The sequence below is a fragment of the Elgaria multicarinata genome, chromosome 8 (assembly GCF_023053635.1).
Source record: "Elgaria multicarinata webbii isolate HBS135686 ecotype San Diego chromosome 8, rElgMul1.1.pri, whole genome shotgun sequence".
Classification (NCBI taxonomy): domain Eukaryota; kingdom Metazoa; phylum Chordata; class Lepidosauria; order Squamata; family Anguidae; genus Elgaria; species Elgaria multicarinata.
In genome coordinates, this window is record NC_086178.1 from 106,882,577 (window position 1) to 106,954,665 (window position 72,089).

The window sequence follows — 72,089 nt, forward strand, 5'->3', positions numbered from 1 at the left end:
TAAAGGGTGTAATCTGGGCTGAGAGATAAAAGGCCCGGCAGGAGCTCACTGGAGCAAGTTCTCTGGAGCTATCCAAGGTCCTGCAATCAGCCTGCCTGAAACATCCTCAGGCAGCATCCTCAGTCCTGCGGACTGCTGTAGTCAAGGCAGGACAAATATGGACAATCTTGCTTCTAAGAAGGTTTCAACTTATTTCAGAACAAACTCCCAAAATTATAGACTGTCAGCAACCCTAGCTCTAATATTAAAGCCATAAAAGAGAAAGAAGAGATATTAATGTTTTTTTTCCACAGGGATTCAACACCAATTGCATGTTTCCCCCTCATTAACAATGAGCAATTCCTATATCATTACACAGGACTATAGTTCTTCAGAGATTGGCCAGACAAAAGGCCTAGCAATTTGAGACGAAAAACCACTATTTTTGCTATATTTATAGAAATGTTAATCTGTGTGCGTGTGTATGTGTGCCAGTGTCACTAATTGCACAATAATCTATTCCTGATTGTTATAAATGGCGACAGTGCTAGGCATACCACAGGGGCATTGTTAAGTTAATGGGCCTAGTTATATCACTCCAAATGCTTCTCCCGAGAACTGAAGTTTAACTACAATGAGGTGTCATTTATAACAGCAGACCATTTACAAGTTTGGGCAAGCACTATCAATTGTACAACGACAACACATAAATGGCTTTAATAGAGCTTTATTACCCAAATAAAGGTTTAGATCCAACACTACACATTGTAGAGAATGCAGTGGTAGACTGAGGTAGAAATAACACTGCTGATGTCAACACATTCAATTACTTTGAGATGAAAAAAAGGTTACTCAAGTATACCTGATTTTCTCAAGTATATGCAAGTTCCTGCTTTAGATGTTACACTGGAAGTACAAAAAGAAGCTCTCTGACTAATCTGGTATATGCCTGCCTTGCAAAAATTGTAATGTGGTGTCAGCTGCCTTACAGTTCTTTGAACTATTTCCCCCCATATACCAGGGGCAGAAAGAGAAGGTACTTGGATACCACTGCAGCAGCCACATGTCTGCACATGCAGGGCTGATCAAAATAATGTTTCTATTTGAGTGTGGTATAGACTAACAGCGATTCATAACACTTGTATGTATCAGATTATTACATGAATCAGTGTGTTACACCATGCACAATTGGCTGGTACATGCACGTACATGCATTTCTACATGCCTCCCTATCTGACCATTATCATTATGTATTAGTACACAAATGGTGTACATTTGGTGCTTTTATGAAAAAGTGTATCATTGTTATACACGTCACTATGGGCTTCTTTAGATTAAAGGGAAATCGTGTTCACTTACCAGCACTTTGCTTCCTGCTTCTCTTCCACAATTATTATTATTATTATTATTATTATTATTTATTTATTTATATAGCACCATCAATGTACATGGTGCTGTACAGATAACACAGTAAATAGCAAGACCCTGCCGCATAGGCTTACAATCTAATAAGTTGTAGTAAACAATAAAGAGGGAAGGAGAATGCAAACAGGCACAGGGAAGTGTAAACAGGCACCGGGTAGGGTGAAGCTAACAGTATAGAGTCAGAACAAACTCAATATTTGAAGGCTATAGGGAAAAGAAAAGTTTTTAGCTGAGTTTTAAAAGCAGTGATTGAGTTTGTAGTTCTCAATTGTTCTGGAAGAGCGTTCCAGGCGTACGGGGCAGCAGAAGAAAAAGGACGAAGCCGAGTAAGGGAAGTGGAGGTCCTTGGGCAGGCGAGAAGCATGGCATCAGAGGAGCGGAGAGCCCGAGCGGGGCGATAGTGTGAGATGAGAGAGGAGAGATAGGCAGGAGCTAGACCGTGAAGAGCTTTGAAGGTCAGCAGGAGAAGTTTATATTGGATTCTGGAGTGAATTGGAAGCCAATGAAGAGATTTCAGAAGTGGAGTGACATGGTCAGAACGGCGGGCCAGGAAGATGATCTTAGCGGCAGAGTGGTGGACAGAGACAACTGAATTGAACGAGAGGAGAGGAGAGGGGCAACCACATGGTCTGTCTTTGAAAACTTCAGTTGTCATAGTATGGAATGGGACTGTGCCCTCATGGGTGTTTTGTAGCACAACTTTGGCTGCACATGGTAGGAAATCCCAAGATATTTCAAAAGAATCGGGATATCCAAGAGTTTTTACAAAACAGAATAACTGAGGCAATCGCACATGACAATAGCACGTAATCCGCTGCGCTGCTCTCATGCTCTGGAGTTTGGGTGCAAAGAAAACGCATCCTATAAAATGATGGCTTAAAAGAAATAAACAGAAACCACGAGCCACGGTTTGAGATGTAATCGACTCTGACAGGCAGTAGGCGGACTTGGTTGGCCTGTTCACCCAGCCCACGGGCAAAGTGTGCCTCTTTGCCACAGCTAATTTTTCCGGTACTTTCCTGTCACAGTTGAAGAAGTCCATTTCAAAACAGCCGAAAAGGTCAGGGAACATCCCCTCCACCTTGAATAGACTTCGTTCACATCCTGGCATGAAAATTAGCAGTAATTTGATATAGGGACCTTGCAGGCTTCGCTTCCCCCTCCCTTCCTGGCTTATTACTGCTTTTCTCCTTGTTATATTATGCATATGATACTGATTATGATGTGAGTTTTGCTTGATTTAGAACTGCAGCTTGTGCTATTCATGCAAAACCAAGCTCAAGTCCTACCCACAGTCTCATATGGATTCACTTTAAAAACACTACCAAGAGAGAATCTTTGGAAAGGTTGGCAACTTGCGCAATAGAGCATAGGTTTTGCATGCATAAGCTCCTGGTTTCGAGCCCCAACAGCTCCAGGAAAGGAAGCTGATCTAGCTGATCAGGCTAGAAAGGCCCTGGCGTGGTACTTTGGACAGCTGCCGCCAGTTGGAGGAGACAAAGAGTGAACTCAGTAGACCAGTGCTCTGGCAGATTCATATGCTCAATCTTAATAGACAGAGCTTTTCTATACGAGGCTGTTAATTGGGTGTTAATCTACTGTATCTACTTTCGCTTTCAATGCTGAATTGATAACTGAGCACTGCATAGGGAGCATTTCCTTTCCTGCTTTTCCACTACATAACCTCTAGTTGGCAGTGTGATATAGAGGAATAATGCAAATACACAAGAGGAAATCACATTTTCTTTTGCTTCTGTGAATATTGTTCTTTCTTCTTCCCCACAGGGCCAAGATGACAGTTTGCCCTGTGGGGGTGGGGGAAGAGTCCAATAGGAGCAGGCCATGATGTTTCTTCTGCCTGCTCCTGTCCCCTTGCTCTTTCTTCTTCCCTACAGGGCCAAGATGACAGTTTGCCCTGTAGGGGTGGGGGAAGAGTCCAACAGGAGCAGGCCATGATGTTTCTTCTGCCTGCTCCTGTCCCCTTGCTCTTTCTTCTTGCAGAAGAAACATCTTGGCCTGCTCCTGTTGGACTCTTCCCCCACCCCCACAGGGCAAACTGTCATCTTGGCCCTGTGGGGAAGAAGAAAGTGCAAGGGGACAGGAGTAGGCAGAAGAAACATCATGGCCTGCTCCTGTTGGACTCTCTCTTTCTGTGTCTCTCTCTCCTCCCTCGCTCCCTCCCTCCTGAACTCCTGTTCCTTGTGTGTCATGTCTTTATTAGACTGTAAGCCTGAGGGCAGGGACTGTCTTTTTTGCTAAGTGTAAGCCACTCTGAGAGCCTTTTTTGGCTGAGGAGTGGGGTATAAATATGATAAATAAATAAATAAATATAGCAGGCGGAAGGTTTAACATAATGTGTTTATTTATGAACCAACTAGTGAAAAAGCCCGTCATATGACAGGTGTATTTATTTTGTTAGGACTTCTTTGAATACAATATTTTTGGTATACACTTTTCTAAGATTTTGAACCAACTTCCCCTGTTCTTTCCCATCAATAATTTTTAACTTTATGTCCTCAGACCGTCAGACTCTGGGCATTGCCACAACGTTAAAGTAAAAGCCTTGCTAACAATGTTATAACTGGTGAGGAGGTTAGCCTTCTATCAAATTTACCCTCATGAGACAAATTACTTACTGAGAGTGGGTTTTGACCTGTCTGCTAGGCCGGAAGCTCCTGGCAGTTCTCTTTCTCGGAACTTGGAACTTCCCTAGAAGGCCGCAGTTCCAAGAAACGTCGCTAGATGGTGCCAGAGGGCAAAAACTATAACTGGCTTCGAGGAGCAGTCTGGTGAGGCGGTTAGTGGGTTTTGGCCCCTCTACTAGGCCGGAAGCTCCTGGCAGTTCTCTTTCTCGGAACTTGAAACTTCCCTAGAAAGCCGCATTTCTGAGGAATGTCGCTAGATGGCGCCAGAGGGCAAAAACTATAACTGGCTTGGAGGAGCAGTCTGGGCTTTTATAGAGAGAGATAGAGCAGAAGACAGCCAACCTGACACATGGTTTTGCAGTAGCAAAATAAAGAAAATGTTTATTGTTGTTTACAGTTCTTAGTTCCTTCAAATTCTATTCCAATCCTGCCTACAAACGAGAAAGATCTTGGAATTGTTGTAGATCACAAGCTGAATATGAGCCAACAGTGCAATATGGCTGCAAGAAAGGCAAATGCTATTTTGGGCTGCATTAATAGAAGTATAGCTTCCAAATCACGTGAGGTACTGGTTCCTCTCTATTCGGCCCTGGTTAGGCCTCATCTAGAGTATTGCGTCCAGTTCTGGGCTCCACAATTCAAGAAGGACGCAGACAAGCTGGAGCGTGTTCAGAAGAGGGCAACCAGGATGATCAGAGGTCTAGAAACAAAGCCCTATGAAGAGAGACTGAAAGAACTGGGCATGTTTAGCCTGGAGAAGAGAAGATGGAGGGGAGACATGATAGCAGTCTTCAAATACTTAAAAGGTTGTCACACAGAGGAGGGCCAGGATCTCTTCTCGATCCTCCCAGAGTGCAGGACACGGAATAACGGGCTCAAGTTACAGGAAGTCAGATTCCGGCTGGACATCAGGAAAAACTTCCTGACTGTTAGAGCAGTACGACAATGGAATCAGCTACTTAGGGAGGTTGTGGGCTCTCCCACACTAGAGGCCTTCAAGAGGCAGCTGGACAACCACCTGTCAGGGATGCTTTAGGGTGGATTCCTGCATTGAGCAGGGGGTTGGACTCGATGGCCTTGTAGGCCCCTTCCAACTCTGCTATTCTATGATTCTATGATTCTATTCATAAGAATTCTAGTAAAAACAATTCAAATAATAACAATCCTTAGTCCCTAGGATCTTATTTCCACTCTCCTCACACAACTCCTGACAAGAACACACACAGCTAAACACATCTACCCTCCAAAACCCAACCACCAACCGAACCTCCCCAGAGGCCCCCCAGACCCTCTCCCATATATATACTCCTCCTCCTTTCCACAGCATCACCAGCCACACCCACTCAGTCCAGCATTCCGTACTCTCTAGACATACTTATTCAGACATACCTACGGGAATGGAAATGTGGGTAACGCCACACCCAGCCACCCAGTATTTGCTGTGGGGGAAGGGAGGCGGGAAGTAGTGGGCAGTTCACTGCCCCACCATTACAGGGCTACAACTGCTGTAAAGCCACAGTAAGGAGGCTAAGAAAGAAATTGCTCCTGGAGCACCCAGTGACACTGTTTTGAGTCCCACAAGGGCGAACTGCACCAACACAAGCCAAATTCTGAAATCAAGGCCCAAAGAGCCATAGCACAAAAAAATAAAATGGAGTTGTCAGTTGGCACAAACCACTTAATAAAGACAGGATCAGTTAATCCATCTGCAGTACGGAAGAGCTATAAAAACATTCCATTGCACTATTATTATTCATTATTTATACAGCACTAGCGATGTGGATGTTACTTCACAGCATGTTTTTTTAAAAAAGGACAGGTCACAAGCCCAAAGAATTTACAGTGTAAAGTTTGCCAGTAGGAAGAAACAAGGCATGAAAGTGAGCAAATAGCCTACAGATTTCTTTTGAACAGTTTCTTCTACAGATTAACGTTCATTTCCTTTTCAACAGCATGTCTCTTGGGTTTTTGCAATAAATTCTGAAATTATTCCGAAGAGAGGATGTTTCAAAACCACAGCGCAGCACTTCAGAGGTACCTTTGATTCTTGTCCCAAAGGGCAAGAAACAGAGTACCAGTTACACAAAGAAAGCCAACCAACCAGAGGCCAGCGTTCCTTTCTGCAGAACCATATATAATAGCTCTTGAAAAAAGAGGATTCACTTACTGTCGCTACTCCGCACTTCCTCATTCTTCCCAGAGGGGAACGAGCAAGTAAACAAAGACCACAGGGTCCATTCAGGGGCCTTTTTAATCGTGCCGCTTTTCCTGCACACAGCAGGGGATTGCAGCACATTCCCTTTAAAAAAAAAAGGCGGATTAGAAGGGGTCTATTTTGCTATGGAAAAATGAGCAGAAGAAGCGGGAGGTGTGCGGGAAGGGGAGGTCATCGGCTAAAGGACATGCGCACATCCATAAGTAGGCAGTAGCGGGCGGGTGCTAAAACGCTCATCTGATGAACCTCTATCTCTGATCCATTGCTAACAATTTATAAGCCTTCACCTCCTAGAAAATTAGCAGGTACAACAAGGGAAATAAGCATTTCACACTATGCAAACTTCAGTGATCCCATTTTAATGACAGGAGAACTCTTATCAGTTTGGAAACTGCTCAACACTGAAATAACTTGATATGGTACATCCCACTACACTCACTTGTCATTCAACTTCTCTGAGGGTCACCCTAACAAACAACATTCAGGAAAAGTAGTATATGTTGTTGTTGTTTATACCACCCATAGCCAAAGCTCTCTGGGCAGTTTACAAAGATCAAAATCATTAAAAGAAATACACTATACAAAATGTAAAACCATTTCCATAAAAACATATGCCAGGGATGCTTTAGGGTGGATTCCTGCAATGAGCAGGGGGTTGGACTCGATGGTCTTGTAGGCCCCTTCCAACTCTACTATTCTATGATTCTATATAAACAGCACACACAGAGACAGCATATATTTAAAAACAATTTTAAACAATCTACCATAAGACAAATCCAGGACCTGATTAAAAATACTTACTAGAAATACTTTGGAAGTCAACATTAAGTGGGCAAGGGCAGTGAAAGACATTCTGTGTTGCCTCATATAGCTCTAGCATGCAATCCAAGAGGTACATCCCAGAATCCCTTGCAATGTCATAATGGGTGCTAGGATATAACCTAGGACCATACACACCTGCCTGGATATGACAGTTGCATCCGATCAGCCTCTATGACATCACAAGAGTTTCTGAGGCATGTGACTTCACTGGCTCCTTACAACCACTTGGACTGCATGCCCTTGACTAATGGGGAGTAGCACAGGCAACCAAACCTCCCCATTTTATGTGCTGGGAGTGGGCTGAAAGCACTGAATGGTGGATATTACAGCTGCCTGATTGGGAACTTACTGGCTCTTGGCTCTCTATTGACTACTGGGCAAAATTCAAGTCACTAGTGATGATCTGTAAAAGCCTACATGGGTTCAGACCAGCATACCTAAAACATCAGCTTCACATGTTCTCTCCCCTCATGTCCTAGATAGCAGATGAATTATCTGTCAGTACTGCAATGGTGTGAAGAGAGACATCTTGGGTAGACATCCCTCAACTCTGGAATCCCCTGGAGACTCAACCAAAGACCATGTCTATGCTTCTCAGAAGCAAGGTAAAGCTATTTTTATTCCCAATGATTTTTAGTAGCTAGGGGAGTCTTTCCCAACCTGATGTCCTCCACCAGTCTGTTGGACAACCATAAATCCCAGCCACCAGGGCCAGAAGTTGGTTGGGATGGAAGCAAAAATTATGGGACAAAATATGGCCAGGAATTACCCCCACTGTAAAAACAGCTGTTTCCACACTTGTGGCTAAGAATGATGGGAGTCACAGTCCAACACATCTGGAGGGCACCAGGTTGGAGACATCTGGACTAGGGACTGGTCAAGATAAGGATTAAGCAATGCAATTTGGTAAGCCTCTTGTTGTCCAGTCCCAGATGGGGCAAAATATAAATCAAACAAACACATGCACTTCTAGGGGTGAGTACATCTAGGGGTGAGCATATTACCCCAACATTAAAATCACTCCACTGGCTGCCAATTAGTTTCCGGGCAAAGTACAAAGTGTTGGTCATTACCTTTAAAGCCCTAAATGGTTTGGGTCCAGGTTACCTGTGGGATCGCCTTCTCCCATATAGTCCGCCCCACACACTCAGGTCCTCTGGGGTGAACTTACTTCAGTCAGCTAAAACAAGGCTGACATCAGTTTCCCAGAGGACCATTTCTTCTGTTGCCCCCAGATTGTGGAATGGCCTGCCGGAGGAGATTCGTAAAATTAATTCTCTGTGTGATTTTAAGACAGCTTTAAAGACTAGCCTTTTCCAGCAGGCCTATCCAGATCAATGTAAAATCATGAATTTTTAAGATGTATTAATTCCTGTTCTAATGTTGTTCCCCGCCTCGATCCAAAGGCGATCGAATTATTATTATTATTATTATTATTATTATTATTATTATTATTATTATTATTATTATTCTGCTCTGAACATCCCCATGTGATAAGTCTTTCAGATGCTCCTATATCTCTTTCTTGTTTCTGAGCTAGCGCTGGAGAAGAGGCCGGCAAGGAGTTAACAGGCACCAACCATCGCTCATTCTGCCGGTGAGTGCCTCTCTGCTTGTTTCTGTAAATGAAATTTATTAAGCCATTACATGCACGATAATGCCGCAAATATCCAGACCAAAGCTACTGTATCTAAAATGTGCCTTTATTTAATCAGGAGACAGCTAGCTGACAGGAGGGGAGGCAGAACTTTGCTTGGTTTAAGTTCCCTGACAGTGGTTACATTCTTTAATATAGACTGCATATTTCAATGTATCTATTGCCTTAGATTTGCTTAAAACACACACACACTATTTAATACACTCAAGTGTTTGCCTCTTACATGCCTGGCAGGAATCATATTTTTCCTGTCTCGAACTATCCCTGCTCAAGCCATTTAAAAACAATGTGTAGTTCTACCTTCACATCCATCTTGTCTATCTATGCCGTACAATGGAAATTCTGCCGCTGAATGACGGAAAACTTATCCTCCACAAGGGGACTGCATTAATCCCGAGATTTATTCCCTAGGCAGGAATTCTCGGTCTTTCTTTCACAAAGATCACAGGCATCGGGCTAGATAACGGGCAGAGATCTGTCAAGCATGCTTTCATCAGCAGCTTTCAAAAAGAAGAAGGAAACAATGCAGAAGTCTCAGGGAAGACTAAACACTCCAAAAGGTTGGATGAAAACATTTAAGCAAGGTTTGCTCTCAACAGATGGTGCAACACATATCATAATTACCAAGACACCTGGCAAATCTTTCATCCAAGGAAGATTAAAATTCACATAAGGAAAGCACTGGGGTATCCGATTCAGTGATCCAGCAGAGGGAGAAAAATTAAGTGTTATTCTGCAAAGACTTCAGCCTCGGTGGAATGCTGAGGATCACAGATATTTTTTTCAACAATCTGTAAGTAATTTGTATTTAGATTTTAGATTGGTCCTATATAGGGCAACCCAACGTATCCTAGGTCTTCTCTATGAATGGGGAAGACGACACACAAGAGGGTTATCACAAACAGTTGTGTCTGCAGAAAATTCAATGGCTCATAAAAGAAAATGAAGATGCCTCCTGAATATATGGAGGTCTATGGACACACCAGAACTTCTGCCTGCATGTCAGGTTGGATTGGACTTCATATTTTTGCCTATTTCCTCGTATGAAACAGCATGTTGTTGCAACCCTGCCTTCCCCAACCTGGTACTCCTCCAGATATTTTGTACTGTAGGTTCCAGTTGACCATGGGCCATGCTGGTTGAAGTCCAAATGATCTGGAGGGGCACGATTTGGGGGAAGGCTATTGCATTGCAACCTTGGCTGATTCTCCTATTCAAATCAAAGAAAAGGAGAGAACTGTTTCACAGAGAAATGGCATGGTGAAAAACAGGTCAGAATTTTAGAGGTGAAACAGATCTCAAACAATTTTGGCTCAAGACCCCCTGCACCGAGTCTGGGTTCACCACTCTCTGACCAAAGTGAGCATGATGCTCTCAACATTTCCCCTCCTCCAGGCATTTGAGGCCCTATTCAGACCTTACCCAAGTGGTGAGGCAGTGAATTGCCAATGGCTTCATATCAATATCTCCCTCCTTGCCCTTGTCAAAGGCAACTGGTCTTAATAGGACTAATACGCAAATTCCGCATGCCCTTAAGAGAATTGCTGGGTTGTGCCCAAAGCGCTTGGAAACTTGCCGAATGGAGCCTGTGAGCCATCAGGCCTGCTGCAAGCTAGTTAATAAATGAGAAAGGGAGAAAAGAGTCTCGCACCATTCTGTAAATAGCACCAGCGGAAGAATATGTTGTTGATGATATTTGTGTGGTGCCCTCACCATGCACAGAACTTTAGTGAGTAACCATCAAGAGACAGGTCTCTGCCCCCAAGCCACTTACAGTGGGCATTTGGGTAGGTGGGTGGAAAGGAAAGGGAGAGGCAAGAGTAAGCAAGGAATGCGTTTGAAGAAATGGAGTTCCATCAGACTAGCATTTTATTGCATGCACGTTGCTGCGCCCCGTGTGGCGCAGAGTGGTAAAGCAGCAGTTTCTGCAGCTGAAACTCTCCCACGGCCTGAGTTCGAGCAGCGGAAGCGGGCTTCAGGCAGCTGGCTCGGGTTGACTCAGCCTTCCATCCTCCTGAGGTCAGTAAAATGAGTACCCAGTTAGCTGGGGGAAAGGTGATCACGGTCGGGGAAGGCAACGGCAAACCACCCCGCTATAAGGCCTGCCAAGAAAACATCAGCGAAAGCTGGCGTCCCTCCAAGAGTCAGTAATGACTCAGTGCTTGCACGAGAGGTTCTTTTCCTTTTCTTTCCTTGCTAGGCACTCACGGATTTTCACAGGTCCCTCTCATGACGTCATTTGCCTCTCGTGCCCTCACGCACCTTCTGACCTTCCTCATGTGATGAAACTACCACCACCCCAGAAAGTCCAAAATATTTTTAAAACGGAAGTTGCTGCTTTCTCCTGATGTGTGCAGGGGAAGAAGCATGATCAAAACAGCCCATTGAATGGGCCATGTGAGTGTTGTTTACTTCCTCTTTTGAAAGAGGAAGTATCAAGCGATGAAAGCGGGGGCAGAGAAGCAACGGTAGGGAAGCATGATTTCCCCCTGTCTGATGGAGCTCTTAGATACTTGCAGGAAGACATGGGTTTTGAAGAAGGAGAGAGGTAGCATGGCATAGGTCAGCCTTCACCAAACTGGCACCCTCCAGATGTGGTGGATAATGAGAGTTGCAGTCCACCTCACATCCGGAAGGTGCCAGTTTGGGGAAGGCTGATGCGAGTATTGTGGGAGGACGTTCCAGGTGTAGGAGGCAGCAAGGAGAAATGAGCAGAGTTGTTCAAGAGAGCAAAATGCCCTCAGGCAGCTTACGCCAGTCCTTCTACAACTTCATTGGCTGCCAGTCCAGGTCCGGGCCTGATTCAAAGTGCTGGTATTGACATTTAAAGCCCTAAATGGTTTGGGGCCAGGTTATTTGAAGGAACGCCTCCTCCCATATGTACCTGCTCAGACCTTAAGATCATCTACAGGGGCCCTTCTCCGTGAGCCCCTGCCGAAGGAAGTGAGGCAGGTGGCTACTAGGAGGAGGGCTTTCTCCACTGTGGCACCCCGGCTGTGGAACGAGCTCCCCAGAGAGGTCCGCCTGGCGCCTACATTGTTTTCCTTTCGTTGCCAGCTGAAGACCTTTTTATTTTCTCAGTATTTTAACACCTAATTTAACTTAAATTTAAACTCTGCTGTTTTAATTTCAAATTTTTGCTGTGTGGTTTTATCCTGGTCATGCTTTTTATATTGTATTTTGTATTTGTGTTTTTAAATTGTTGGTTGTTTTATTGTGCTCTTCATGGTTTTAATTTTTGTGAACTGCCCAGAGAGCTTTGGCTATTGGGTGGTATAGAAATGAAATGAAATAAATAAATAAATAAATAAGCACTGCAGCAGTAGAGAAAGAGCAATGGTAAATGTTGGGGTGAGGAGTGGGATTTGCACGGCCATCTCTGAGCAATGTTTCTAAACATAGTACAAGTCAGTAGAAACTCCATTGCTATTGACTTTCCCATTCTCAAGCTGGTTGATTATATTTAGGTTGCTGCTCTTTGGCTTTTTTGTGGTACTAACTGCTTCCCTCTCTTAGAAGCCATAAGGAAGAAGGAGCAGTGAAATCCAGGAGCTGCAAATGTAAAATGCATAGCCCCACATGGCTCAAAGGCTCACAGTAAGGATGGCAGCCTGGTTTTTGGTGTTCCCATGAGACTCATTATTTTTCCTCCAGGATCATTGAATCATAGAATAGCAGAGTTGGAAGGGGCCTACAAGGCCATCGAGTCCAACCCCCTGCTCAATGCAGGAATCCACCCTAAAGCATCCCTGACAGATGGTTGTCCAGCCTTCCCCAAACTGCTGCCTTCCCCATAATGCAGCCTTCCCTAAACTGCTGCCCTGCAGATGTGGTCTTCAACCAGTGGGTCCAGATGGGTTGCAGCAAAGATGTTGCCGCCATGTTGGGCAATTATGAAATTGGGAAAATGGGTCCCATGTGGCAGGTTTGGAGTCTGATGTGAGTCTCAGGTCCGGACCAGTTGAAGACCACTGTAGAACACACATCTGTGCTGGCTGGGGATGCTGGGAGTTATAGTACAACACATCTGGAGGTTGGGGATGGCTAAAATAATGTGTCATTCCCACCCCCACACAGACCCTACACACGTACTATTATTGTTGGCTTAAACGTGATATAAGACATTTGCAGACCTGTGTTTTTGCTAGCAACCGCCCAGAGAGCTTTGGCTATGGGGCGGTATAGAAATGTAATAAAATAAATATAAGTACATAAATAAATAAACTGGCAGCTCTTTGCTTAGTGACACCATGAAAACCTTGGAGAGCTCCTTCAGAGTTCTGACTGGTTCTGTCTGAAATCCGGTGCGGATTCACCGCCCCACTGATATCGGAGCCATCAGCCTCCACTGGTATCATGCGGTCATTGAAGGCTGTTTGAACTGCTCTCAGACTCACAAGATACATGTCTGGCACACGGTCCCTACAAATGCATATGGGTTTTGCAAACAATACATCAAAGCCGTTCACACCGTACTCTGTAATCTCAGCAAAGCAATGAACTGGTAATAAATTAGAGCAGAAGCTAAGTGACCCCAATATCACTTAATGTCCAGTGTCTGAATGGAGACACTGATGGTGTGAACAATAGAAGCTCTTCTTTCTACTGGGAAGGATGCTTCCAATCCATATTTGATAGGAGGATCATATTTTTTTCCTTAGTGCTGGACCACACAGAGTGTTGTCAGTCAAAATCCTAGAGGATCAGGACAAGAATTGGGGCACAGTTGCTCAAGCAAGATCCCACCAGAGAGATGATGCAGGAAGCAGTGGAATAAATCTAGGGGCGAAAGCAATTACAGGGAAGGATCTAAGCAACTGAGCCACTGAGGGATGGAACAGGGACGAAATGGGGCATTAAGTAATAAGGTAGCCTGGTGAATAATGAAAATGGAAGACTAGGAGTGGAATAGAAAAAAAGGCAAACCAGTGGCACTCGGAAATAGTGATTTATTAATACAAGTCAGTTGTTCAATGTGCTTTGGTAATTCTGCAAATTAATCCTGTAACTTATAGTCATACGGACCCTGTAAAATATGCCTGTTGTTGTAATATATATGCTTAGGTTGTTAAGTGTAACCTGGGTAGGATGGGGTTAATAGTATACTAGAGAGTGAGTGAAAGGTGGGAGGAACTTGTGTGTGCATGAGGATTCTAAGGATATACCATATTTCATAGAATCATAGAATAGCAGAGTTGGAAGGGGCCTACAAGGCCATCGAGTCCAACCCCCTGCTCAATGCAGGAATCCACCCTAAAGCATCCCTGACAGAGGGTTGTCCAGCTGCCTCTTGAATGCCTCTAGGGTGGGAGAGCCTACAACCTCACCAGGCAACTGATTCCATTCTCGTACTGCTCTAACAGTCAGGAAGTTTTTCCTGATGTCCAGCCAGAATCTGGCTTCCTTTAACTTGAGCCCGTTATTCCATGTCCTGCACTCTGGGAGGATCGAGAAGAGATCCTGGCCCTCCTCTGTGTGACAACCTTTTAAGTATTTGAAGAGTGCTCTCATGTCTCCCCTCAATCTTCTCTTCTCCAGGCTAAACATGCCCAGTTCTTTCAGTTCTTTCTTTCTTGGATTCTAGGACACACTTTTTTTCCCCATATAAACATCTCTAAAAACGGGGTGCGGCTTAGAATTGCGGGTGCATTTATTATTTCTTAGAATCAAAGCTTTTTTTCTGTTGGTGGTACTGAAATTATTGTGCGTCTTACCATCGATGGCGTCTTAGAATTGAAGAAATACGGTATAAAAGGAGATCTGACAGTTAGGGTTTAGGGATTGCAGAAGCAACATCTAGGTAGGGGAGTTTGTGTATAGGATTTTAGAAAGGGTTAGTGTAGGCAAGGATTCTAGGACCAAGTGTTGATTAATATTGTATTTAAAATTGTTTGTTTAATTTATTGCATGGTCAACCAGTCATTTGCAAAACAGTTCCCCTATCCATAAAGCTAAAACACGTATGACTAAAATACATCCACTGGTTACATCCAAGAAAACAACAGCCCCTAAAAATTCAAAATTCAAAAGCATACTGTCTTGACCTGAGTTGCTTTTAAAAATGTAGTTAATCTGGGGGTTTGAATTCAGAATCTTTTGTCTCACTTTCAAAGCAGATTTAATGTATTTTGCCATTCTAAAGGCGACATGATAATCCAGCCCATTTAATAACATAAGCACCAAAATTTCCCCTTGATGTTTCTAACTTTTTCTTCTTCTGTATTTTAAATAAATCTTTGTTTTTTTGTTCTCCCCACCACTTTTTTTTAAATACAAACTCCCATGTGTTGACTGACTTATTACTCTACCTATTACTTAAATCTATTTCCTTGTTACTTCTCCCATAGTGGGTTGAGGGAACCAGCCATCTTGGTTCTGAACACAGGTTGGGAAGCTATAGCCAAATGAATGAGAGAGAATACATTAAAATTGAATCCAAAGAAGATTTATTTATTTATTTATTTATTTCATTTCATTTCATTTCATTTCTATACCACCCAATAGCCGAAGATCTCTGGGTGGTTCACAAAAATGGCAGTGATGCTTATTGAAATGGTTTGGGTTTCTAGAAGAGGAGCCTTAAAACAATTAATGGCTTCTCTGTGATCCTCTCTGACAAGTTGGGAAGGCTGGAAGTGTTTCTGTAACTGGCTTTGCTTTTGAAGGCCAGTTTCTGCCAGGAATGTCTCCTCCTCCACAGCCATATGGAGCTAATGAGCCAACTTTGTTTTGCTCTCCTACACAAGACAGTTTGTGCCACAGTGGTCCATGCTTCTGAAACTTCAATGCTTGAGCACTGCAATACATGCTACTCAGGGTTGCCCTAGAAGATAACTCAAATGCTTCATTTGGTGCAGTAGTTCCTCGTCTAAGATGAACACATATTCAAACTATGGAGTGCCAATAATATGTGTTAATTGTGTGTTTGGGGGGAAAGTCAGTGTGATAGCTTTCACCTTTAAGCCTTGCATGGCCTAGGACCTTCATACCTTTAGAACCATCTCCCCCTTTTGAACTCTGTCTCCATATGAGTTGCTGTCTCTGCTGTTTATTCCTTAGATGTGGTGATAGACTTATCCTTACATCCAGGTATGTCTATTAGATATCGGTGTCAATTAATGCTTCTGTTAAAGCCAAGCAAATATGATCAAGGACAGTGAGTGGGTGTTCTTGTTTTGGTCTTCAACAGATAATTCCTATCTGGGGTGGGGTGGGGGGGAATAAAACTTTGTTCCCTGCTGTCTTCTGGATATCCTTGGACTCTTACTTAAAACCTGTAGTTTGGATGTTCGCACGTCATAGATGTTAAGAGCAGTTTCTTCTCTAATGCAAGAAGTCCGTAGGATGATGAACCTGACCTATATTTGTCATGATTTCTAACGTTTGCCCAACTTAACAGAGAAACTTCCAATTTGAAAAGGGCAATGCTCTAGGCATGAGGGGAGTGGGGGAGAGAGAGCTAGCAATACTAGTCAGTTTGTTACCAGCCAGTTTCATGGTATGATGTCATTCCTGGCCAGGTTTAGCCAGAGGAAATAAATTGATATTTTTGTTGACCTTAATAGCATGAAGGATAGAACTCTCACTGGTAGAGTTTCTGCTTTGCATGCAGAAACTCCCAGGTTCAATTCCCGGCATCTCCAGGTAGGGCAGGAAAAGCTCTTAAATCCTGCCTGAAACCTTGGAGAGCTACACCTGCCAGTCAGTGTTGACAATACTGGACTAGATGGACCAATGGTCTGACTCAGTATAAGGCAGCTTCCTCTATTCCTAACGTCATTGGTTTAAGATTTTCTGATTGATTCCTCCTCCCCCCACAAAAAAACTATTTACCTAGCAGCCCATTTTTGACTTTCGAATAATAATTGATTTACATCAACAGAAATGCATAGATAACCTTTGCCTCAAAGTGAAGATTTTAAGGATTAAAATGGAAGTGGGCATAGAATTGGGCTCTCTGTTTTTGTATTTACTCTCCAGTGGCCTGCTTAGAAGACACATAGCTGCTCTAGAGAACAGATGATCAACTCCATTTTGAAATGCCTTAAGACAAAGGACTCTATGGAATCTGTATGTTCTGAGGCCCTGTCTGGTAATTGGGGCGGTGCACCACCTCGGATCCAAACTCCGAATCCAAAGTGGATCCGAACTCCGAACCTGAAGCGGATCAGGGTGATTCGGACCCTTCCAAACCGGTGGTTCGGGCAAAGGCCGAGGTGGCCCAAAGATGAAGTCAATTGGCTCCAAAGCTTTGGGCCGCCTCAGTGCTTCGGAGCCAGCCCCACCCTCACCAGGCTCTTTATCTGCTGCCTCCATTGCAGCCGCCATCTTGGTTCAGGCAGCTTCCGGTGCCGCTGCCAGAAATGAAAGGGAGTAGGCATCAGGTAAGGAGACTGGTGGGGGAGGGCATCCAGAAAACTCTGAGTCACCTCAGAGAGCCCGAATCTCACCTCAGCTTAGCTGCCAGGGTGGGTTGGGCACCCCTGAGGCAGCGCTGAGGTGGATTGAGGCTGCTTTGGGGGCTCCATATCAGCCTCTGAGGCTGATCGGGGGTGGCTGCACAGCCCTAGTGGTAATTCCACCTGGCATAACTCCCTCCCACAACCCAGCACTCCCTTTGTTTGAGAAACCAACAGCTCTAGCTAGAACAGAAAGGGGAGGGTGGGGTCAGCCAAGGTGAGAGGGAGGGAAGATGGCAGCAGAGCCAGCCTTTAGCAGCTGCTCAAGAAAGGAAGGAAATGGAGAGCCCCAAAAAGCCAGGGACTGAGAACGCATACAGGTATAAGCCTCCCACCCATGGAGAGAGAGCAAAAGCACAAAGGGGGGGGACTGGATTCCAACCAAGGGGTTAAATAATTCCCCTTCTCCCACCCCAAGGGGGCTTGGTTTTTTTTCCCCTTAGTCTTCTGTGCCCTCTAGTGGCCACTGATGGGAGTGCAGCAACCCAAAGCCCTCCTATAGCCAAGAAGGCTTATTTGTTTTGGCTTACGTAGCCCTTGCCCGCCCCTTCTCTTGGAGGAACCAGGAAGCACCCTTTCCCCCTTCTGCTGTGTTATTAAAAGCTGGGTGTCACTGGCTTAAGGGCAAACAAACAACCCCACTATCCCCACTGGACCCCAGAGTGTTAGACACCCTCACAGGAAGTGATAAACTCCTCTGTTTCCATTCTCTGGCCCAGAGGTGGGCAGGAAGTAGGTCTCCCAATGTTTTGAACTTCAACTCCCAGAAGCTTCTGTCAGCATGGCCAATGATCAGGAGTGCTGGGAAGTGAAGTCCCAAACATCTACTATCTGGCCACCCCTGCTCTGGCCCTTCCTGTCAGTTGAGCCCAAAGGGAGCCGGGCTACACCGTCCAGTGAACAAAATATTGTTTTGTTTCTACATAAAATTATTTTTGATAAGCCTAGGATGAAATCTGTAGGTGGAGATACAGTATGCTCCCTCACTTTGGGGATATTCTCTATAAATCAGCAGAGCCTCCCGTTGAGAGGTACTGGTATTGGGGAATCCCACATCAAGTACCCTGAAAAAAATTCATATATTGGATAATTTTTATTGTTATTTTTTATATACTGCTTCTTCAAAGGCAGTCTAAGGGCAGTGTGTACATGAAATTATACAAACAATATAATATAAGAGTAAAATTATCTGATAGAGGCATAAAAACCATAAAATAAGCAAGCAAACAAACGTAAGGGATCATCAGACAGGTGAACGCACACTCATTACTGCCCATTCATGGTATTTTGCACGTCCTTTAGACGATGCCATCTACCTCCCACGTGCCTTCCATACCGTTGCAAAAAAAGACATGAAAAATCCGACTTTTTTAAAAAACTATACTTGCTGCCATTTCCTGCTGTGTGCTGGAAAAGCAGCGCAATAAAAATGCCCACATGGTTGTTGGTTTTGCTATTTACTGTTTTACTCTGTACAGCACCATGTACATAGATGGTGCTATATAAATAATAATAATAATAATAATAATAATAATAATATTGTGGGACACCAGCAGGAGGCCATAGAACTTCATCAGACAGGGGGAAATCATGGTTTCCTACCGTTGCTTCTCCGCCCTTGTTTCTGTTGCACGATACTTCCTCTTTCTCAACTGAGAAGAAAGAGGAAGTAAACAACGACCACATGGCCCATTCAGTGGGTGTTTTTATCATGCCACTTCTCTTGCACACAGCAGGAGATTGTGGCAAGTTCCATTTTAAAAAATAAACCGGACTTACTGGGGTCTTTTTTTGCTGCAAGGAGAAGGCCAGAAAGAACAGGAGACACATGGGAGGTGGACAGCGTCATGAATAGGACCTGCAAAAATCCATAAGTGCCCAGTAGCGAGCTATTAAACATTTGTCTGATGATCCCCTTAGCGACAGTAGGGAATCATGAATATCCCGCCGTCTGATAACGCTCATAATCAGTCTAACATCAATTTAGATTGAATTAAATTTAGAAATTCAAAATGTCAAAATTTCTACATTCTCCTGACAGTACCCAAGCAAATAGGAACATTTTGATTTGGCACTGAAAATAATACAGAGCTGGTTCCAATCCTATCTCTCCTCGGAAGGCATTCTAAAGTCAGGCCACCAATATAAAGAAGGATCTCTCTTTGGTAAACATTGGAGCATATTGGAAAGAGATCAATCGTCATTTTTAAAGTACCAGTTTGTTTATTGATTACGTTTCTATGCCACCCAATAGCTGAAGCTCTCTGGCTGGTTCACAACAATTAAAACCATAAAATACAACTTAAGATGCACAACAGACATTTAAAACCACAGTAAAAAAAACAGAATAGCCATACAAAGATTTAAAATGCAGTAACAGATTTAAAACAGAAATTGAAAGACCGAAACAGTGCTGTGCCAAAAAATCGATTATTCCATTTTAAAACACTGGCAAAAGAGGTTGGGGGAGGTGAGAATTTTGGAGAATTTTCTCCTTAAGGAGGGCAACAGGGTTTCTATATCCTTTTTTAAGTGTAGGAAGTTTTGAGGGGTCTTTTTTCTTAAAAACAAAACCATGCCCCCAGCACTTGCAGGAGCCCAGGAAGAATGCCTATTGGAGAGGGAGAGGTCACATGGTCTCCAAAAGGCATTCATGAAGAACTGCCAGGCTCCTCCAAGTGCCAGGGGTGTTATTTAAATAAAATAAGATAGAAAAAAGACCCCTAAACAACCAGCTACACTTTTAAACGATATGTGGAAATGCTGTGCCCCTCCCCAAGGAGATTTTTTTCCTGAAATTCTCCCCCTCCCTGCAAAAGAGTCAGAAAAAACAATCCCTCTTTTGCAGGGAGAGAAAACGCTCCCAAAAATAGGGGGTAGGATTTGGCACAGCACTAGACTTAAATGCCTGTAAGCGAATTAAAACAGAAACTGAAAGACAAAATGCCTGGAAGAGATTTAAAATAGAAACGGAAAGACTTGAGTTTGATGCTACTGCGTTCCTTTTGGGTTTCACTCTGAGTTGCCCATCCTACAGGAAGGGCTACGGACCAACCGTAGAATCTAGCTGTTGTCCAGACCTGACTTGGAAACATTTCTAGCCAGGCCAACCTGTGAATTAGAGTTTGCTGCAACAGCGAGGGGCAGCAGAGACAACAAAGCTTCGCCATTAAGCATGTTCTTTGTGATACTTCTTGCCCAGGAAAGCCCACCTGGCTCATTCACTCAAAATGTTTCAATGACCGGGGGGGGGGGGGGGACATTAGAAAATTGTCTGAGCTGCAGGAAGGCATCTGAAACTTATTGTTACTGGCATTTTGGCTCTTTTGTGAATTTCTGCTATTTGTCTCCTGGTCCTGTTTATTATTTCACATTGTGATTTTTCTACTGCCGTTTTATCATATTTTTATGTTTTGAAAATTGCTCTGTGCTTTACGAGTCGGAGAGCAGCGAATACAGGATGTATATTTTAGGAATATAAGACACAATACCTCAGTTTAGAACTTTGAAAATCTTTTAAGAACGCACCCATGGGCCAAGACTGACATCACCTGTATTTTATATTATGGTTTTATACTGTTGTTTTATACTTTGAATGGTTTTAATTTTTGTGACCCGCCCAGAGAGCTCCGGCTATTACGCGGTATAGAAATGAAAAAAAAACAAACTTTAGATTTGTGTATAGCAACTACAGCAACTATATCTATCTATATTCAGGTTGTAGATCACAAGCTGAATATGAGCCAACAGTGTGATATGGCTACAAGAAAGGCAAATGCTATTTTGGGCTGCATTAATAGAAGCATGGCTTCCAAATCGTGGGAGTTAATGGTTCCTCTCTATTCAGCCCTGATTAGGCCTCATCTAGAGTATTGCGTCCAGTTCTTGGCACGACACTTCAAGAAGGATGCAGACAAGCTGGAGCGTGTTCAGAGGAGGGCAACCAGGATGATCAGGGGTCTGGAAACAAAGCCCTATGAAGACAGACTGAAAAAACTGGGCATGTTTAGCCTGGAAAAGAGAAGATTGAGGGGAGACATGATAGCACTCTTCAAATACTTCAAAGGTTGTCACACAGACGAGGGCCAGGATCTCTTCTCGATCCTCCCAGAGTGCAGGACACGGAATAACGGGCTCAAGTTACAGGAAGCCAGATTCCAGCTGGACATCAGGAAAAACTTCCTGACTGTTAGAGCAGTACGACAATGGAACCAGTTACCTAGGGAGGTTGTGGGCTCTCCCACACTAGAGGCCTTCAAGAGGCAGCTGGACAACCATCTGTCAGGGATGCTTTAGGGTGGATTCCTGCATTGAGCAGGGGGTTGGACTCGATGGCCTTGTAGGCCCCTTCCAACTCTGCTATTCTATGATTCTATGATTCTACTTTTCATTTTTACCGTACAGTAGGTATAACCCCCTAAAGACTAGATGGTTTAGTCTTTTGGGGCAGAGTTCTCACAGAAGGAGGGCTAGAAGAAAAAAATTACAGGAAGAGACCGTTTGTGTTGTTGGAAAGCTGGATGCTAGAGAACGGATTTATGATTTTGGCTCTTAGCACCTTGTATAAGGTAATGAACTTGGTTTAGGGTTTAATTTGTTTTTAGCTGTGTATATTTACTGTTTTATACTGCATGCTTTTATCTGTATGCCACCCTGAGATCCTAATGATATAGGGCGGGATATAAATGTTTTAAATAAATAAACTGAACTGATGTTTGGTTATAGCAGAATTGCAAGGGGATGGGGAAATATTTCTGTACCTTTGCTATTCATCATCATATTATTATTATTATTATTATTATTATTATTATTATTATTATTATTATTGCAGAGCTAATACCTGGTGTTGCAATGTCTAAGCTACGAATTGTGGATTGTCCCCTGGACTAAAGTTAAGGAATCTACAGGGGGCCTGATCAAGATCTTAACCCACCCACCCACCCCGTTAGAGCCCAAATCCAGATATGTACCCTGCACCTGCACTAGATTAAAAATGGAAGAAGAAGAAGAAGAAGAAGAAGAAGAAGAAGAAGAAGAAGAAGAAGAAGAAGAAGAAGAAGAAGAAGTAGAAGAGGAAGAAGAAGAAGAAGAAGAAGAAGAAGAAGAAGAAGAAGAAGAAGAAGAAGAAGAAGAAGTAGAAGTAGAAGAAGAAGAAGAAGAAGTAGAAGAAGAAGAAGAAGAAGAAGAAGAAGAAGAAGAAGAAGAAGAAGAAGAAGAAGAAGAAGAAGAAGAAAGCTGCTAGACACACATTTAAAATAATGTCTGTTTTGGCCCTCTGTGTAATTGAGCATTTTAGGGCCGGTTCACACTTGGCAGCCGCCCCCCACATGGGTGCCTTGGGAGTGCCACTAGGCTCACAGCCAGTCACAGCTCCCGTGTGGATGTGCTAGCTCATAAACAACCCCTGTGCATGCGTGCAACACTCCCAAGCTATTTGTGTGGGAGCTGCATCTCTGAGCCTACCCATATGGCGATCCACATGGGAATGAAACTAATGACTTGAATAATGCTCTTTACTGTTCACCGAGGGTCGATCTACACTACGTAATGACATTAGTTTCATACCAATTTAATTATCATAATTTCCCCCCAAGTGTCTGGGGAATCTTACTGTGGTGAGGGGGCTGAGAATGTTCATTCAGTGGCTGATGTACCAGTTTGTGGACAGATCCATCAGCTTCCACTGCAGAGCACCACTTCATGGTGAAAGGGGACCCTGTGCCCTTACTGGATGGTACTGTGGGGAAGAGACATGGGGCTACTACCTCAGTACTTGTGCAGTTGCACAGCCAAGTGGTTAGCACTGCTGCATGTGGGCCTCCAATGTTGTGGCGCGGGCCGGGCACTGCTTTCCACTGAACAACCACATGCTTGCACATGCATTGCAGAAATAGCAGCCCCCGTGCCTCGACATTGCAACACTCCCCAGTAAGGCCGTCAGGTCTCTCTCCCCCATGAAGTGGAGCCCAGCAGCAGAAGCCAGCAAATTTCAAGCAAACGGCATGAGCTGCTCCTGGAATTCTCTCTCTGAGATCCATAGTGCTCCTCACAAAAGCTACAGTTCCCAGAGTTCCATAGTTGTCAAACCACTTTGTATGTTATAGATACACCCTAATAAAGATTCATTTTTTTGACCATTTCTACATGCCAGTTCATCCATATTGAAAATCAATTTCTCTATTTTGAAAATAGGGAAAGGAAAGGAACCTCTCGTGCAAGCACTGTCATTACTGACTCTTGGAGGTATGCCAGCTTTCGCTGACGTTTTCTTGTCAAGCCTTAGCAGGGTGGTTTGCCGTTGCCTTCCCCGGCCGTTATTACCTTTCCCCCAGCTAGCTCGGTACTCATTTTACCGACCTCGGGAGGATGGAAGGCTGAGTCGACCCGAGCCAGCTGCCTGAAACCAGCTTCCGCTGGGATCGAACTCAGGCCGTGGGGAGAGTTTCAGCTGCAGAAACTGCTGCTTTACCCCTCTGCACCACACGAGGCTCTTTTGAAAATAGAGGGGTAGCCATTTTTAATCTGTTGCAGAAAAAAGAACAAAGAGTCTTGTAGCATGTTAAAGACTAACAAATTTATTCTGGCCTAAGCTTCCATGGACCCTGTCCAGTTCATCAGATGCTTCAGCTTCCACAAAAGCTATGCCACAAGACTCTTTATATTTTGAAAATTATTCACGATCATAAGTTGCCTGGATATTTTGGTGCTCAGACTGAAATCTTTCGAATGCACCTAACCTTCAGAGAGCCAAGTGCTTGGGGGCAGACACCAAAAATCACTAGCTGATTTGAGAACACTGGCCTTTGATCCGAGCCCATACTTAACTCTCGGTATCTGAGGGATCCCACCGGAGTTAAAAGTTTAAACACACATGCGGTTAATTGCTTTAAAAGGTCAGGACCGGATTGTCACACAGCAGGAGTACGTCTCAGCTAACACAGAGGCGTATTTCACAGAGTGACACAAACACAATACCCAACTTGCACGCTAGCCATAAAAATTGATTATTTTAAGTCTCCACCTCCCCACCGCAATTCTGTCCCTCAGTTAAACAAGTCTCATGCATCAACCCAGCCTACTTTCATTGATATCCACTATCCCATCCCAGAGGGGGCCTTTGAACATGAACCAAAGCAGCTGCTTCCTAGACAAAGGCTACAAGATGATAACTGTCCAGAAGCTTCAGCTGGTACAAAACAGGGCAGCCCGTTTACTAACAGGGACTGGCCGGCGAGATCACATCACGCCTGTCCTTTTACAACTTCATTGGCTGCCAGTCCAGGTCCGGGCCCGATTCAAAGTTCTGGTATTGACATTTAAAGCCCTAAACGGTTTGGGGCCAGGTTATTTGAAGGAACGCCTCCTCCCATATGTGCCTGCCCAGACCTTAAGATCATCTACAGGGGCCCTTCTCCATGAGCCCCTGCCAAAGGAAGTGAGGCAGGTGGCTACTAGGAGGAAGGCTTTCTCCGCTGTGGCACCCCGGTTGTGGAATGAGCTCCCCAGAGAGATCTGCCTGGCGCCTACACTGTACTACTTTCATTGCCAGCTGAAGACCTTTTTATTTTCTCAGTATTTTAACACTTAATTTTAACTTAAATTTAAATTTTACTGTTCTAACTCTGTATTTTAATCTTATATAAATTTTGCTCTGTGGTTTTATCCTGGTTGTGCTTTTTATACTGTATTTTGTAATTGCGCTTTTAACATGTTGGTTGTTTTATTATGGTTTTAATTTTTGTGAACCACCCAGAGAGCTTTGGCTATTGGACGGTATAAAAAATGTAATAAATAAATAAATAAACAAAACTGACTACACCAGAGTAACGTTCTAGCCCCAGCCTCACGGTCTTTTCACATATTATGTGTTTACGTTTGTATACACTTAGGATTTTTCAAAGGTATGGCTAAAAACACACTATCAATGTGTTTTTAGCCATACCTTTGCAGTTCCCTGAAAACTGCACTGCCCCGTTTTGTTGTCATGTACCTTGTGGAAACTAGCCGGCAACCATCTCCAGGCAGCACAAAAGATGGCAAAGCCTCTTGAATGCTGATTTTTACATTGCCACTAGTCGTCCTGACTACATCCCAGACCTGCATCCCAGACACTCAAGTTGCAGTAGGGTGCTCACTTATGAATTGCCAAAAAAGAAGACATGCATCACACACACACACACACACACACACACCCAAAAAAGAACAAAAGATTATGCTGATTTGTATAAAATATGCCTATTCCAATTTATAGAGAGAGATGGAAGTTTAGAAATTATTATTATACTTTAAATAGAAATGCAGTACATCTCACCATAGTGTGGAAGACTGCAAACAGGTGGCCTATGTGCCTCGCTCAGCCTGCTGTACAGGTGCCCAACTGTGGATGAGCAACGTCAGTGCTCAGCTCTTCCTTCTGATGGTTCTTCAAATAGAGGATGGTTTCAAAATAGAGTAGGAGAGGACACATGGCCATCCCAGGTTGCAGTGGATTCCAGATCGCTTGTGACTTTCTGCTATTTTAGCAGCTCTAGCTCCCCGTCATTGACTGCTGGGTCAATGTGTCTGATTGGCACCAGCAAGTGTTCCAAAAGAGGTACAAATGAGATGGTCAGATGTTGCTTTGTCTGCTCCCCTTTCCACCATTTGGGCCTATGGGATTACAGCCATGAAGGTGTAAACTGAGGGCCAAACTTCATTGGCGCTAACGGAGGTTCCTTTGACATGCAAATATCATCTTCAGAGAGAGGACTTTGTTGGTACCGTGGCAAGAAGAGAAAGAATTAAACTTTACCTCCTGATAATGCCTACTCCCACTGTTTTGAAGGCTGCTCCGGCTTCCTCTTGGCTGCTCCTTGCGTAACAACAACAAAAATCCACGATAATTGCACTCACACAATTAACATCAGGTCTAGTTTGGCCTTGAATGTGTAGGACATTTATTGCTGGATCTCACATGAATCTGCCTGATGGATGATGAGAATAATAATAATAATAATAATAATAATAATAATAATAATAATGTATTTATTTATTTCTTACCCGCCTCTCCCTTTGGATCGAGGCGGGGAACAACATTAGTACAGGAATCAACAGATCTTAAAAAAATCTTGATTTTACATTGATCTGGGTAGGCCTGCTGGAAGAGGCTAGTCTTCAAAGCTGCCTTAAAATCACAGAGAGAGTTAATCTTACATATCTCCTCCGGCAGGCCATTCCACAATCTGGGGGTGACAGAAGAAAAGGTCCTCTGGGAAACTGATGTCAGCCAACTGAGGTCAAGATTATCATGTATAGCCTTTCTCCTGATGCACCTTCCAAAGTCAGGCACATGGAAATTGGGAGAATGGGCTTTTTGGTGGTGACACATTTTCTCTAGAATGCCCTCTCCTGAGTAGTTCAGCTCATGCCAAATCCCATGACGTTTCAGCATTGGATGAAGTGTTTCTCTCCACCCAGCAACCACCTCTTTTCCTAGACCTTTTCAACCTTTTAAACTTCAATAGTAAAGCTGTTGATGGAATTGTATAGTTTTTATTGCCACTCCACTGTTTTAGTACAGTTTTAGCATTTTATATTTTAAGTTTGTTTTCATTTTTGGTCATTGTAAACCACAGTGGAATTCCTTGGAATTGAAAGGTGGAATATTCCATCAGTTAAATAAATCCAAGGCATATGAATGTAAGATATATATGTGTGTAAGGCTGCTTACACTTGTTTCTGTCATTTTAATAGCTTCCATTTGAAAAGGAAATTAAAGAAAGCATGGCTGTTAGCCTCCAATGTTAGCAATGGAACATTCTCACTTTGTTGTGCAGCAGTTTTCAAAATGGATTTCCAGGAAAGTAAAAGAAAAAAGGTTGCCCATTCATAGCCTTTTGTAGTGGATGATTTTGATGCAACAGAGTACGCTTCCACACCCCCTCTTGCACTGGGTCTCCAATGGGAATAAAACAGATTGACTCTAATAGGTTTTAATGTACAATGATTAGCTCATTTATAAAAGATTTCTACCAAAGCCTCAATTATTTAGATGCGGATCAAGATCAAAGGAGATCAAAGCGCATCCTGCACCTGTAGGAAAACCAAGATGTTAATTAAATGAGAAGATGATCAATGGACTCTAACCTCATCTAGAGGATGCAAGAGGAGGAATGTATTAAAATTCTGGACAGCCAGGACACGGTCCCAACGGATAACGCGACACCCGCGGTACACACAAGCTGTGCTGCTTTTTGCTGCATGAAGAAGGAGCTGATCAAACCACGGAGCTTGATTCATGATTCATTACCTGCCATAAACAGATGACATCTGACCCACAAAGAAAGATGAATACAGGGAGTTCTGCTGCATGTTTGTAAGTGCATTCTACTCTGGAAAAGTTGAAGTATTAATGAATGATGGGACATCAGTCGTGTGACATGTCAACGACCCAAGATTCACACACGGGGAGACTTAAATAACATCAGCACAGTCACTTGAGCCCTGCAGTGGAAGTCAGCTGATTACTACCTGCCTCTTTCTAAGAACGCCACTAGCTGCGGTTGACTAGACACGGTGCATCATGGATTTTTCTGGTAAACCTGTGTGATCAGACTGCTGAAGCCACCCTCCAACGCTGAATATATTGGCCTCAAAAGCAGGGTCAAGCGGCTGGTGGTTACCCTTTTCCCATCTTAATTTGTTACATGGGTGGCACGCATCTGACAAAAATGGCCCAATCAGCAGCCAGGCCACCAACTGGGTCAACTCTTTAAACGTGTGGGGAAATTAGTTACGCAACACTAGCAAGAGGTCCATCATAATGACAGGCAGGGGATATGCAGAGACATGGCTTATATACTACATGGACCTGCGGGGCGGGTGGTGGGTGGGATTGGGGGCAGAGCGCAGTGTGTGTCAGTGTATTCTGTACACAGACACCTAAACCACTTCCTCCAACCCACCCACCCCACAGAAGTTCCATCATCAAAGGCTGACACATCTGGAGGGTTCCAGGTGAGGGCAAGCTAAATTAAACTATCGTTGGCAAGCTCAGGGCTCACAATGGGTTCACACAACATGCTAACCCACACTCAGTTGTTGAACTGTGGGTTAGCGTATTGTCTGAATCCAGGACATTTCCCACAGGGTGGCTTGTTTACCACAAAGTGTGGCTTATTTTTCTTGAACAAGCCACCATGAAAACCTACAGGCCCTATGTAGAGGGTGGGTTAGGGGAACTACAGAGCCTGTAGGGGGAGGAAAACCATGACGTGTGTGCCCCTCACATGCCAGCAACCATGTGGCGTGGCTGACTTACTCATCTCCGCTGCATAGATAAATTCCTCACCTTCTGCTGCTGCTTATCCCAGCGACCACCACAGTAGGAATCATGTTACCCAGGCTGCTCCATCTGTCACTTTGCGATTGTGACCATAGGGTTTGGCTGTGCTACCTAGAGCTTCGCCAGAAGTTCCAGACACTTTAGGTGTCTATCTCCATAATCACCATGTTTTTTCCACGGAGCGGCCAGATTTAATGATGATGCACCCACTACATGACATGGTAAGCCATGCCAGGCCCCTTATCCCCATTGCAGAGGGTGGTTACTGATAGTGGGCAGGGATTTCACCCAACACATGACATGCTAAGCCCCATGAATTGCTCCCAAACACAACCTCCGGTGGCTTAGCATTACATCTGAGCCCAGCCATGGTTTGTTATTGGGTTATTTAGGGTGGTTAACAAGCCACACTGCATGATTAACAAGCCACCCTGTGGAAAAAGTCCTGGGTTCAGACAACATGCTAACCCATGGTTCAACAAACAACCCACAGTTCAACAGCAATCCACACTCAAACACTGAATGTGGATTAGGGTGCTGTATCCTTTTGCTCAAATAGTTCCCCAGACAGTTGTTCCACCAAATCTGCAACCCAGCCAGTCTGAATTTGGATACTGCAACATTTCTGTGGTGGGAATCTCCACTTCATATTTACTATAGTAGAGATCTGGCAGCTTGGTCATTTTTAACCTTCCCTCCCTCCACTCACACAAAAATTTGGCAGGATGGAAAAGCTCACACCTCCACTGGCCACTGTTTTCAGCTCAGGAAGGAAGCCACCAGCATGCTTTGAAGAACATGCCACTGATGGATAGTGGCACAAACCTTGGTACCATAAAAAGGGCGACAGACAACAGGAGCGGAGATGATTTGTTGAGAAGTAGAGAGAAGTTCAGATAAAAGAAGGCCTGAGGGGGGAAATGAAGGATCTAATTATTTGGTGAAGCAAAGAATATTAACACATCACTCATGTTTAGCATTAGCAATCATGAAGGTTCCACATTGCTGCACTGAAGCCAAACCCTGTTGAGAGTGATAGATATATTCCGTCCTGGACAATGACAATGTAGAAAACAGATTTTCATTAAGCTATCTATAGCTTGATATCAATACACCTGCCTCCTCATCAACATTATGTATGGAATAGGGTGGCAGACTGCAGCTGATCAATACGCTCAGCCAGGCAACGTGCCCCAAGTAGATGTTTAATTCTTTAAAAATTAAAGAATTTTTAAAAACATATTTGTAAACGTTTTAGAACAGGAATCAGATGGCTACAATCCATTGTCTTTTATGATTTATTAGGTTGTTACCTGATCAAAAAAGATTTAGGATACAATCCTATGCATGTCTAGACAGAAAAAAGGCATATGACTCCCATGCTCAGAGTTGTACACCTTTTTTCAGTCTATATATGCATGGGATTGTGCCTTTAGTTGATTAATCATTTGTCTTTTAAACAAGTAATAGATGGATCGAATCACATTGACTCAGTGCTCTGTATCGGAGGCAGTAATTCCTATTTGAATGCAGCTACAAAATACTGCCCTAAAGAAAGGCTGTATAGCCCCAAATGCTCTGGGACTTCAGTTATTCCGAAACAATGTTTTCTGCCTACCTTTTATAGTTAGTTGTCTTAATAACAGGTTTTGGTGGTATTGCCCTTCTTTGTGGCTTGTTAAATGACTAGCAAGCTGTTACCAACCAGGTCAAACCTACCACACATGAGTGAAGTGTTACAATCCAAGTGGGACTGAGGGGATGGGCCTTTAATATCTGGATATTTCACTCAAATCCAATGTTTATAGAGCATTCTATTTTTACATCATTTTAAATCAGGGCCAGCCGAAGACATTTTATGGGCTATCGTGGAAAAACTGAATGGCTCCCTCCAGAGCTGATTAAAATGGAGCACAACCTCTTAGCACATGGCTCATAGAAATGAAACTAACATGTTTGTGTTCAATTCCCATTCATTTCAGTGGGGCTTGAGAAAGAGAGAAAACTTCCCAGTGATTTGAACTTCCATAGATCAAATCTGTTTGTTGGCCTTAAGAGCACCAGACATCCACCTCTTGAGGCAGGTGCCTCACTTTGGCCATTTCTACACCAGCCCGGTGTAGAGGGAGGGAGGGGGAAGGATCTCGCGAGATCCTGATCGCGAGATCCACCCCTTAGACCATATGTGGGCGCGACATCCTGGGAGGAAGGAGAGTGTTGCGCCTGCCATTTTTTAAATTTTTTTTTTAAAGGAGCTGAGCGCACATGCACTCCTACGAAAAGTGAGGTGGGTTTTTTTTTAAAAAAAGCCCGAACCGCTCTCCCCGCACCCTGATTCTTCCTGGCCCAACTCCTTCCCTCTACTGGAGGAGGGAAGAAGCCGGAACGAGCAGTCACACCTCCCGCAGTCTCAGGATGATCCCAAGACAGTGGGAAGAATCGGATTTTCCCAGGGATTATTTATCCCTGGGAAAACCCACGCTCGTCCCCCTCTGCCCCCTGTGCGTCATTTGAAACAAAGGCTGTTAAAACCAGGAATGTCACAGTTTCCAAGCATTTCCAAAATGTCCCGGCCGGTCAGTCAAGAATCCCGGATTCCTGTTCCAGCCAGCCGGAGAAATTCCAGCCTCCAAAATGGCGCCTTGAGCCTGCTCAGTGGAGTGTAAGTCTTCATACTGAAGTCTCCTCTAGCTTCTGAGAACTAGTGGAGAAATGTAATTTAGTATCATTTTTGTTTGTTTGTTTGCTTAAACTGTTCTTTGCCTATTATTTATTTGCAGGTGCTTAACTACTTTAGGCTGCAATCCTATGCATACTTACCTGAGAATAAGTCCTATTTAACTTAATAGGATTTGTTTCTGAGTAGACACACATAGGATTGCAGTGTTATCCTGGGATCATCCCTGAACACATCCCTCCATTTGCCTGGGATAATCCTTAGGTCTAGCTAAGGCCTTAGATAACTAAAGCTCTAGGGTGACCATATGACCGGATTTGCCCGGATTTGTCCGGGTTTTTGATGGCAAATCCGGGAGGGGGTTTTGCAGCTCTAATGGGAATTAACAAAAATGCTTATAACTCTGTCATTTTTTAAGATAAAGTCATGAAATTTGGCACAATGGTAGCTCTTAGGAAGGGCTTTAGTCATACCAAATTTGAAATAGATCTGTTCATCCATTGATTTTTTAGGAATTTTTTTAAAATTGAGGTTTTAAAATTATTATTTTTAAAACTGTCATTTTTAAAGATAAAGAGCTGAAAGTTGGCACCATGGTAGCTTTTAGGTAGAGCTTTAGCCATACCAAATTTGAAACAGATCTGGGCCAGTAGCAAACCCTGTTAACAACAACAGTAGCTTGCAATGAGTGAAGATACAGTCAGAAAAGATATTTGAGGGAAGGGGAGAATGTAACACACAGAGTATAGCAAAAGCTTCAAAGTACAGCAAAACCTACAAAAGTAGGAGTGAGTGAAGTTAATTTCAGATACACTGAATCTCTCACTTGTTCTTTATTTCAGTGATTTTAACATTAAGATGTTATGTAGAACAGATTTGTCTTAAACATGTGCTGTAAAATCAGACATGTGACCAAGGCTATGTTTGGGTGGGCACGCCCCCTTGGTACTGGACACGCCCCCTTGGGGGCGACCATGTTGTCCTCCTTTTTGGTTTCCAAAATTTGGTCACCCTACCCTAGACCTTTACATATTGCTCAGGTTTTTTTTAAAAAAAAAATCCTACCCCCCCCAAAAAAAAAATTGTACCGGTTTAGTGGATTCAGAATATGGCAACCCTAGCTGTGACCAGCCCGCATTTTCAGGCTGGTGTAGAAATGGCCTTTGTCTCAAATAAGCAAGACTAGTTTTTGCTTTAAATATACTAATATCTTTCTGAGGGTGCTTATCACACCATCACCCTGCCTCATTCAAGGAATTTTCCCAGGGGTCCAGATGACATTTTCAACTCCTGTGTCTGCCCACTGTTTCTTCCACCCTTCTCTGTGCTGCAGAAAATCCATTTTGGGGAGGGGGGGAAGAGACAAAATGGCTGCATAGTGCCTCCTGTCTGTTAGTGCTAGGCCCCCTTCCTCTGGAAGCACTCTGGATTTCCTTTTTGTTTTTCCTTTGGAAAAAAGCACATTTCCCCAAAGCCTTATTTCTTGCTTGAGGTTGCTTCAATATTGTTTTCCAAACAAGAGGCCCTGCCACTATCTCTCACCTTATAATGCATGGTGATGACAGCATAAACTTTGTGCTGTCTGTCTCCTCTCTGGAAGAGCATGCAGCATCAGATGCCATGAAATGCAATTAAGTGTCACTCAGGCAGCCGGACTGGGCTACATCAGTTTGCTTTTCGTTCAGTATTTACAACAAATAGCTCATTGTTACTGCCCAAAGCAGGCTGATATCTTGGTTGACCCAGCAGACACTCAGAGAGGGGACTAAATTGCCTCCTAACTGGTTCATGACCTCTGTGCCTTTTCATTATATAGGTTTCCTATTAGTAGCTACTTAGGAGGAAACCACACGCCAAGGAGCTGTGCATTTGCTTCCTTGCATACCGACTACGCAGAAGCAAAATAAGTATGTCATATTCACATCACTGCTAGTGTTGAGATAGACTATGAGCCGAAGGTCCTTGATTCAAAGCATGCTTTGCCATGAACACCCTAGTTAGTGGTTGTTCTTAGGATCTTATGCGTAAGGGCATAATATTACAGACCAATCTTAAAAGGTCCTTGTGAGAATTAGCAAAATACTATATGTAAAGCCCTAAATTCAAAAGAGTGCAATATGGTATAGTGGTTAGAGTGATAGACTAGCAGGTAGGGCCCCCGGTTCCAGTTACCCCTCAGCCATGAAGCTCAGTCGGTGACCTTAGGCCTGCTATCATCTCTCAGCCTAACCTCCCTCACAGGTTTATTGTGTGGATAAAATGGGAGGTCATGTAGGCCCCCATGATGTTCTTAGAGGAAAGGTCAGATAAAATTGAAAATAATAAAGAAGACAAAGAAGAATTAAGAAGAAAATAATATTTGTATTATCATTATTCAAAGTAGACAATTGGCGATTTTTTTTTTTTTTAAGGCATTTTATATATACCGTTTTTGGCATCACCGTAACTAATTTATCAAAAATGCAAAATGGTATATACCACTTTGGTTAGGGTGATCATATGAAAAGGAGGACAGGTCTCCTGTATCTTTAAAGTTGTATAGAAAAGGGAATTTCAGCAGGTGTCATTTGAATGCATGTAGCACCTGGTGAAATTTTGTCTACATCATAACAGTTAAAGCTGCAGGAGTCCTGCCCTCTTGACCAGATACAAAAGAGAGGAGGGCACCTTCAGCTTTAACTATTGCGATGAAGAGGGAATTTCGCCAGGTGCTGTATGCATACAATTTACACCTGCTGAAATTTCCTTCTCTCTACAACTGTTAAAGATACAGGAGCCCTGTCCTCCTTTTCATATGGTCACCCTAATTTTGGTAGGCAATTGATTTGTGATGCATGTGCTGGGCTTTTGCTTAATTACCATACGCATACACAGTGGAAAGGAAGGAAACAGAAAGAAAGAAACGTAGCTGCTTCCTGAATATCAGGGTGATGGAACGGGTCAGTGACAGAGCTCTGAAAAACACAGCAGTCCATACTGAAGTGGAACAGTTGGGGAGTATAATACCCTTTCAAAAGATACCTTATCCTAGTGGTCTTCAACTGGTGGGTTGCAATACCAATTCAGATGGGTCCTGGCAAAGCTATTGCCACCATGTTAGGCAATTGTGAAAGTGGGTCCCTTGTTGCCGGTCGGGAGTCCGAGGTGGGTCTCACGTCTGGACCAGTTGAAGGACACCGCCCTATCCTATCCACTCACCCTGACAAATATATATTCAAAATAAAACACACTGCTTTGGGGAAAGTCAAGTGCAATGTGTACCACTTACTAGGTACGCACTTCACAATAACTAGAAGCTATTTATTTGCTCTTAAGCAAGAACACATGGGGGAGGGATCCCCACATGGACACTGCCCTCTCTAAATAGTACCCCAACTTGTCATAAAGACATGCTTAATTCTAGAAAGCCAGGGATTGATGTAGGCTATGATTAAAGCTGTAGAATTTTGTCAGGCTTTGATGAAAGCTGTATTGAATTTCATCGGGCACAATCCTATGCATGTTTAGACAGCCATGCTGGCTTGGGAATGCTGGGAGTTGTCTAAACATGCATAGGGTCACACCTTTAGATGCCTTTCCTTTAAAAAGACCCAAAGTGACTTACAACAAAATCATTAAAACATACGGAAGATAAAACGTTAAAACCAATTTCCAGAAAATAATGATAATATCAAAACACCATAATAAATAGCAAAATGTAATAGGGTGCTGTAAGAGCATACAAACTACCCTAGTTTATTGGATCTAAAATACTTTTTACATTAGGAAAAATCAGTACTAAAACTGACATGTTTTGATTCTGGCCGTTTTATAATATTAATATGACCCCAAACCACATAAAATTACTAGCTCATAGGGCAGGGGAAAATATCCACTGCAGTAACAATGTCAACCTTTTGCCCCCAATGGAATTGTAATAGCTCATAAGAAAATGAAATTCCAGATACTTTGTGGGAAATGATCTGGTGAACCACTTGTCTTGGATGACTTTATGAATATAGTTAACCCAGCCATCTTCTTAGACCGATATTAACATTACTGTTACCCTTACTATTTATACCCTAGTAGCATCTAGGGTATTGTTCTGAAAAACCGGTTTCCTCATCTAGTTACAGGAATGCAATTCAAAACAACTCACTACATGAAAAACAAAGTGATCCTAGCTACGAGCTCCATCCGACGAGTGTTTTATTGCACGCTCGTTACTGGGCACTCACATAGTTTGCTCAGGTCCCTCGCATGACGTCGGCTGCCTTCTGTCCCTTCTGGCCTTCCTTGCACGACAAAAAAACCACCCTCTTTAAGTCCGGTGTATTTTTATACACGGAATTGCTGCTCTCTCCTGCTGTGTGCAGAAGAAGCAGCGCCGTTAGAACAGCAGACTCAATGGGCCTTGTGCTCGTTGTGTACTTCCGCTTTTGAAAGAGGAAGTAACCGTGGAACGAAAACACGGGCAGACAAGCAATGGCAGGGAGCGTGTTTCCCCCCGGTGTGATGGAGCTTTACATGTAAAGAAAAGTGGTATTCTGCAACATGCATAAATTATGCTGGTTAAACAAATTTGGGGCAAAATTGTATGCATGTTTAGACAGAAAGAAGTCCTACAAATCCTAGGATTCCCTGGCCCCATGTTTAGATAGAAAAAATCCTACAACTCCTAGCATTCCCTAATGCTGGGAGCTGACATGTATAGGATTCTGCCATTAGCACATTTTGTTCATTTGCTTTATGTCTGTTACCCCTAATCAAGGGGAGGCAAAAGGAGCTATATGGGCCACAGAAGCACGACTTCTTGACTCTGGCTTCTGTGGGCCTGCATATTTTCAATCCTAACTTTGCAGCCATAAGGTCTAGAAACTTGCTTTCTGAGAGCTTATGGCTGAGATTGCTGGAAAACTGAATTCTGCATTTGTGGAATAAACAAAGATCTACACTAAGCAGGATATAACACTTTGAAAACGTTTTGAAGACTGCATAGGGAGTGTGTCCTGGGCCCCAACAGTTGTCACTACTGTTATAAACTGTTTTAAAGGAGTAGTGTAGATCCTGCCCTAGTTTTATGTTGGTAGCTACTGTAGTACAAGAAGCTACTTCTTGTATAACATCTCTAGAATTTGCCCGTTCTTATCGGTCTCTTCCTCCAAGACTCTCAATCATGCCTTGGTTATTTCCCACTTGGACTATTGTAATCTCCTGTTGACTGGTCTTCCTTCTTCTCATCTTTCCCCATTGGTTTCCATTCATCATTCTGCGGCTAAGTTCATTTTTCTGGCTCGTCGTTTTGATCATGCCACCCCGCTTCTAAAATCCCTTCACTGGCTCCCTATCCCCTACAGAATTCAAGACAAGCTTCTCCTTTTGACTTTTAAAGCTTGGCGTGGTCTGGCTCCTCCCTCTCTCTCGTCTCTTATTTCACCTTCCTGTCCTGCTCACACCCTTCGCTCTCATAACACCACGTCTCTTACTCACCCAAGAGTTTCTACTTCTCTCCCTCATCTTCGCCCATTTTCGCTCACTAGCCCCTATGCCTGGAATTCTCTTCCAATGCATCTGCAAACCACGATGTCAATCACAGTTTTTAAAACTTATTTGAAAACATTCCTTTTCTCAAAAGCTTATAATCTGTAGTGTGACGATACTAGTTTTTATTATTTGTTTATTGTCCCCCATGTTTATTGCTGTTTTATTTTGTTCTGTACAGCACCATGTAAATTGATGGCGCTATATAAATAAATAATAATAATAGTGACATATCTCTTTCTAAGGATACAGTCCTCTGCATGTTTAGACACACAAAAAAGCCCTTCAACACCCCAGCATGCTGACTGGGGAATGATGGGAGTTGCCACACTTTTTTCTGTCTAAAGATGCAGAGGACTGGGCCCTAAAAGGGGAGAGAAGAGAATCCTGTTGCATATGCCATTTCTCTCTAACAGAGATGTGTGTGCTACAGTTCTCAGATCATGTGTTTGCACATCTTAATACAAGGGAGTCAATGTTGGCTGTGACCTTCTTTTTTGAATGGTAAATAATAACGCATCAAGACCAAACCACGTAAAACATAGGCTAAACACTCTCGTTTCAAAAGTATTTAGAAGTCAACCGGGGAGATTTTAAAGTGCCTTATGCCCATCAAACTGCAGTGTAATAGGAACATGTCTCCCAAATACCTTGATAAATTTTGCTTGACGTGTACAGTGTGCCCTTCTTCATTTAAAAATAGAGGAAGCTCACATGCTAATGCTTGTGGGATGGGAAAGGCGAGAGCTGTGCTTCATTAGATTTGCAGGAGCGATTCTCTCCTGGCCAGGCCTCTGGCTTGGCCCATATTGAATTACATCCCTAAACAGAACAGGAAGGATCTGCCTGCCTAATTCTGTTTGATAGATCGCTTTGTCATTTTCCGATGCCAGATTGGAGATAGCCTCCTTGCTCCCTGGCAAAGAATGGCTCTTGAAAGCTCTGGGCTATCAAGAGACAGCGCCAATGCAAATCTAGCATGTGCACAGGGACTACTGGCTTCCTATAAAATACTTGCTGCAGTTTCTACAATATAATATATACGGCAACCCATTTATTGCCAAGTCGCTTTGAAAATAGCTGAGCTAGGCTAGCGCAGGACCGGCGTTGGGGGTGGGGGCGAGGTTCATGCAGCATGCCATTGTCAATAGATGCACACTTGCTTGATGCTCTGTGGCTGGAAACAGATCTAGCTTTTGAGAGCTAAAAGTAATATGGCAGAGCCCCCCCTTCGCTGACTAGTGCCTCAGATCAATCAGGTTAGGGAAGGGCCTGTAGCCCACTCGTAGAGCACCTGCTTTGCATGCAGAAGGCCCCAGGTTCCATCCCCACAGTCTCCAGATAGGGCTGGAAAAACTCCTGACGGAAACCCTAGAGAACTGCTGCCAGACGGTGGCAACAATACTAGGCTAGATAAACTAGGGTGACCCTATGAAAAGGAGGACCGGGCTCCTGTATCTTTAACAGTTGCATAGAAAAGGGAATTTCAGCAGGTGTCATTTGTATATATGGAGAACCTGGTGAAATTCCCTCTTCATCACAACAGTTAAAGCTGCAGGAGCTATACTAGAGTCGCCAGATTTAAAAGACGGCAGGGCACCTGCAGCTTTAACTGTTGTGATGACGAGGGAATTTCACCAGGTTCTCCTTATATACAAATGACACCTGCTGAAATTCCCATTTATTTATTTATTTATTTATTTAAATTTATATACCGCCCCATAGCCGAAGCTCTCTGGGTGGTTTACAAAAGTTAAAAAACACTGAACATTAAAAAGTATGCAAAATTTAAAACCATAAAAAATATAAAAACAACAGTATCAAACAACAGTATCCATTTTCAATGCAACTGTTAAAGATACAGGAGCCCTGTCCTCCCTAGATAAACCTATGGGCTGATTCAAGCTAAGCACTACAAAACACTGCACAAACTGTTTGCCCAGAGACAGATGGACGCGTTCACCGTGGGCAACAATGGGTCTTCTATTACTCCCAACAACTTCCTCATCTGTCTCCAGCCAGACATTGGGGGAAAGAGAGAACATGAAGAAGGATGAGAGGGCTGGATAGAGGAAATGGGAGGGAGAGGAACTTTGAGGAAACTAGCATGGCTTTCAACAGTCCCTTCTAACTCCCAGGGGAGCAAGGATCTACGTGTTTTGGATAGGATTTACATTTTTAATTCGGATTATTGTAAAATCTTCCTTTCTTTTCTTTAAACAAACTGCACTCAATCAGAGGGTAGCTACTTAGGTAGCTCCATCCAGCATAGGATAGTCATGACTAAAGCTGCATACTAATGGACATTGACCCAGGAGTAAGCCCCAGGCCCACTGAGTTCAAATGGAATAAACATAAAGACATAAGAAGAGCCATGCTGGATCAGATCAAGGATCCATCTAGTCCAGCACTCTGTTCACACAGTGGCCAAACAGCTGTTTAGCTGGATTGGGCCCTCGTCTGTTTCTGCAAGGACAATGGAGTCATGTGGCCCCTTAAAAACTAAGGCAAGCAAACGGTGGTATAAGCTTTTGTAGAGCCCACCTTGGTAGATGCATGAGTAATCTACTAAATCAATAGGCATCTGTGCACATAGATACAGGGGGAGAAGGACTATATTACCATTCTTACTGCTATAGGCTCCAGCCTAGGGGGCTGTGTATACATCTTCTAAACCCCAGGGTGGCTGTGAATCAGCTCTGTGTCAGTTATATGATGCAGACGCAGATTTGCAGCCACTGTAGGGCTTTTCCACCAAGCCGCACGGTTTAAAAGTTGGGGATTTATCCTGATTATTTTGTTGGGAGCAAGGTCACCCCGGCTGTAATGCCATCCAACGTCACTCTGTGTTCGATCCAGGATGGGTGGTCCAGGCAGATGGTGACTGGCAATTGGTTGCCAGGAAGTGGGGGGGGGGGCTCCAGTACCCAGATGTGGGGGAGGAAGCAGCAGCCAGGCACCTCTCCATTGTGCCTGGGTCCAGCTCCAGCTGAGAGCCCCCTCCCTCCTGCTACCAACTGTCACTGCAGAGGCCACCAGTGAGGGAGGAAGCAGCTGCCACGCACCTCTCTATCGTGCCTGGGTCCAGCTCCAGCTAAGAGCCCCCTCCCTCCTGCTACCAACTGTCACTGCAGAGGCCACCAGTGAGGGAGGAAGCAGCAGCCAGGCACCTCTCCATTGTGCCTGGGTCCAGCTCCAGCTGAGAGCCCCCTCCCTCCTGCTACCAACTGTCACTGCAGAGGCCACCAGTGAGGGAGGAAGAAGCAACCAGGCACCTCTCCATCGTGCCTGGGTCCAGCTCCAGCTGAGAGCTCCCTCCCTCCTGCTACCAACTGTCACTGCAGAGGCCACCAGTGAGGGAGGAAGCAGCAGCCAGGCACCTCTCCATCGTGCCTGGATCCAGCTCCAGCTGAGAGCCCCCTCCTTCCTCCTACCAACTGTCTCTGCAGAGGCCACCAGTGAGGGAGGAAGCAGCAGCCAGGCACCTCTCCATCATGCCTGGGTCCAGCTCCAGCTGAGAGCCCCCTCCCTCCTGCTGCCAACTGTCAACTGTCACTGCTGAACTTTGCAACTAAGATTGTAGTGCCTGAATTTGCTTTCTTCCCCCCCCTCCTCCTCCTCCTCCCTCCCAATCCCCTTTCCTTTTGTGTCATGTCTTTTAGATTGTAAGCCTGTGGGCAGGGACTGTCAAGAAATACTTTTGTAAGCCGCCGTGAGAGCCTTTTTTGACTGAATGGCGGCATAAAAATGCTTAAATAAATAAATAAATAAATAATGTCTGCTGGAAACCCCGGGTTTACTCCTTGCCATGGGGATTACCTAGCGCAACACCGCAGAAGCAAAACCACGGGGTTTAGGGGGAACGCAGCACCAATGTGGCGCCGTCAAGGCAGCCATGTCAGTGAGACCCCATTTAACTAAACAACGTGCTGGAGGCCACCAAATTATATTTACTGCTAGAGACATGTCAAGATAAGGTTAAGAATTCCATTAACCTCTTCTTTCCCCGTTTCAGATGGGGCAGAATATAAATCATACAGACATGCTTCTGCTCTGTACATCCCAATGTGGCTGGGGGACACATTCTTGTTTCATGCTGGCTGGGGGATTATGGGAGTTGTGGTTCAGCACATCTAGAGGGCACCAGGTTGGGGAAGGCTGTACTACATTTTCAGTTCCAGAAGCCTTGTATTGTATTGATCATCTTTGCCCTCTTTACCGCTCTTTAGGCAGGGATCTTAGGACAGCATAAATAGAGTTGTCTCTTCTCATCCTTACCATCGCCACCCTTTGCAATAGGTTAGACTACAAAGGTTATGCATTATACAAGGCTACCCAGGGAATTTCATGGCTGAGGAGGTCTTCTTTGTCCAAGCCTGACATCCTAATTACTAGCATGCACGGCATCTCAAAGCCACACAGAACACTACTGAGCCTGTTCGAGAGAGCAAGCGGGTTTTAAATAACAGAATGGATTACTGCCTGGCACTGAAAGTGGGGATCTGCTGTATTGAAAGGTAGGGGGATTAAGAGCTGAGTTTTTGTGTTTCCAATATGAAATAACATGGATTGGAACCAGGGAGAGGAAATACACAGCTGGAATAGACATTTGTGTGCAGCCTGATATATTCCTGGAGGGAAGGAAGGAAGGAAAGGACAGATTGGCTACGGGAGAAACAGATTTTTAAATCTGTTAATAATCCATTTAAACTGTGCACAATTTAATACTGAACCTAGGGATATTACAAAGAAGGAATCTTTCATTCTTCTAAAGCTCACCATACTAAAGTCAGTAATTTGACCTGTTACATTCCAAGCCATTACAAATATAACTAGGGACTTTGGTGTAGAGAAGAAGAGAGTTTGGACCTTAGATACAATATGGATAATTGGTTTAAAATATATTGATTTACACCAGAATGTGTTAGCAGCTCATTAGATTTTAAGGAACACCATCTTGTGCATCATTTTTTTCTCTTTGCTGTGAGAATCTGCAGAGGGGGGCGGTGGTTTCTGATTCACATTCCTTTACCAGATGGTGGCATCTTTCTTTTAGAACAGAGGTGGAGAACTGGTTGTTGGATTCCAGCTCTTATCAGCTCCAACCATCATGGTCAATGATAGGAATGATTGGAGTTGTAGTCAAATATATGGAGGGACACAGGGCCCCCAAACCTTGTTTCAGAACATTCTCCCAAGAAGAAGCTGCCAGGTTTTGTCCATTATAGCATTATCATGAGTAATGGAACTAAGTGGAGGGACTCGGGGCATCATTATATTAAGGAGAAATCTCTTTTCTTACCCAAGGCATTTGTGCTTCCTGCTTTTTGGCATGATTGTTATGGGCTGCATTATATGGGCGGAGAAGGGCAACCATGTGGTCTGAATTGAATAATTCCCCTCTGTTCAGTTCCTTTGAGATAGCACCATCTAGTGGTGGAAGAAATCCTGCTGTAAATTAGATACTGATTTATCTCTGGGTTTTGTTTTTAAAAGGGGATTTCCAGAGGATACCATAAGAGAGACGACCTCGTTGTTGACGTCATGTAATCAACCTGAAAACATCCATGATGGCCAGTCACAAACATGCTATAAATCACTCATTTAGAGAAGCCCTCAGGCTCTAGTAAGAGAACAGGAAGTGGTGGGCCAGAAAGTCGGTGGGAGGGCTCTCTTACTGCAGCTGGCCTAACCCAACGGTAGAGCACTCATAACTGACAGAGGCCTTTCATCTAATCCAAAGCCTGTCAGTGATTTATGCTAATGAAACACGATGGCAGCAGTTCTTCAAAAACAAAACCTTCTGAAGTGATTAGAACAAGCAGAAATGGCAAATAAGTGGAAACCTCCTGGAAGCCTGGGTTTTGCAGACAAGAGCCTGGCCCAGGAATGGACCTACTGGAAGCAGGTGTTTGCACTCTAGATGGACTTGGCCTGCTGGAAGAAGAAGGTGAAGACAGGAAAATGGAGCTTTTATTTTACCTTATTGGGGAGCCAGCAAGAAAGATCTGTGCAGTGGAGACGTTTCAAGAAGAACTCTAAAGGAGCTTTGCTATCCAAGGCGCTCCACCTTGACTTTGCTTGTAAAAAAAAGAAAAAGTGGAGTATCAAATTTGTAAAGTAAATAAAATGAATGGAGGCTGGTGGCTCTGACATCAGTGGGCCAGATCACCTTGGATAGCTCCTTTACTTCTGACTGGTTCTGACTAAAACCTGGAGTGGATTCACCATCCCACTGACATTGGAGCTACCAGCCTCCACCGGATATGTATTAGCCTAAAGCTCAGCATTGCCTCAACATTGTCAGCTCTGCTAGCAGCTTTGGAGGCCTACTCTTTTCCAAAGTGCAATGAGGCAGCAGAGAGATAAGAATTCTTTACAAGAAATCGAAAGGAAGGAGAAGGAATTGATTGTTATGTCACAGAGATGTGAACGTTAGCAAGCACATGTAATTCTGGAGAGGTAGAAGATTCTCTGATCAGGGATAGAATTGTGTGTGACCATAGGCTAGTCTCTCTCTCTCTACCTCACAGGGTTGTTATGAGGATAAAATAGGGGAGGGGACTATTTTAAAGCTAGGTATTACATTTTTAAACCTACAAAAATGGGTGGTGGGTATAGTAGCTAGAATTATTATTATTATTATTATTATTATTTATTTATTTATTTATTTATTTATATATATATAATTTTTGGCAAAATTTACTTGTGACACATACTTTCCCTGACAAGTAAATGATCTTCACGAGGAGAAGATGTCATGTGTAAAAGCAATATTAAAATTCAGAGAAATGCTATGTGGGCACAAATTCTATACTTATCCTTCCCATATAATTCAACATAATCATCCTGTGAATGCCAAATATTCTGGGAGAACTGGTCCCTCCAATTCATTTTTCACTTTGGACATAGAAAATTAGCTGTTCTGATATTGTGAACCGTAATGAGGCTGTCACAACTGGAGATATTAATGAACGCCCTGCCTCTTCTGCTATCTTATTCTGGGGTCACTTAAAAATGGCTTTGGGTCTTCAGTCTGGCAGAAGTGATCTTAAGAGAGGACTTTATTCTAGTCACATCTATTTTTAGTTAATCCAGTTCTTCTGGTAGCATGTACAGGTCAAAAAACCTTCACCAGAAGGTCACAGGGCTGTGAAACAATAGTACGTGTGTTGCCAGGCCATTAATTCTCCTGGAGAGAAAACTCTACACTACATCCTACATTGTTAGTTAAAATGTTTAATGTCAGTAGTTTAAAGAAGTAGCAGAGATATTGAATGTGAAATACAGGCTATTTACCTTTTCTTACTTAAGTGAAGAAGAAAGCCCTTGGATATATAGCTGTGTTAGAAATCTTTGTGGACAGTTTTGAACAGCATTGGGTTGCTTGTTTGGAGACCTGGACCTCTCTTTCTGTATGGTGGCTGAAAATGCACAAATGTTTCCTTATGTGTTGGCTTCCTCATCCCATAAACATCACAAAATAGAGGAAATGCATCACCCAAAAAAGAAGAAATACATCGCCAAGGAGGAAAACAAAAGGGGGTACAGATTTGCATAAAAATTGCATCTCCTCGCTTATATCTAGAGATGAATGTGACGACCCTCTTTTATTTCTTCACTAAAATCAAAGGATCCCAACAATTAAGTGTTGTTGTTGTTGTTGTTGTTGTTGTTATTTGGGTCCAGCAACAAACTATTGCCCATGTCCAGTGCTCTCATTCAGGGTTCCAGCCAGCCACAACTTCTGACAAGATACTCCATTCCATTCCTCCTCCCCTATCCAGTTTTCTGTTCGTTCTCATTGCACTATTTGGTCACCCCGCCCTTCTTAGGTTTCCCCCCTAAACATTTGTTGTACTTCTGCAAACCTTGGGGTATCCCCAAGCCTCCTGATACGTTCCTCTTGTGCGTGAATAGTGATATTTTGGCTACATAAGTATCTATGCTTGGAAAATGCAATTAATTTATAGGATAGGATATAGCATAGTCAAAGTAGTTGATGCCATCCAGATGTTGATGAACTATTGCTCCTATCATCCCTTACCATTGGCCAAGCTGGCTCGGGGTGATGGGAACTGGAATCCCAACAACATCTGGAGGGAGACACACTCCCCATCACTAAAGATTCTAATGTTTAGAATAATGTATGCATCCACACCCACACCCACAAACTTCAAAACAAAAACAGGTTTCGGTTTAATCCCTGTGGGGTTTTAATTTCCAAGTCTTCTTGAATAGTAATACCAAATAAAATAGTGTTACAGTCTCTAGAACTATTGTCCTTGGGACTCATACTTTTGGCAGGGTTATAAAGACAGAAGTCCTCATGTTGTTATTCATTGCGCCAAAGTTGAGAGGCCAAGGAAGAGAACCATTATTCATCACAGAAAGTCTTAAGTGGAAGAGAGCATGAATGCTAATTACTATTGTGCCTAGATGGGATAGAGTTAGAGGTTATAAATGCAGAATGCATTCATTTTGGATTTTTTTTCTTTTTAAGACAGCTGTTTTGTTGGTTTTCTGCTCAGTAAACTCAATGGGTTGGTTTGCATGATCACAGCAGCCCATGGTGGCTTATTTAAGCTTCGGTGGGTTGCAGCCCTTGCCAGTGGCCATTTTGAGTATTCAACTCTTGGCGAGGGGTTGCCATGGTTTGTCATGTCATCCAGACCTGGGCAGCAGGGTTGTTTGAGGGTAAAATGATAGTCAAATAACCCATGAAAGTTGAAATTCAAAATGGCCACCAGTACTTAAATAAGCCACATTGGGGTGCCATGAATGAGCGAACCGGGTTTGTTTCTTGCAAAAGTGTTTACAAATGGAAGAGCTCTAGTATGTTTATAACATAGCCATTCACTGTATTTTCTTTTCACATATCTACAGTGGGTTTGCATATTTCATGTTTAAAGAGAGCCTCCCTTGCACATTGTATACAGTATTATCTTGCAAAAAACATTCCTCTGTCTTGAAACCTAAACTTACCCCACCCAAGGCAGGGTATATCAAAGGCTGTTAAAGAACAGAAGGCAAGAAATGATTGTGTATGCCACATGTGATGGTTTTATCATACCTTCAACCCTCTGCAAAATAATAATGATAATAATAATAATAATAATAATAATAATAATAATAATAATAATAATAATTCATCTGTCTTTTGCCCCAGACATCTTGTTTTTTTCTGCTAAATTATTTTAGCAGAAGCTAAAGAGGACTAGGTGACCAACGATTTTCAAAGTTCCTTGTTTTTTCTAGGGAAATGCATCAAATATCATGGGTGTGATTATGAAAGACAAAACAAAGCTGAACTTGCAATTGCAGGAGGAAGTATCTAGATATGGAGAAAAGGGACCTGCTTGTTCTTGAATAGTGAAGAGCAAAACTGAAATCAAACCAGGCATAAGTATCAGTGTAGACACATACTTAGACACTGATTTGGGAATTGCATTACAGAAGTTTTGAGCCTGTCCCAATTTTGTGATAGCTCCATGCCAAGGTTGTCAAGCAAGTCGACAATCAACTCAGCATTCCTCAGAAAATTAAATTGGAAACAGTGCTCTCCTATATAAAGAAAGGATTGCAATTACATTTGGGAGATTCCTGGATTCCGAAGGAGTGAACTGCCAAATGCTTCCGACATCCAAACAGAAGAAGTCAAAAGCACCACATCTAAACAAAAGACTATATATTATGGAGCAGGGCCAGACGTTGTCTCATCAGTGAAGCTCCCACTTGGATGGAGGTAACAAGAGGAAAATAATGCAGTCATGGGACACTGAGGCACGCTTGCTGAGCAAGATTTCCAAGAGACCTGCAATATTTTGCTAGGTGAGTGTTTTGCTCCTAAGGAACTTAAAAATCACCCCTGACATTTAATGAAGAACGGATTGGGTGATTTATCACATTTGTATCCCACCCTTCCTCTACGGAGCTCAAGGCAACGTAGATAAGAATTGCATTATCTCTTTAACTACTCTGAGAGTTAGCTACAAAGCTCCGTCACACCTGAACATCTGCCCTTGTATTATCCCCCTCCATTTACTTAGCGTTTGAAAGCCTTGCGCTTCATTCATCTTCACACACCCTCCTGGGAATTGCTGTTTCCCCCACCCCCACCCCCACCCCATAGATCTCATTTGTACCTCCCCTTACAATCTATTGGTTGTTCGCAGGGACACCTCGCCCTGGCACGCACCTTCTCTTTCATCAGCAATTCTGCCCGCCCTCAGAACATCGGATTGAGTACGATGCGTAGAGGGTCGAGCGCATTGCTGGAAAAACTGTCCCTTCCTCGCACTTGGAAACTTCGCAAAGAGGGGGGGAAAGAGGCGAGATCAGGGCAGGACATGGACGGCGTCATCTGAGTCCTTTGTATGCAACACACTGTGAGAGTGGGCTATAACGCTGGTGTGATGGAGCTCTAAAGCTGAAGCAGTGACTTCAGGACTGGTGTCAAAGGTAGGCATGGTTGGGTACCTGGTAAGGATTACACACCAGCAGGGGCCCAATGACATGCGCTCCCTGGAGTTGCTCTTCATTGCTGTGACCTGCTTGCTCACCTGGCTCATGGTCTGGCCCATGCAACAGTGGTGGCTCTCTGCCCGTCAAAGCAAGCAATTGGGAGCAATGATGAGAAAGAGGAGGAGGGGCAACATCAGCTGGTGACAATGGCAGTGAGAAGGTAGACTCACTGAGGGAGGGAGCCCATTGAAGTTGCCTTGCCCAAGGGCCCTCAAAAACCTGGAGCTGGAACAGAGTAACTTGCTCACGGGCATCCAACAAACCTTCCCTTCTTAGCAGGGATTTGAAATCCGGAATTTCCTGTCCAAGCCCAACACTATGGGTAGCATCTGATGTTTTCACTCCATGAATGGAAGAGGTGTTGCACTCGTGGAAGGGCCTGCTCTTGCTCTTTGCATGGAAGCTCCCCCCATCCATTCAGAGAATAAAAAGATTAGGTGCTACCTCATATCCAGTACTTTATACTAGCTCGGCCAATGACTGGCTAGAAAACTGGGTGGGCCTTTTGCCTCCCGCTGTAGCAGGTCCTGGCCCTCAATGGGAGCCAATGTCTCCATAATCACGACTGGCATTCTAGGCTCAGTGCAGACCCTGTTCAAAAATATTGGGGGTTTACACTGCTATGAACTATCTTGAGCCTTTGGGATGGGTCAAATCAAACCTCTAAATGAATAAACCGAAAGCCAGGGTGCAAGGAATAGAGCTAAGCTAGACAGCCAAGTGTGCTACAGCGGAAAAGTACAAATCCATATTAGACATTTTGACTAATGGGTTTGTGCCCCAAGACTTGGCATTCCTGCCTTTCTCGTCTAATAAAGAGAGATGATTCACTGATAATGGAAATGGTTCCTTAAGTAAATTGCTGCCTCATCCAGGCTTTGGTATTTGTAAGTAATAACTGGAAGCTACTGCACATTTTTATTCCCCTGTCTGGAAAGTATTTTGATATTCAACTGTTGGGCTCATCACTATGTCCTGATACATAAATCCAGCAGATCATGAGGTAAAACTGTTCCAGGATTAACTACTTTTGTTTACACATGACGAAGGTTCAGATTATTCCATTACTAGCCCCTCCAAAATCCCTATACAGAGAAAGCTAGTAGTGTTATCGTGTGACAGATATGTGTTTCTTTAGGATCTTGCACCTAGAGTCACAGTAGACCACAGGGGGGGAGGGGGTTTAAAATCCTCTAGGTGTAAGCATATAGTGTAGTAATAAGGCATAAATCAAAGCTTCGGTTAAAGGATGTATGATTTATTACAAAATATAGAAATACTGATTAATATGCAATTTTGGTATTGAATAGAAGAAGCAGTTGGAGACGCAGCACTCAGCTTTGACCAACGTATTGGGAAACACTATAGAAGCAGGAGGAAAGTATGGGAGAAAGGCTATGTGGGGTGAAGATGCATGTCCACGCATCAAATAAGCAAATGGGAGGGAGATAGGAAAGCTGAAGAACATACAGGAGGAATAAAACCAATAGGGCAAACTTGAGATATAGAGTCTTTCTACATGAGGTTTTAATTATGCATTTATGATTGCTCAGTTTGCGGGTCCTATATATGACATTGTTGTCCTCCAGGACTGCTCTTTGCAACTACTGTTACTTTTTCCCCCTAACAAGGAAAGTTATTGACAAAATGTGTTATAAAGATCCATGTAATTACAGAATTCTGCTATACCGACTTCACTCTTGCAGCTCAAATGTATAGAGCAAAATTTCTGACCTTGTATGTATGATTTGTTTTGGTATTGTTTTTATTGTGCTTGTTGTAACCGTGGCTTGGAAGTCTGCTATTATTGAGAAAATGTGTTATAAAATCCCATGTAATTGCACAATTCTGCTAAACCACAGCACCATCTAGTGGTTGTATAATGAAACAGAAAAGCAGGGAAAGAAAACCTCTGGAGGAAAAACATGTAAAGGAGCCAACCTAAATCCCGCAAAGAATCCAGAAGACGACGCCCTGGTAAAGATGCTGCATAAAAGCCTCATGTAGAAATGCCCATAGGTGATGTGCGGCTCGTGGTGGTGCAGAAAGAGAAAGCTGTAGTTTGGACAGTGAATGGGGAGTGAAAGACAAGTAATCAAAGCATATACACAAAAACTCTGTTATTGTGAAGATGAGGAAGGGTTTGTTCTGGGGGAAATCACCAGTCCATGGTTATGGCCTGAGCACCACGATTGCTGAATAATTGAGCCTACAAAGTGAAGGCCTGGCAAACAAACGTTACTTGGGGCTTGTCTATTCACTCTATATACCCTATCGTGGCTGTGAAGTTGCGCCCCATTATTTATATGACACAGCTGCCAACTCGCAACCGCATCATGCTATTCCTCAGGAAACAGCATTCTTTTGATGTGTCATTTGAGCACGACTTTTTTACATTGTTCCGATGTCACCGCGGTTGTCAGTGGTGGCTTCAATCTGGATTAAGAGAGTGGGTGTAGCTAGGGGGCGGATCCCAGTGCAGGCTAGGCGTGGGAACGCAGGGCACGGGGCGGGCTTGACAAACCTACTAACAGCTGCCATGGCGCTACTAAAGTCTGGGGATTGAAAGTAAGGGCAGTTATGATGAGTATCACATAAATACAATGAACTGTAGCTGCTACAGGCTTTCAAATTTGCGCAAGTTGCCAGAAAACTTTTAAAAAGAAGTTTTTTGACATTTTCAGTCCCTCGGTATTTGCTGCCTATTACTGCCATTTGACAACCGTCCTGCAATTTTTCCTGGCAGGATCGCCCACGCTGACTCCTGCCATATAAAACCCTATCGTTGCTGCTTCAAACTGATGCTGCAGAGTTTGGGAGAATGAGTAGGCAAAGCAGCGTCATATAGACAGGCCCTTGGTTACAAAAGGCACACACAAACACTCTAAAAGCTTAAATGTGCATATTTGCGTTTTACGTTACATGACGCAGCCGTCGATTCGCTGTAGCGCCGGGGTTTTAGCACAATAATGCGCATTTTTGCATTTGCAATTTAACGCAATGTTTAGATAACGTCCGAGTTTGCACCGCATTAGGGTTATTTGTCTTTGGGGAAGTTGAATCACATTTTGACATGTGGGTGAAGCTTTGTGGGTAGGACAACGTGATTGGCCAACTTCCCACCAATCAGCTACCTCTGATTGTTCCCTGCCGTGCGTTGCCCCTTTCCAAGGCGGGCTGAGCAAAGAGCCCATCCCCAAAACAGCTTGGAAACAGGAGAGAGAGAGCCTGCTCCATTCATTCATTCATAGTCAATGACTCCCCTCCTCTCAATGGGAGTGAATGGAGGAAAGGAAGCAGGCAAGGGAGGGGAAGAGGGAGAGAAAGCCGTTCAATAGATGCTGGAAAAGAGAAAGAATCCCACACACAGAGACACACACGCGAGCCAGCGAGGGGGCGCACAGCAGACTCGCTGCTGCCGTTGCTCCCCTCTTTGTTGTCAAAGCCAGGTGGTACTCCTGCCATGGGTTGCTACAGCCTAACTCAACCCACAGTTGGAGCATTTGCCAGGATATGAGAAGTCAGGATTTGAATATGTGGTAAGCAACTCGTGGTAGCTTTGCCGAGTAATCACCATATAAGGAATGGTCCTGCCAATCAAGCATCAGTTTTTCTTTCTTAAATGGTCTCCGAGAAAACCCAATTCCTCCCCTTCCTAAGGCTGCTTCCCATGTTACTGTAATAAAGCCCCACTCTGCCTGCATTAGTCTCTGGAAGAAAGCGGCAGGTAATTTTGTACCTGGGGCCACTGAAGGCAGAAACAGCTAAGGAGGACTTCCGAGCAGCTTCACTCTGCTGTCTCTTTGTATAGTGAAATCGCAAGATCTTCCAGGCACAGCCAATGTTTACTTAATCCACAGCAGACTGCTGGTTCTCCATATATTATACCTTATTCTGGCGACAGCTGTTTCCCCCTAAGCAAATGGAGTGGCGGGGCGGGGAGAACTCTCTTCTTCCTAACAGCTTGTGACAAACTATTGGTGAAGCACTCGTGTGACGTGGGAAAACCACCAAAATGGGGAAGGCAATGAACAAGTGCAGGGTGAGCGAGCAGCAGCTGGGCCACTTTCCTTGCCAGTAGAAGCAGGCATGGGGGAATACAAGCATCCTTGAAAGCACTTTCCAGCTGTTGTGCTTGTAGTAGGTGTCAAGGCAAGGGAGTTTGTTTCTTGACCTCCAGAGGCTATGCACTCAACAGGCTCAAGTGGCAAAGCTTTTAATGAACTGTAAACCATCAGGGTGGGGTGGGGGAGTTGCATATTTCAATGCATCCTTCCCTCCCCCCCCCCAAAAAAAACCCTCCTCTGGACAGAGAAAAATAGCATGTCAGGAGAGGTTAAGCTCCTCTTCCTCACTAGCTAATTTTTATGGGCAGGAAGAGAGGGTTATATAGGGGGACATTCAAAAACACATCCCCATATGCAGTGGCAGTGGTACAGTCCTGCGGGCCATCTACACAGCACCGCTTTCACTGCTGATCCCCCCCAAAACCCACAGCATCCCGGTTGTGAAGCAACAACCACTGCAATACATGGCCAGGATTGAATATGGAACGTCCTGCACCAAAATCGGTTATGTGCCCATAATGCGCAGCAATTAGAAGCTAAGGACAGGGCTCTGAAAGTATTTTTTTTCTTCTGCTGCTCAACTCAGTAGCAGTGAAAGGATACTTCCCTGAAGCTACACAGGTTCAAATCAACAAGCGCCCACCCTCTCTCAGCTGTGCTCCTTCGTCACTGCAAAGCTTTGAATCAACAGGCTTCCCCCACTCTCACTCTTGTGTTCACAAAGTGAAATGGAGCAGTTGCTTCTGAGTAGACATGGAAACATCCACCCTCGCGCCCCTCTCTCCTCCTGCAGTGCGAGGGTCATTCCTAAACCCAATATTGTGAATGATTGAGCAGCAGCATTACTGATAATAATTTTCCTTCCCTAGCTGTAGCTGCAGCCCAGAGAGGGGGCAGGGAAGGAAGATAGAAAGAGGGGGAGAGAAAAGTGTTTACAAAGCACCAATCCTTTGATCTGTCGCACATCCTGAGGCTCAGTTTAACCATCCTTACTTCAGAGTAAGCATGATTACCCAGCGCTCAATGAACATTTAAGCAAAAGGTAGTGATTGAGCCCACATCCCCGATAGAGCGGTTTTCAACAACAAAAGAGCTGGCAAAGGAATTCTCCAGACCTTTCTGCTCTTATACTTCCAAAGTACCCTATTCCTTCGATTCTAAGACACACTTTTTTCCCCATATAAACATCTCTAAAAATGGGGTGTGTCTTAGGGTGTTTTTTCTGTTGGTGGTACTGAAATTAGTGTGCGTCTTACAATCGATGGTGCCTTACAATCGAAGAAATATGGTACCAATTGAAGGCAATGATTTACTTCCAGGTAGGCATGGTTAGACCACTGCTCACCCCCCCCCACCCCCACACTAACCCAGTGGTTCCCAAACTTTTTCAGGTAACCGCCCCCTTGGTTCCACAAATTCATGCCCAGTGCCCCCTACCTTTACACTAAAAAAATTATTATTCAGAATAGCGGTTTTCAACGACCCCCTAAGGAAGATAATAACAATAACATTCAAAACAGTAACAATTAATGGAATATTTATTCAAAATCCAAAGCACCTGCCGCAGGCTTGCCGAGGGAGGGAAAAGAGAGCGAACGCCTCTGTTTTGCAGCCGGCGTGGCGGGGCACACCACACAGGGTATGTCTCTTCATTAGCGTTTTGGTGCTTTTGAAACATTTCAATTCACCATTGAAACGACTCTTCTTAAAAGGTATTAATAAATGTGTGGATTCTTCCCTTATATGGCTTGGGACCAAACTACCTTCTCCCATAAAAATGTCCCTGGGTTTTAAGACCTTCTGGAGAGGCGCTTCTTGGAAAAGATCACCTCAAGTGCCCCCCTGCCACCCCTTTGCCTCTTAGTGCCCCCCTGCCACCCCCTTGCCTCTTAGCGCCCCCTATGTAATCCCACTGCCCCCAAGGGGGCAGTACCGCCCACTTTGGGAACCACTGCACTAACCCAACTTTCCCTTCTGCCAATCAGCGCTCAATGTACACCCACTGTCCTAAACCACATTACTAGGGTGACCATATGAAAAGGAGGACAGGGCTCCTGTTTCTTTAACAGTTGTATTGAAAAGGGAATTTCAGCAGGTGCCATTTGTATATATGGGGAATCTGGGGAAATTTCCTCTTCATCACAACAGTTAAAGCTGAAGGTGCCCTGCCCTCTTTTAAATCTGGTCACTCTAGCATAGCTCCTGCAGCTTTAACTGTTGTGATGAAGAAGGAATTTCACCAGGTGCTGCATGCAATTCAAATGACACCTGCTGAAATTCCCTTTTCTATGCAACTGTTAAAGATACAGGAGCCCTGTCCTCCATTTCATAGGGTCACCCTACATTCACCCTACCGATGACAAACACACAAATAACCATTATGACAGCAGAGCAAAGTTAAAACACACAGTAAAATGGGACCGAGAAAATGCGCAGCTTTGGGATGGAAACCATGACGAGGCTGCAGATTGGTGGCTGCCTCATATAAACAAAGATGCACAACTTCACAGCCACAACGGAGAAAATTCCCTGTGTAGACATGTTCCAGGAGAAGTTTGATCATTGAATCCTACTGGATGTATATATTGGCCATAATACAGACCTGGAGCTTGGGGCACTTGATTACACGTTTTCTCTTATTAAGAAAGCAAACGTGAATTGCTGCAAAGAGCTATACTATCTTGCAACAAATCGGAGTATCTAGGGACCAGCTAAAGACATATTTGGAGGTTCTTCCATCTGCTTTGGAATAGGCAAAAACCTAAATTGGTAGAGGTCTGGGTTTTAGCATTTTTAATCTGATTTTAACTTACATATTTTTAATAGATCTCTTTTTTAAAAAACTTATCCCCAACCTTTGGAATGGGGTACACCACATAATTTAAAATAAATTAGCAAATCATGCTTAAAAGTGCAAAATTGAGCCAAAATCTGGACATCCTGAAATTTTAGAACCTAGATCTGCACATTCCAATCAGAGTTTCTTTCTTTTCCCCTCCCTTTAAAAATGTTAATTTCCTAAAAACTTGCCTTGAAGTATTATTAGCAATCGCATAATGTTAAAAAAGAAAAGAAAAGAATACCCTTCAAGATTAAAAGCCTGAGCTAGAGCCCAGATTGCATCCCTCCAAACTCAATTTCTTTCTTCCATGATGAATGGCATCACCTGCTTTATTTCCGTTTCATATCATTATACCCACCTAGCCAACTGAGGCCCATTCCAAATCAATTCATAATCGTGATCCATTTTTCTTCTGGAAGGACAAGAAGTACTTTATGAACTAAACACAGGCAGCACTATCAAAAGAAGGAAAAAGAAAAAGCATTCACATCCCTCTTGTACTCATTACTTGTTTTGTTCTTCTTCCTTCAAAGCAATATTTTTGAGGACATCTGATTTATCACAAGTCATTCTAAGGTACACACATTTACTTGTGTCATTCAAGCAAAGTCACTGCTAAGACTGGGAGACAAACAATCAGTGCAGTACCCAGTCTGGAAGTCATGCTAATGTAACCCTTGGGTCAATACTGCCAAGTGCTGGTTATGACCTATAAAGCCCTATATGGCTCGGGTCCAGGTTATCTGAAAGACCGTATTCTCCCTTATGAGCCTGCCTGTGCTTTGAGTTCTTCTGGAGAAGCCCTTCATTCAGTCCCACCATCTTCACAGGCACGCTTGGTGGGAACATGGGAGAGGGCCTTCTCGGTGGCTGCTCCGGTGCTCTGGAACTCTCTTCCCAGGGAAGCTAGGCTGGCTCCCTCCTTGATGGGCTTTCGGAAGCAGGCGAAAACTTTTTTGTTCCAGCAGGCCTTTGGAGAATAATCTGGCCCTCCATCTATGTTAATGTCTTATAATTTTGATGTGTATTTTAAATGTTTATGTTTTTTCCCCCAATGTATGTTTTAAACTTTGTAAGGCCACCTTGAGGCCCAACATTGGGCAAAAGGCAGGATACAAATAAATATTATAATAATAATAATAATAATAATAATAATAATAATAATAATAATACCACCCCCCAGGGCCAGGTTCTGTGTCTAGGGGTTGTTTGTTCTTCCCTTAAGGTTAGCTCAGGCTCAAGCCCCCACCCAGGAAACCTGGGACACCAATTCAGAGATGTCTGAGTAGCAACCTCACCCACACACCTGTGGTATAAGTACTGGTATTTATTCTGTTTGACAACAAGCAACAAAAATAGAACATAGAAAACAACAATAACCTTTTGATCAACACATCCTCCTCCCAAGGTCTAGGCAGGCCGATGGAAGCCCGTGTCCTTTGGCCTTACTCACAATCCCAGGAAATGGTGAATGAATAGGGATCCTCCAGGCATGCAATACATTGGATGGTAGGTGGCAGAAACAGGAACTGGGGTACGCTGCAAAGAGAGCTTCCACCAGCGACAACAGGAACTGGGGTGCGATGCAAAGAGAACTGCCACCAGCGGCAATGGGAACTGGGGTGCACTGCAAAGAGAGCTTCCACCACTGGGGTGCGCTGCAAAGAGAGGAACAAGGAGTCCTGACCCCTGGAGTCCTGACCCCTCCTCTCCAAGGGTGTTTACGACTGAGGGCGAGCCAGCACCCAGTCTGCACCCATAGTATGGGTGGCTGGCAGGGATGAAAACACAAGGGCCCCAACCATCCCTTTTGCCCTTTGACTTATTTCAACAGTCCCAGCAAGGAATAAGCACAACTCTATATGTAAATGAGCTCCATGCTAATAAGCACCTCCATGTTAGGGCATGTTTTCCCTGCTCCCTCCACCAGGCGGTGTATACCAATTTCTCTACTGTTTTACACTAAGTTGGCACAAGTTTCTTCAAACCGGTAGTGCAGTTAGGGCTGGACCATAGGGCCAAAGTCCAGGGCCCTGTAGCCCAGCACCCCCCCCAAATGACTACCCAGAAAGCAGCAGATGATGAGGGTAGCAAACTAGAGAGCCAGTGTGGTATAGTGGTTAGGGTGATGGACTGAGAGTTGGGAGATCTGGGTTCTAGTCCCCACTTGGCTCAACCTACCTCACAAAGTGGTTGTTGTGATGATAAAATGGAGAAGAGGAGGATTCTGTACATAGCCTTGGGTCCCTTAAGGAGGGGGGGAAAGGCAGGATATAAGTGTAATAAATAAATAAATCTCTATCTATAAAGCAGAAAGTATGTATGTGTCATGTATGTCCAGAAATGTTTACCCACTTCCAGATGAGTTAGAAACTTGAAATTTGACACAGTGATAGATCCGGCTGTACAATGTACCAGAAAAATCTAAAAACACAAGTTTTGGGGGTTTAAGTACTTTTAAAGGATTTAATAAAAAACTAGGATTATGCCTATAATGCCCAGCATGTCTTGGGCAGAACTCCCAGCATGCCTTGGGCAGGAGGCCAGACTTACCAGCCTTTGGCGGCAAGTGTGAGTGCATAGGCGGGTTGCTGCTGCATGTCTTTCACAACCGTGACTCCTAAGGTTAGTCTCAAGTAGACAACCCAATCCCACATAAAAGGAAACAGCCCCCATAAATGGGCTGTGTCCATTTGTGGTGCCTTTGCGTGGTTTTAAAATCGTAACTAGATACAACAGCATGACTTTGAGAGGCGAAACATGCTCAAATGCACTCCGTCCTGATATCGCTGTTTTCTCAGAATCTGGGGGAAGCAAGTGTGCAGCCTTCACCCTTAAGAGGGAGGGAGGGGGGAAGGCACTCTGCGCATGCCCAGAAACAGACCTGACAAAGGGGGAGTGCCCAGCCCAGTGCAACCCCTTCAATACAAACTCCTGATGGAGCACTTGGTGGGTGAGAAGTGCAGGCTGAGGAAGTCCCAGCAGGATTGGCCAGAGCTGAGTGCGTCCACTGAGAGCTGTTTACCTCCCCTCCTCGGTGATGCTACTCCTTGATGCTCTACCTACCTCTCAGAGGACATGGGCACCTGTGGGCTGCCAAAGGCATGCTGGGAGGTGTAGCCCTGGCATGTAGAGTGGCTGATTTTAAATAAAGCATGGGTTAGCAAACCACATCAGTACATGTGAACCAGGTCACTATCTCTCAATCCTAAATCTGCTCCCACTTTCCTGACTTCTTGCTAATAGTCTTTGTTCTCCTTCTACCTGACTTTCTCCAACTGCCACTAACCCCCACCCCACCCCACCCCCGATTCCATTCTAGCCACAGCTGTCAGTCATTCCTCTGTTTCAATGGTATGGTTAGGCTTTTATATAAAAATCATAACTTTTACTCAGTAATTCCTGCATCTGACTTGGAATGTTGTGCTTTAGTTATAAGGGGGAGGGGGGGGGGAAACACAGCATTCAAAAAAACTCATCAAATTAAAAGGCCTTGACAGGGGGATTAAAAAAATCACTTGGCACTGGAAAGCCATTTATTCAGTCACTAGGCAAGCTTGCCTGGGAAAAAGAAATCCATAACTAAGGTGCTACAACTAAGAAGGCCCGCTCTCCCACCATATCACAAACAGTGTTCAAAGATTAACGCATGATTCAGGGACCTAGGCTTATGCCTACAACTCCCAGCATGCCTTGGGTGGGAGGGAAGACTTAACGGGCTTTGGTGGCCATCATCTGGAAGTGGCTTGCCATCCTGGGCCTGAAGGGAGAGTCACTGGGCTGGCTGCCTCGGTTACTAGGCTCCATTGGGAGTGGAAGGGAAGGAGGGTGCAGTTCTGGGCCCGTCGTTGATGGCAATGACCAAGCTACCCATGAGTCAGCCGGCCAACTCCCTCAAGGCCAACCTATGGGCACAGATTGCACAGTATAGTGTAGACTAGCTCAGCCAGACTTCACTTCCTATGAGCCTCAGTGGCAGGACTCCCATTGGGCAAGTCAGGCACCACGACAAAAGGCATGCTTGGAGTTGTTTTTGTTTTCTGTGGGGACAAGGAAAATCATGGTGACAGCTTCAAGGCGGACCTGGCCATACATTGAGGGAAAGAAAGAGAGAGAAAAGAATCTAATTTAATTTGTTTTAAAGTTACCTCACAGGCCTAGGACTGCCCTACCTTGCAGGGTTGTCATGAGGGTGCTACTTTAAGATGATTACCTCACAGACATATATCTTAGGGGGCCCGAGCAATGCCAGGTATATCAGCTAGTAAATAAATAAAACTAGAACATTACAGGAATCCCTCTAGATAGCCATCCCCAACCTGGTGCCCTCTGGATGTTTTGGACTATAGCTCCCAGCATTCCTGACCTTTCAGGTAGGAGCTGATGGGAGTTGAAGTCTAAAACATCCAGAGGGCACCAGGTTGGGGATGGCTATCTAGAGGGATTCCTGTAATGTTCTAGTTTTATTTATTTACTAAGGCTGCTGTATGGCTAAATCACAATTCAAATGTTGCTAGAGTGGTGTAAGAACTTTCTCTCCAAAAAATCTCCCCCCATGAGCATTGTCCCTATCCAGCTTACTGCAAGTGTCAGAGGACTGATCCTGATCCTGGCTGAAGATGATGGGAGTTGTAGTACAACACATCTAATTGGTGCCAGCTTGGCTAAGGCAGGCAGTCAAATTACACACGGAACACTTTTGCATGTAGAAGGTGCCAGCCAGGCTCAAACCCTGGTAGCTCCATTTCAAAGTCACCCTACGGGCAATTCTAAGGCAGCGGTCATCATATCAGGTGCATCAGAGGCCTAGCTTAAAAGGCTGTCTGAACCAAAGTTTGCTTTTGACCTATTCCTGGCAGGAAGCTAGACCTGAGAAAAAGAGAATGTTACGAGAAATCTTCTTGCTCAATAAGGTTCATGGCCCAGACAGGTCAAAAGCACAAAGAATCAGTTGGGAAATAGCTATAGAACTGTAGAGACGTCAGCAATTAAGAATAAATATGGAGAGGTGGGACTAAAAGAGTCAATCAGAGTACAGCAAGTGAGCACATCACATTTCACGTTCAAGCAGAGAAGAAACTGAGTACCTCAGCTTAACTTTTATAGTTTTGCAGTTGAACATGATAAGTGATGTGATTGATTACTGTGCTTTTTTTATTCCCACCTCTTCCAATGTATCTTTGCTGACATCTCTATGGTTCTACAGCAATTTCCCAACTTTAGGAACATCTGCTGCAACTCCACCACAGTAACAGATTTAAATTATAATTTGCTTCTAGGTTCTATGTGGAGGTTTCTCCCTGGTGTTCCCCCACACACACACTTATGCTATCCAAACACACATAACTTGTAACTGACAAGGATTGTGTCATGTTCAGAGGTAGGGCATCCAGGCATCTAATCATTTGGTGGTGCACTGGCATACGCTGATCATTTGATGGTGCACTCTCACCTTCTGGGACCATGGCCACACCACCATGCTCTCAACAGACCCTCAGATGATCTCAGGCTTGAACAGAGATCACATAGTCAGAGGCTGGGACCTAGGGCGTTGCTAGACGTACCGGGTGTTCCGTCGTTGAGGAGCGGTGAAAGCGGCTTTTCCCGTTCAGCCGTGACGCCTCATGCTCCACACCTGCCTTCGATTTGTGGCGGAAGTTTGCGCCGGTTGTGCTGCTGCCGCCGCGAGAACGGTTGCGCAGCCACACCGGCCTGATTGCCGCGGCTTTTTTTTTCGCTCGCTGCACGGTTTGCGCACGTCCGAAAGACCGCAAACTTGCGCAGCCGTCAGCGATGCCGCCGCCGGCCCTGGCGGCGGCAGCGGCGGCAGTGCCAGTGCCAGCCGAAGTGCTGCTGGTGCTGTTGAGGGTCAACATTGATGCGCTCACTTCCTGATGGGGGTCGTGGCGGGTGTCATATGACCCGAGGTCAATCGTCTGCATGGCCACTCTGTGCCTACATCTCCCATCATGCCTCTGAGGTGTCGGCGGCGATGACCGCCTCTGTGCCCTGTGCCCCATCCCAAGGAGCCAACCCACATCTGGCTGTAGCCATGGCAGCAGCCCACAAACAGCTCTGCCCTCTGCCAGCCTGGTACCCACACTAACAGGCAGCGTACAGCACCGCCATTATGCGGCCACGGTAGCTGCCCACCGCAAGGAGTCACCAGCCACTTTTCCGGTCCTCCGTTCCTGCGCAAACTGTCACTGGGGAAATAAAAAAAAAAAGCCGCTCCGCCGCGCTGCCCCAGCTGGCGGACTGCGCGCAAATGGCGGAGGCGGCTTGACCGAAGCCGCTGAGCACTCCCCCTTAGCACGCCTTTTCCTGCCCAGTGCGGACCGCAGTGACCTCACATCCTCCCACACGTACTCCGAATTACCGCGGGACAGCAGGAAAAGGCGCCCTAAAACTCACTTTTTTAAAGTCGGGAGAAAGAGGCTTCACCGCGGGATAACGGCGGATCCTCGTGAACGTCATCTGGAAGCCTCGACGTGACTGCGGAAGGTAACGCGCGCTAGAGCCTCGTCTAGTAACGCCCCTAGTCTACCCAGGCTACTGAGCACCCATGCCTTGGAGGCCTTTGCAGGCGCAGAAAGGATATGCAACATCTGGCCCTGTAACTCGAAAGTGGAATGAGGCCTCTGGATAGGATAGGATAGCCTAGGTGCCCGATCTCTTGCCGTCACCTGGTCAACAAAGCAGAAATGCCTGTATTCCAGTAGTTCACATGTCCTGCAGTCAAGTACTGGGCTGTTGCTCTTCGTACAACTGCCCACAGCCCCAAAATTCCTGACACAGAAGAGTACCCCATTCATCGCAGGGACACCAGAAGTTGAGTCTATGCACAGGAGAAGAAAAAAGACGATTTGACAATTTCTTCTTCTTTCTACTTATACATTTAAGCAGCACTCATCTACTCTACTGCCCTTGACACGGTTCAAATCTGTCCCAGCAGTGACATTCTTTCATTACTGTCAAGTTAGCTGTCACATTAAGCAAAAATAAATACTATCACCCACCATCTTGTCTGACAGCAAACACTATTGAACGAGACAGGAACGCAGACACGAGCCCCACTGCATTTTAGTTACATGGTGTGATTGCGATGAGTTAGTACAGCAAAGAGTCTCTGGGAGGGAGGGAAGAAGGAGGAAAGGAAGAAAGGATAAAGTCCTCTGAGCAGCTGGTGGAAATTAGGACATTTTATTTATTAATTAATTTATTAAATTTATATACCGCCCCATAGCAAAAGCTCTCTGGGCAGTTTACAAAAGTTAAAAACAGTGAACATTTAAAAAGTATACAAAATTTAAAACCATCAAAAGTATAAAAACAACAGCTTTGCAATAGGAACATGCCTGTTGTTGAAGAGCACAGACTACAATGACATGTAGAAAGGTGTTTGGATATAACTTCGTCATCTTCCTTTATTCAATATGAGATTGTGGAAATGTATTATATTTTTTTATTATTTTTCATCCTGTTTTCTATGTTTTTGTTCATCTATTTATAGTGCCCTTGAGATCGGATATTTTCCCAAGCGCATTGGGCCTGGAATAAATCTTTGGCATCTGAATCATAGAATCATAGAATAGCAGAGTTGGAAGGGGCCTACAAGGCCATCAAGTCCAACCCCCTGCTCAATGCAGGAATCCACTGAGTAGTGCAGTTATGAAGATTTTGTCTGCTTTTTTCCACTTACTTGCTTACAGGGGAATGAATGTGGGAGAAGCAACGGCGTGTGAATATAATTAGTTCAATGTGTACTGATTAAGGGTGTAATTGGTCTGCTCCTACAGCAGATGGAGTGGTAACTTGTCTTTTTAGAATCACGAAGCATCTCGTTGATATTAGCAAGTGCCTTCCTACTTCCTGTTCCTGTTTGTTCTGCTGAATTATACTGATTAATATCATGGGTAGTCTGTTGTTGCTGTAAAGGAATTCAAAAGCAGTCTTGCTGTGTGTGAGACTGACTGATTTCTCAGCCTCTGCTAGCAATGAAAATGGTTAAAGGCCCTCCCACAAATGGAAAGCTGTAGCATCTTGCTCTGTTAAAGAAGCAAACCTAGGTGGTAATCTCACACAGATGTGGGCTGCTCAGAACCCAGTTCTAGTCAAGTGTATATTTTCCATACATAGCAATGGCTGGGCCTAGATGGAGATAGGCAGCCTCGTGCATATACCAAAAAAAAACCACTTAGGGCCTTGCTAGACCATGGGGTAGCCTGGTGTGAGCCCCGGCCCGGCCCCTGTGCGTCCAGATGACGCGCAGGGGATCCCGGGCTCAAGCAGGGGTAACCCTCCCTTGGCCCGGGATAACTGGCAACACCGCAAGCGTGTAGCCTGTTCCACTGCTTTTCCCGGCTACTGCATTTACTCACGAATAGCCGGGAAAAGCGGTGGACAGAGCGCACGCTCCACAGGAGCACTGCGGCCATCAGGCCAGGGTGGGGAGATGGAAGGGAAACCGGAGCCAGGGGGGGATGCCGGGGAAACCGGAGCCAGGGGGGATAGGGGGGAATCGGAGATCGCGGGGGATGGGGGAGTCGGAGATCATGGGGCATGGAGGGGGAATCGCGGGGGATGGGGGGAGTCGGCGACCGCAGGGGGGAGATCAGAGCCGGGGGGGGACGGAAAACGGAGTCCGGGGGGATGGAAAACTGAACCCGGGGGGTGCGGGGACACCTTTAAAAAAAAAAAAAACTTACCTGACTCGGTGGTGCGCTCCTGCACATCCAGCTCCTTTAAACCTAAAAGAAAATGGCGGATGCGACGGGGCTTCCATGCAGCCCATCGCATCTGACATGTGGAAAAGAGTGACAGCTTGTGCTGCTACTAGCGCAGGCTGGCCCCTCCTCCCACACGGATTCTAAGGTAGGTCTAGCAAGGCCCTCAGTTCCCAGGGCAATGGCTCAGAAGTGAGAATTGCGATGTGGTCATGCATCCATATCTGCATTTGCATCAGCTACGCACATGGAAAGATGCTTCCATATTGAATCTCTTGCTGGAGCACTGCAATGCCCCTCCCCCCTCCCCATTAAGGGTACATATTGATAAATATGGAAGATTTGGAAAATATGAATGTTGTGGTGTATGTTTATTTAGTTCTTTACAGTTTACTATTTTAAAATAAACCAAAAATACAGAAATAAATAATTTAAATAGCAATTTCCAGATACTAAATTATTATTATTATTATTATTATTATTATTATTATTATTATTATTATTATTAATTTATTTATTTCCCACCTCTCCGATTGGATCGAGGCGGGGAACAACAAATATAAAACAATAAAGACAGATGCACATTGTCATTACATGAATTATTGACAATAAATAAACCAGTTTTTAATTAATATACCTTGCCACTAATTACCTCCATATGTGCATTAATGCTTTAACCCAGATTCTACAAAACCAAATTTACATGTTCAGAACCTCTTTTTCCAATAGTATATATTGCTTATACTGGCAGTATTTAGCAACCAGAAATCCTTTTTCCTCGTATTCTTTTTTGCCTCGCAGTTCTTTTACCATTTCCTAATGACAGATATAGTTATGACAGCCTAATATAGTTTTAGTGGGTAGAGTTTTTCTTCCCAATTGTTTGTCCTCTGTTTACAGTAAGCACAACAATTTCATCTTGCCCTTACCACTTAACACAGTGATCACATGGCAGAATCATGAAAAGGAAATGCCATTTCACAAAAATTCTAGTCAGAACTAAAAAAAAGCCCTTGATTTTTGATCCCTGATAGTTTGTACCCTCTGATGTGACTTGTATAAGACATATTGGCCTCATGCTAAATGGGCTTCATTTGCTCTCAGTGATGTCAGACTACATTTGATGGGTTGCATAGCATCGTGACAACACATTTGGTATGTGATCTCTGATTGTCTGTGATCACCTGAAGAGGAATAAAAGGAGGGAGGCTGACCAGCACAGCAGCAAAGGGGGAAATGGCTGTGAACAGTAGCAAACAGTCACAAGAAAGATAGGATTAAGGAGGGGGGGGCTTCTAAAATTGCTACTTTCGAGTTCAAAAGGAAACCTGCAGCATATTCAGCAGAGCCTCCACAGTTCCACATTTTGGCAGTACTACACCTACTGGGCACTTACTACGCAATACTCAATCCAGTGTAATAGCTGGCGTGGGCTTCAAGCCCAGGTGAGACAAACAGATCATTTTGTAAAATCGTTCCTGGACTGCACCACTTCAGACTGAATGAATACTCCCCACTGAAACAAAATCCCTACACATAGAAAACTAACACGCTTGCTAGAAGACTGACCAAACCCTTTCTCATTGACACCTAGGCCTTAGCTAGACCTAAGGTTTATCTTGTGATCGTCCTGGGGTCATCCCTGTTCATGTAAATGACACACAGGATATCCCGTGAGCAGGCAGGGATCACCCCAGGACTATCCCAGGATAAACCTTAGATCTAGATAAGGCCCTAGTTTTTAAGATGCAGAGAGATTTTTACCTATATAGGAACTATCTCCTCACCCTACAGTCTGAAGTGGAACAGTCCAGGAACAGTACTGGGCCTTGTCTTGATGAGGGGAAAGCCCCGGAGTGGTTCCGCAGCAGAACTAGGTCATTTATATGACGCAGCAGCCATTGTGGAGCCAATCCAAGGCCTTCCCCCAAAGTTCCGAAACAAAGAAGTCAGGGAGTTAGCCCGACTTTTCTCTCTCGTAGCGAGGCGACGACAGCATATATCATCTGTCACCTTGCTCCGGAGTTGTGTTGGAGGCATGTCCGGGCAGTTGGAGGCCCCTTACTGGTCAACATCTGCATGGGCAGGGGAGAGGGGGTGGACCAGCGAGCCAAATGGCCGCTGGAACGCCTCTGCACTTCTTCAGCATGGGGAGAAGGATGCTTGGCCCCTGGAAAAAAAGATGATGATGCACGGGATGGCCCCTCCTCCTCACATGCAAACCCCGTGCTCACTCCTTAGGTGGGTACAATCCAAAATAACGCAAACACAGGGTTTTGGAGGCTTGAGGTGTCAATGCATCCTCATCCAGACAGCCCCCTGGACAAACAGTTTGTCTAAATTCAGCTTCAGAAAGCTACAAATACTGCTCCTTTTTTAAAAAAACTTAAAATGTCCTTTCCCCACTCCAGTGCTCTATAAAACCATATGTAACTATTTCCTGTAACTGCAAACCGATGACAAATCTGACTGGATTTATAATCCTGCCAGCAAGCAATATCTATTCATCAAGCATACAATGGAAGATACAAGCCCAATCAAATATAATGCCATTGGACTGTTTCCAGCAGAGTTAATAATACAAATCGAATGCTTTGTTAGCCAGTATGTCTAAGGCTAAGAAGCCTCATTCCAAAATTATTTCCCATAGATTTAGATTCTTAAATATTCATCCATCCAACAGCTAGGCTGAATTTTCATACATAATGAAACCTCTCAGATCATGAATGCATGATATTGCAATACTTTTATTTGGTGTACTTTACATCCTAATAACAGTACCCAATGTTCATTTCCTGCACAGACTTGTAACACGGGCCACTTTTCTCCCCCATCCCTACCCAAAAAACAACAAAACCCTGCTTTTTTTGTATTTCAGTTTCCTTGGTTCCCTTTGTTTAAGGGAAGATTACTTTTCTGACTACCTAGTTTGTATATATGGGCAGACAGTATTAATTATACAGGAGTAACAAACCCCCTTTTGATCATGGGTGGGCAGCTTGTGGCCCTCCAGATATTTTGGGCTACAACTCAGATCATATATCACCACTGGCTATGCTGGCTAGAGCTGATGCGAGTTGTAGGCAAAAACATGTGGAGGACCACCAGTTGCCCACCGCTGCATCACACCAGCAATTTATCGCACACTCGCCATGCTTGGTATGTGGATTTACAGTGCAATACTCACATGACATCGTCTCTGTCCTGCACTCATCTTGCCCCTCCCCCCTTGTTGTGTTTATTTTGGTACGGGGAAAAGTCTGGATTATTTTCCCCTCTTGCTTTTTCCTTTGTTGGGGACATGTTTTAATGGAGTCTTGCTGATGAAAGGGGAGGATGGGGTGGTTCTCCTCCACAAGCACTTCATCGTAGGGTCTTGTTAGCCAGTTGAATGGGCTTTTTAGTGCTCCAACTCTCCCCACTCATTGCCAGCAGAAACGGAGCCCAGATGAAACCTTAAATCAGTAATCGCTAGATAACAAAGCCAGAGCGGGGGGGGGGAGCCCACGCCCATCAGAGTACCACAACCAATGAACTGGAGGAGGAGGAAGAATAAGAGGTGGGATGGAGTGGGAAAGCAAGCATTCTCCAACCTTTTTAGGCCCATATGTTACTTACAAACAAAGAAACAAACAAAGAAACTAATTTTGCCAAACAAGCAGGTTAAGATAAAGGCCTGTCTTTACTCAGCCAATATTCAGAAAAGTGCATACACTAGAAAACATTATCTGTGTATTAATGGAGTTGCTGTAGCAATGAACTCTTCTTCTTCTTGTTGTTATTTATTACATTTGTATACCGCCCCATAGCCGAAGCTCTCTGGGTGGTTCACATAAGATAAAAACACTTAAAAACAATATACAAAAATTAAAAACCACAAAAACATGCAAAATGCACATACATTTAAAACCACTATAACAACTTTACAAAGGATGAGCCAAAAAAAAGACCCAGACTCAAGCTGTTACTTTCCAGGTAGGCTTGGTGGAATACTCCTCGGCCAAATCTACATTACTGTAGCTGTAACATTATAGATAGCTCTGGATGATGTCAGTGATCACGTGATGTGTTCCTTATAACGTTATACAGAAAGGTTTTGTACCGTTTTACCTTTCGTTGTAACACTTCTGCGTCGTTAGACTTCTTTCAATGTGCTCCGTTGTTACGATGTCTTCTGTGTCGCATTGCGAAACTAATGTCACATTGCGAAACTAATGTCACATGTTCCCTCACCGGGCTTCCTGTCTGATGTAACTTCCTCTATGCGCCTTCAGTGACCGTTGTTAGAACTGGTGAATGGAATGTGTTAAATCTTTCTCACATTTTAAACATTATTTCCGTGGCATTACATGCAACCTACCTCGGGTAAAAACTTTTAAAAAATAAATTAAAGGATGTGTGTTTGCGCATAGCCAATTTCTAATTTAATTTATTTTTAAAAAATTAAATTAAGGATGCGCATATGCGCATCCTTTAATATATATTTTTTTAAAAAAAGTTTTTACCCAAGGTAGGTTGCATGTAATGCCACGGAAATAATGTTTAAAAAGTGAGAAAGATTTAACACATTCCATTCACCAGGCATCCCTACACTTTCCTCAAGAGACAGACAACTCCGACAATCCACAAACCACTCTCTCTGAAGAACTCCCGCCACAAAGATTTGAAATTAAGAACTTGCGCATAAAGGAATGTTAGCTAGAGAGACGCAGAAAATACAAAAACAAGGAAGTGGGAGGCGCAGAGAAAGGACAGTCTGGGAATTGCAAGGATCACAGAAACGAGAAGAAGAAACAACACAGACAACGGGGCAACGAACAGTGTGCTCCGCAACAACGTTACAAGAACAGGTGAGTAACGCTACTGAGCAACGGTATACAAGGTAGCGATACAAGTTACAACGTTACAAAGGCTCAAAAAATCGATATAAGCAGAAGTGTAGATCCACACCTCGGCTCGGCCTGCAGCCCTCTGAATCTCTTTTCTCAGTGATCGTCTCCTTCTGTTGATATCATCACCCCAGCAACAGTGCCTTCCAGAAGCCAAGTGCCTTGTCACAATTGCCCACCCAACATCCAAAAGTCTGCTGTAAATATTTTGTATCTACAAGCATCCAAAAGGAAACAAACTCACTGAATTCACTATCTTTTAAAAGAGACACTATACAATGATCAAATCCAGCAGCATTTTCACATTTTCACCGAGGAGATTTCTGTACAGCTTTCCTTGGCTGCAACTGCTGCTGGGTTTATTTTAGTTTTACATGGTATTTTTTTACATTTTTAAACTTTTATATGTTTTAATCTTGGTGTATTGTATGGGTCTAATTCTGAAATGCCTGGAGAGCCTCAGCTCTTGGGCAGTATAAAATGTAATAAATCAATCAATAAATAGTGACTGTGTTTCAGTGGTTGAAGGGGTAGGGGGTGTTAGGAGATTGTAGCTTTCTCCTGATTTTTTTTAAATGTTAAGATCATAATAGCTACAGCAAATGGTGCAAAAATGGCAAATATGGATATTAATTGACAGCTATAAGAGCAGTCATTCTCCTCAGAGTTCCTATTCATTTCATCTCAAATAACTGAGATTACAGAACATTCAAATTAACTCCTCAGCATAAAATGTGAAAAGGGAATGTTCACTGAATGCCTCTGAAATCAGAACATTGACTAAGAAGTCAACATTACACGCAAAAGGAGAGGGGATTGTGCAAAATGTCTAGCACAACCAGAGTCTAGTCCACAATGTCTGGTCCACAATGTCATATTGAGAAGCATCACCTCTACATTTTTGAGAAGACCATAGATAGTTTAACTCGCAGCACAACCCCATGCATATTTGCTCAGAAGCAAGACCCACAGGTTATCTGAAGGAACACTTCCTCCCATATGTACCTGCCCAGACCCAAAGATAATTTTCAAGGGGACTTCTCCCATGAGCCCCCCCCCCAGGGGAAGTGAGGTGGGTGGCTACCAGGAGCAGGACGTTTTCTGCTGTAGAGTCCCAGCTGCAGAATGAGCTCCCCAGAGAGGTTTACTTGGCACCTACATTGTAGTCTTTCCAATGCCAAGTGAAGACCTTTTTATTTTTCCAGTATTTTAACATTTTACCATCTTAGTTCTTTAACTTTTAGCAGTCTTAAATCTCTTTTAAATCTATGCATTGCTGCTCAGTTTTAATCTGATTGTACTGTTATATTGCGGTTTTATATTGTGGTTTAAATTTTATACTTAAGTTGTATTTTATGGTTTTAATTTTTGTGAACCACCCAGAAGGCTTCGGCTATAGAAATGCAGTAAATAAATAAATATCAATAGGAATTTCTCTAATAAGTATGCATAGGATCGCTGCTTTAGAGTATATTAACATTAGAGTCTGAAAAAATAAGGAACATAAAATTATAGTAGTCATGAAATCAAGCGAGTGAGGAAGGTAGGAAGTTAAAACAACAGCACAATTCTGAATTAGCGGCTCAGATCATTAGAAACACACACCAGAGTTGGTTCCATTTCTTTATATATATATTTGTGAAGTAGCACCTCCAGGTGGTGAAAACACATTATTGTCAGGTATCATTCAATGTACAGGGAGAAACAAAAGGAAATTATTACACTGCAAGGGAGACAAGGATGAATGTCAAATTCCAATGACCAAATATGTGCCTAAAGTTTTCTCCTTTCCTTCAGTATCAATGAGTTTAGCACACGAAAGGGGATATGAGGCATGGTCCCACCTGCTGTACTATGCCCCAGAGCACTGCTCCCACAAAGCAGTACAGACCTATAAGTAGTGGCTTTGTTGAAGCCTAAAATGTATTTCATAAATTCAGATAACTGAATTCCTTAACACATTCTAAAACCCATCATTTACTGAAGTTTGTAAAATGTTACTTTCTAAAACCATGGCTACAGTAATATAATTTGCATCCAATTTCTACATGCTTACAGAAAAGCATGCTAGAGCAAACTCCTAGATGTATTAGACTAGGATTTGAGAATAATTATTTCATTGTAGAGGACATCACTTCCAATCTTAAATTTCCCCAGGGGGCTTAGAAAAATATATGTGTGCTGTCTTGCTACATCTATCATGTGCTCATACATTCATAGGCATGGACACATTCTATTTTGGAAGCACTTCCCACAGAACATTTGAAAGACAATCAGATCCATATCTAAAATATAAGAAGAAAATTGTAATAAGAAGAGCCATGCTGGAACAGACTGAGAGTCCATCTAGTCCAACACTTTGTTCACACAGTGGCCAACCAGCTGTCAACCAGGGACCCACAAAGCAGGACATGGTGCAACAGCACCCTCCCACCCATGTTCCCCAGCAACTGGTGCACACAGGCTTACTTGGATATTGGAGGTAGCACATAATCATCAGGGCTAATAGCCACTGATAGCCTTCTCCTCCAGGAATTTATCCAACCTCCTTTTAAAGCCATCCAAATTGGTGGCCATCACTACATCTTGTGGTAGTGAGTTCCATAATTGAACTATGCATTGTGTGAAGAAGTCCTTCCTTTTATTTGTCCTGGATCTCCCACCGATCAGCTTCATGGGATGACCCCGGGTTCTAGTATTTTGAGAGAGGGAGAAAAGTGTCTCCCTATCCACATTCTCCGCACCATGCATAATTTTATACAACTCTACCATGTCTCCCCTTAGCCTTCTTTTTCCCCCAAACTAAACAATTCCAGCAGTTGTAACCTTCCCTCATAGGGGAGATGCTCCAGCCCCTTAATCATTTTAGTTGCCCTTTTCTGCTCTTTTCCCAGCTCTATAGTATCTTTTCGTAGGTGTGGTGACCAGAACTGTACACAGTATTCTAAGTGTGGTTGCAGATTTGTATAAAGACAGTTTGTATAACTGGCAGTTTTATTCCCAATTCCTTTTCTTATAATGCCTAACATACAGTTTGCCTTCTTCACAGCTGCCACACACCGGGTGGACATTTTCATCGAGCTGTCCACCATAACCCCAAGATCTCTTTCTGTTCAGTCCCCACCAGCTCAGATCCCATCAGGTTGTAATTGAAGTCGGGTTTTTTGGCCCCAGCGTGCATCACCTTACACTTAGGCTTTAGCTAGACGACGGATTAGCCCGGGCTGATACGCGGGATCGCTCCTGTGCGTCCAGATGACGCACAAGGGATCCCAGGCTCAGGCAGGGGTCAGCCCTCCCTTGCCCCAGTGTAACGGGCACCACTTTTGGCCTGGTATGTCCCGCGGCCTCGGGCTGAGCCCAAGGCTGCGAACGTGTAGACCGTTCTGTCGCTTTTCCAGGCCACCACAATTGCTTGTGAGTTGCCGGGAAAAGCGGCAGACGGGGCGCAGTGCTCCTCAGGAGCGCTGCGGCCATCAGGGCTAGGGTGGGGGGAGCGAGGAAAGCCATTAATTTTTTAAAAAAACCACTTGCCTGGGTGCACGAGTGTTTGTGCGCATGGCCCCTTTAAGACAAAAAAATGGCAGTTGCGACGGGGTCCTTTCTTGACCTCGTCGCACCTGAGGTGTAGACTACATCAAGAGCCTGCAATAGTTGCATCGCGGGCTCTCCCCTCCTCATCATCAGATTATCAGGTAGGTCTAGCAAAGGCCTTACTTACATTGAACCACATCTGCCTTTTCTACAATAGCTTCTTCGACACTGCTTGTTAACCCTGCTGGTGACCTCTTGGACTTGGTGCTACCGTTCCTCACCTGTGGAATACGTTTTAGTTGAGCTTCTATTATTGTGCTTTTGAGTAAGCTCCATGCATTTTCCAAGGATTTAACCCTCTCGATTCCCCCTTTCAACTCTCTTTTCATCAGTTCCCTCATTTTAGAGAAATTTCCTCTTTTAAAATCAAATGTGACTTTTGGTCTTCCTGGGCAGTTTCTAACTTAAGTATATATTGAATCTGATAGCACCGTGCTCACTGTTACTGATTGGTTCAACAATATTTACATCTCGTATTAGGTCCTGGGCAACACCACTTAGGATTAAGTAAAGGGTCGCCTCCCCTATGGTCGGTTCCATGACCAACTGTTCTAGGACATCAAGAAATTTAATCTCTTTGTAATGACTGGAATATGCATTTTTCCAGTCAATGGAAGGATAATTGAAGTCACCCATTATTACCACACTTCCTCGTTTGGAGGCCTCCCTGATTTCATTTTCCATCTCGAGGTCACCCTGAGCATTTTAGTCTGGGGGACAATAGC